A 72,089-nucleotide genomic window follows, 5' to 3' on the forward strand; every position below is an offset into this window, starting at 1 on the left:
TAGTTGCCATTGTGGTACACGTGATCAGTTTTGGCAACAGCCATTTGATGGCTTAACAGAGAAGTGCAGGAATTGAAAATAATAAACATACATACCTAACCTAGTACAAATATAAAAGAGAATAGTACCACGCTAACAAACAAAAATCAAAAAGCTGCTAGCACCACAATAGACAAAAAGTTGTGTACATAGAAACTATATAAAAGTGCAGCGCTAAATAATATATACTGTACATATATACAGATCATATATATGTACACTCGTGAAAAATAATAAAGTTCATAAAAAGCCAACAAAATCACAGTAGGAAAATCCAAGAGAAAATCCACATTCCAACAATTCCAACAGTGCTCAGGTGGAGATACTGGAAAACTGATATAGAAACAAAGATGTCCAGATGCCAGTAGTCACCAATGTGACAAGCCCACCACCATGGATGAAGATATTGCGCATACCAGAGGTTATGGACCCAGGTACCATATATATGATCACTTACCCTTGCAAGAAGAACTATATAGTCTCTGAAGTGAGGGGGGCTTTGTGTGGGGGGGTCTCTGATCTTAGGGGGCTTTGTGAGGGGGTCTCTGATGTGAGGGGGCCTCTGTGTGGGGGGTCTCTGACGTTAGGGGGGCTTTGTGTGGGGGGGTCTCTGATGTAAGGGGGGCTTTGTGTGGGGGGGTCTCTGATGTAAAGGGGGCTCTGTGTGGGGGGTCTCTGATGTAAGGGGGGCTCTGATGTAAGGGGGGCTAAGTTATTAGTGATCATAAAAAAGAAAAGTCAAATAAAGTGCAAAAAAGGTGCAAGAAAATGCGCGTGCGGGGGGGGGGGGGTTCGCCACAGGATTAGCTCGCACAGGGCGCCTGATCACCTAAGGCCGGCCCTGAGCGGTTCTACCAATTACCGGAGGCGGAAGGAAAGCAACATACCCAGCACAGCAGGGAGAAGCCGACAGCATAAGCTATTAAGGTACTATTGTGGGGTGAAGAAACAGCCTAGCCGGCTACCAGGTATACAGGACTGAGATATCCGTAGCTACATTCATAGCTACCCAGGATGCATGAAGCACTATTCACTTCCCATACATAGGGACCCCTAAATGGACTACCGCACTATCCCATATACCTGACATAAGTCCCCCATAGACCGGCAGACACACTGCATCACATCAGTGTACTTAGCTGCCGGACTTCATCGGCGCTCTACAAACATTTCCTCCAGCATTAATCCTCCGTACGCCACGAACATTTACATCAAAGCAATCTGTCACCCGTGTTGATGACACTTTATTTCCACTTCAACTCAATAAATTTGTACAACTTGCATATGGTTCGGATTCAAATTACCAATGTATAGTTACTGAAGTTAATTATATTGAAGACACAGTGTCATGAACACCCTGACTTGCAATTCCCTGATAGCCACCAGGATAAAAAAGCTATCGCAGTGATTTTTTATCACTATCTGCTTATCCATAACTTCATAGGATCTGCAACATTATCCCCACACACTTGGCGATATTGGGACTTCATATCCTCTTTTGTATCCGAGCTTCCGCAGGAAAACACCAGGGACATCTTTGAAGTATTATACTCACAAAAGGAAATTTCCATGTGAACTTTCTTTTAATTTTCCCTGATACAAAGTATCCTCTATTTTTGCACCGGCCGGTTATGTTATTTATGTTTCATGTTTGTTTGTCTTGTTTTCTGTTTAATCGTTGGCATTATTTTACACGTATACTGCACGGTAGTGAAATTTCACTTAACAATACAATAAATGTTTGACCTATGATCACATCATTCAAATTGCGCCCCTGTCTCATATTTACCTACTGATTCACCAACTTTCTCTCTGCGCTCTATGCAGAACACTTTTACAGATAGGCATTATGGTTAAAGCAGGTATAACACCTAACAAAATACTCGGGGGTATATCATAGATCCACTTAATATTTCAGCACCAACCAACAATTTTCGAATTTATCCCTCCATCAGCTGATTCTAGGTCACAGAAGTGCAAAAGTAAGCCCACCCCTGTGACCCACATGAGAAGTTTGACCAAACAAGCCCGGCTTAAAGCAGTATTAAACCCAGAAGCAAAGATTTATTATATCGCACCTTACCAACTCTTAGATGTGATGGTTGCAATAGTTATATTTTTTAGGCTTTCTTACCTTTATTTTCACCTGGTTATTCTGCCAGTGAGTCTGTTGTTTTTTTTTAACAAAACAAGCTCTCTTGCAAATGTCTCGGTTAGAGTGTTGAGACAAACCATTTACCACGGACAGGGTAGCTTACAATGATCAGCTTTTTTTATTCATATAAAACCTTCATCCTAAAAGAAAAAAAACTTGCTGTAACTGCAGTGTGAGCTGGAATTTGACTTCAATTTGGAAGTGTATCTACATCTGCTTATCCATCTAACACTCTGCTACTCTCAGACTGACAATGCTGCTTTCCAAAGGTGCCCATCTTCTGCTTCACCCAGATTGGGGGCACATTAATACAGGAGGTGTGTTACTGGCTAGATCATCAGGTAAAAACAGAAGGAAAAAGACTAAAAAAAAAGTATACAGCCACCACATCTAATGATTGGTAAGCTGCAATGTATTATATTGCTTTAAAGGTTCCCCTTTTCCAGAAAAAAGGCTATGCAGTCAAGGGTCCCAAGTTGATATTCCTATTCAATAATATTCTTTAAACACAATAGGCTAGGTGGGACTTTAAGTGAGACCCCCAGCAGGTAGTGCCCGGCGTCTCCATCCCTGTATCAAGAAAAAAATGAGGTTGAAGGATTATAAGAGGTGCATGGAAGTCAGCCAGAACCCAGTCTGATGTACTCACCCTCCAGTCTGTCACCAACCAAGTAGACCTGTCTCATGATACAAAGAACAGGGGTTTAGTTGACACACATTTGCAAACGCATGTGTAAGCTGCAGAGCCGATACACGGCACCCTGTTTTATCTGCAGTCCTAACACTTTCCAATTTAGTGTCTCCACGCTGGGAGCACATGGTTGCTAATGGATGGATGGGGGAACAGGTGGGAGGGAGACAGCCCAAACCTCCCCCAACCCACCCCCATCCATGACTGGTCTGTTGTCTTAAAACTCAAATAACTAAGTTGTAGCGATGGTACAAACTGGAAAGGACCAGCTGAGAAGCATTACACCTCCATCCCCTTGGTGGATGCAGTATAAAGACAGATTGGGATTTTATATATGGGGCATGGCCTGTAAAGCACAATGCCTTTCAATCCCTAATTTCCTATTTGGGACTTTGTGTGAGACAAGCAGGTCATGCTATTGGTCTCCATCCCTGTATACGGCAAAACTAAGGTCAAATCAGACTGCATCCACAAAAAACGCACGAAAATCGCACGGTGGGACTTTATATGAGGCACCATGCTGTAGGCAAGGCGTCTCCATCACTGGTTGCTTAAACACAATAGGCTAGGTGGGACTTTAAGTGAGACCCCAGCAGGCAGTGCCCGGCGTCTCCATCCCTGTATCAAGAAAAAAATGAGGGTGAAGGATTATAAGAGTTGCATGGAAGTCAGCCAGCCCCCAGTCTGATGTACTCACCCTCCAGTCTGTCACCAACCAAGTAGACCTGTCTCATGATACAAAGAACAGGGGTTTAGTTGACACACATTTGCAAACGCATGTGTAAGCTGCAGAGCCACTACACGGCACCCTGTTTTATCTGCAGTCAGATTCAATAATATTCTTGTCATACCTGTAGGCCATTTGGGTCCCATCAGAAGCCTGTCCTGAAAACTCATAGTTAGCAACCTCCATATCCAGGCTTGTTGTTGTAAAAACTGTTGGATGCTCTCTCTCAACATTGCAGGACTGAAAATCAATGGGACATGGGGTTGCTAACTAGGAGTTTTCAGGGCAGGCTTCTGAGGGGACCCAAATGGCATACAGGTATGACAAGAATATTACTGAACATTTTACAAGCCTCCACAGTTTAAGATTTACCTGGGTCCCTTAACTGCATAGGCTATTTTCTGGAAAAGGTGAACTCAGCCTTTAGGTTTGACAGTGGCCCAGTCTATACCTCCAGTTGTAATGTCCATGGATTTTTAAGGAAGAACAAATTTTATTTTTTACAGTATTTTACCGGATGGTCTTTTGGTTGCTTCTGGCTCAGCACAAAGCTCTGGCTTTACTGATTATACTGTTTCATTGCTTCCATATGCAAAAGCAATGGTGCCCAAATTTTCACTGGCAAGTCAGTATATGCTGTATATCTGTGTCTATGGAGGACTAGATAGCTAATGGGGGATATAAAAAGGATTTGTATGACTTCATCTGCTATCCCTAAATGAGTAAAATAATTGTTTTTGTACTGCCAATCAAAGAGACATTCTAAATATCTTACATTTCAAGTCATGATTACAAGTCATTGCTGTACTTCATCGTACTTCCAAAAAGTGCAGCGCTATAAGTAATTATATAAAATGTTATAAGACTCTGAAAAATTTGTGAAAAAAAACGAATAAATAATCCACAAAGAAATAAAAGGGGTAGTGTCCAAAATAATGGATAAAGTCCCAAAAATGGTGCAAATAGAAATAAATCCAAGCGCAAGATGCTATGAAGAACACTCCTTCCAGTGACACCAGGGGAAAGTGCAAGATGGGGACACCTCCGTGCACAAGTACAGTAAGCAGCTTACCAGAACTCCGTGGCTACTCAATTGAATGAGACAGCCTCTCCCAGCAAGATGTTAAATACCAATATAATCAGTGGATGTCAGACAAAGGCACTTCTTGGTTACTCCGTCATGAGTAAATAAATATATAGGGAAAAAGTAAAAGCCCATAGCGTAATCCCGTAAAACATATATATCATGTTTATTTAAAAAAACTACTCACACTATGAAGACATAGACAGGCATATGTAATAGACCGTTTGTAGATCCGATTGCGGCATCCCGCGGGTATCCAAAGCAGCATGGAACAGTATAAAACAAGCTGGCTCCGTAATGGGGCGTATGGATGTTACGTCTGGAGTCGCCTACTTCATCGTACCTTATGGATGTTTCGTTTTCTTTTGGATGGTTTCACTGTCTCATAGGTGCCTCCTTGAAGTTGCACAGAGCCTTAAGAAGGCAGCTCTTCATGCAGCACAATCTGACACTAACACCACTGGGGGCATTGCCCATTTGACTTCAAGTATGTGGATGGTTTTATCACAAAGACATTTAAAGCGGACGTATCGTTGCTTTTTTACCTTTTACCTACAGGTTAGCCTATAATAAGGCTTACCTGTAGGTAAAATGAATATCACCTAAACCTGCAAGGTTTAGGAGATATTCGCCCTGCATGTAGCCGCTGAAACCAGCGGACCTTCAGAGCTCTTTGCCGACTCTTTACCGGCTCTTTGCCGGAAAGTGAACTCCCGTGCTCATGCGTGGGAGTGACGTCATCGCGGCTCCGGCCACTCATAGCGCCGGAGCTGCCGAACCCAGAAGAGACACCGAGGGAACATGACAGCTCCCTCAGCGGTGTCCGGGCGTCCATGTCGGGGCTTCACTTTAAGGTAGGTATTTCATAATGAGCTAGTATGCGATGCATGCTAGCTCATTATGCCTTTGTCCTGCAGGGTTTTTTTTTTTCGGTGAGGATACAACCACTTTAAACAGGATGGAAATATCTTGTCTCTGGTTCTTTCAAAACTGCAGTAGTCCTACTTAAATACCAACAATTCATGGAATTAAATTCATGGATTGTGGGTCATAGCTAAGACTTCTAGGACCTCCTCATTGTTCCATATGCCCATACTATTCAGAGATAAAGATTATGAGTTATGAGCTCACTACAGAGCTGTACAGTTTTTATTATTATAGTTTCCCTTAAACAAAAGGGGATAATGATTTCATTATCCACCTGCTAATCCCAACATCTCAACAAGCGGGGATCAGTGGTTGGGGCAGGTGCTGGCACATTGCAGCAGCAGCAAAACAAGTGGATCCTATAGCTTCATAGAAAATATGACCGTTTATGAGAGTACAAATACTCATAGTGGTTGGGAGTTTTAATTCTATCATTGTCAGACTAGAAAATTGCACATACTGTTTGTTTCTACAGATTATTTTGGGCCTCAGATATTTTTCATAATAACTGTTGTCATATTACTATATGGAAGCATCCTGTGTGGTGTTTTATTATACAAAGTATTAGACACCCGAAGAAGATTGTAAAATGTTATTTTTTTTTTTACCTTTTTTCATTCTGTGTTGCTGATTTGCTGCATTCTCTTCACAGCCATTTCCTGTCTACAAGCACTTCAACAAGGGCAGCATGGCATTTGCCAGGGTGGGTTTATTGATGGTGTTGTCAGTGAACTACAGTGGATATAATAAGTCTACATACCACTGTAAAAATGCCAGAGATGTAAAAACAATCACAATAAGATAAATTACTTCTGAATTGTTTTTTCCACTTTTAATGTGGCCTATGATATGTGCAATTCAATTAAAAACAAACTGATATCATTAAAGCGGGGACTTACAATAATGTGATTGCACAAATATGCACACCCTTAAACGTCAAAACCTAACTAAGCTTAAATCTACTCCTATCCCCATTCTACGCCTATTCTATCTACCATGTAAAAGGAAGGATGCCAATACTTACCTATTCTGAAGTTGTTCCAGTCTGGTCACATGACCGGCTTCCATCACTGCCTCCATTGTAGAGGATGGACAGCTGACAACAGATGTCCCATAGTAGGCCCATTAATGACATCATCGCCCAGACTCTGCAGTCGTTGTCAGCGATCTCTCCTCTACACTGAAGCTGGGTCTGGAAACCATGTGACAAGACTGGAGTAACTTAAAAAAATGTATAGAGTAAAAATATAGACATCTTTCCTTTCACACACGGTAGTTAGAATAGGCTTAGAATGGGGGTAGTAAATTTAGGTTTAGTTTTGACTTGCCTTTCACTTTAACAACTTCCTGACCGACCGCCCCCTGCAGATTTACTGCGGCAGGCTGGCTCTCCTGCGCGAACCGACGTAGCCCTATGTTGGTCGCGTGTGTTGCACTGGCCCCTAGAGGTCTGCTGAGAATTGCACTTTCTGGATTCCCCTGGGTTACCCTTAGCAACTGATAGCAGACAAATAGCATTTAAAGTCCTTGGCTCAGTCAATAATCAATCCAGGGGATGTTGGTTTTGTTGTATTTTATTTAGAACTAGGGTAGGAGAAGGGATGAGTGGGATACTCCAACTATGAACTATGCACAACTCTAAGGACATTAGCTGCAATGTGTGCGGCAAGGCCGCTTCTTCACCTTGCCACTGAAGTGAAGATAGAAAGTATGATCCTGTTTAAGTTACTCTTAAGGGTCTAACTTGGCGCCCCCTTTCTCACTTGCAGTATGTACTGAATTCCTTTCTATTGACACTCCACTGGAGTGGTCCCCCTTCCTGGGAAGACCCCTGGCAAGCTTCCCGGTAATCACGGACACTGTTTTTCTCAAGGTTGCTTCTGCCTCTAACTCCACTTGTCAGCTTCCTGGACCTCCTGACTCAGCACCACACTCCTGGTCCACTAGAGCGACCACCTGTGACCACCTTCCACATCAGACAGGATGAGAGGCAGCCGTCACCCTCCTCCTAGACCTGGCTTCCCGCATAAAGACACCCTGTCACATGTGCCCTTGGCTTTTATAACCTATTCCAGGATGCACCACTGTTTGTGCCAACCTACTGGGATAGCTATAAAAGCCTGTGTGTCACTGGCTAGGTTTCCTTCACTGTCCAACAGGCTCCCCTATTGGATACAGTGGGGACACTCCCTCAGCCCAGATTAATCACACCCTGGACACATGTAACAGGCCTAACTACTGATCAGGCTCCCCTGATAAGCAGATGGAGCAAACTATGCTTTACCTGCTACTCCCCTGTCTAGCATCCATCTAGGAGGGTGCTACACGTTCGTGGTGCTGGGGGGCCGGCAGCGTGCTCTCGCCACCACTAGGCTCACCTTCCGCTATAGCATTTCCCTGGTGCACACCACGTGTGCTGTCTGCTAGTTGCTCCACTTCAGTCGATGCTCTGCTCACCTTCTGGCAGCTCTACATTGTGTATATATATATATATATATGACGTCTTCGGTTCTGGTTCGCTTGTTGCTTTACCAGTGCATCCCAGGATATCTCATACTTGCAATACCTACAAACCAGAGTGAATAAAGGCCTCTTAAAACTGAAGGTGCTGTAAGTGATCTTTGTTATAGACTTTTTTGGAGGTTTTGAAGACGCTTTAAAGCACCAAGAAAGCGACATGGGGTATAATTTTTGAAGCTAACCAAAGCAAAGCAAACAAAACATGTGAACAGGACTGTAAGCTAACCAATTTATTTAGTGACAGGTGCTTTGACTTGCTTTCAGAGTGCTTTAAAAAAGTGTGTCCAATGCCACGTTTTGAAGCAAGTGTAAACCAGCCCTAAAAATAACAGGGTGTATACACCTATGCAACCATATAATTTTATACTTATTTTTTATTTTTTTTGCCAGTAGACAACTATTTCAGTTTGTTTTTAATTGAAATGTGCAGATTATAGGTCACATTAAAGCTGGATAAAATTTTGAAGTGATTTTTTGTTTTTTGGTTGATTTTTTTTTTTACAGGGGTGTGTGGACTTTTTATATCTACTGTATGTTTGTGTAGCCTCACTGGAAGTCTTGTGACAGAGTAACATCACAGAAAACACATTAGGGAAACAGGGATTAGGAGTTGTCACCTTATTACAGAAAGTTCCTGAAAAAGCATCCTTTATAACAGAATTATCATGTTTTCTTTTAATGAATGCTGCAGATAAGAAAATATTGAAAATAGAAACATGGATGAGCGAGTTTGGGGTGGAGGAACTTGACTGGCCTGCACCTCAACCCGATAGAACACCTGTGGGATGAATTAGAGCGGAGACTGCAAGCCAGGTCTTCTCATCCACATCAGTGCCTGACCTCGCAAATGTGCTTCTGGAAGAATGGTCAAACATTCCCATAGACACACTTCTAAACCTTGTGGACAGCCTTCCCAGAAGAGTTGAAGCTGTTATAGCTACAAAGAACTGAGACTGGGATGTCATTAAAGTTCATGTTCGTGTAAAGGCAGGCATCCCAATACTTTTGGTAATTTAGTGTATATGCAAATTCGATGCATTTTGAACTGCATCCGATTTGCATGACATGTAAACAGGCAGCCTTCTTTATAGAGCCGGTTCACATATATGCTGTGCAGCGACAGTGAGAATTCCCTGCGAATTGAAAAAGAGCCCTGTGTATTTTCTGAGCACTGCAGTGTGGTTCAGATGCAAATTCCCAGCTATTGCCTTCTAAGGGAAACGCATCTAAATTGCACGTCATCAATTTTAAAAAACAAATTCGATCTGAAAAAAAAAAACTTTCCCAATGCTCGGTTTCACAATTTTTATTGCCGGCAATTTTTTTACTTTCAGCTGTCAGTGGGAAACCCCGCTGACAGCTGATGAGTCATCAGGTGATAAGGACGCAGCGACTGGCTTACTGGCCCGCTCCTTAACAACTAGCTAATGTTAAAGATGCTGGTGGCTGCCAGCTCCATAAATTTGCATCTTAACCGCATCTAAATCACAGCTGAACTGCTAAACAGCTGCTTTGGGAATTTGCACTGAAAACTGAAGTGAAGTTCGCTCCAGACATGTGTGAACCTAGCCTAAATCTGGATACACACAATACAATGTTCTTTAGATTTTTTCCTTTAGATTTACCAAAACCATATAATATGAGATCAAACCTAAACACTTTCAATCTGTATGCAGTCAGGCCAGGGCCGATGCTTGACTATTCTGCGCCCTAGGCAAGACAAGCTACTTGCGCCCCCCCCCCCAAAAAAAAACATTTTAAAACATTTTAAAAACAGGGTCACTGCACTATGGGTGAGCAGGGTTTTGGATAAAGATGCATCTGTGGTGTCACTGAAATTAAAAATTCCCTGCATTGGTGGTTTCACTGGAAGAAAAGAATTTCTCTGCGTCCATCATATATGATGTGCACCAGTAAATTTAAGGGGCTTGGGTGGTAGGCAGCTGGTAGTGGGGTACAGGGAGGATGAAGCTGACGGGGGTGGGATGGTAGGAAGATGACAGGGAGGATGAAGCTGACAGGGGGTGGGATGGTAGGAAGATGACAGGGGGATGAAGATGACAGGGGTGGGATAGTAGGAAGCTGACAGTGGGGTACAGGGGGGATGAAGATGACAGGGGGTGGGATGGTAGGAATATAACAGTGGGGATGAAGATGACAAGGGATGGGATGTTAGGAAGATGACAGGGGGAATGAAGATGACAGGGGGGATGAAGATGACAGGGGGTGGGATGGTAGGAAGATGACAGGGGGGATGAAGATGAAAGGGGGTGGGATGGTAGGAAAATGACAGGGGGAATGAAGATGACAGGGGGGATGAAGATGACAGGGGATGGGATGTTAGGAAGATGACAGGGGGGATGAAGATGAAAGGGGGTGGGATGGTAGGAAAATGACAGGGGGAATGAAGATGACAGGGGGGATGAAGATGACAGGGGGTGGGATGGTAGGAAGCTGACAGGGGGTGGGGTGGTAGGAAGATGACAGGGGGTGGGATGGTAGGAAGATGATGGGGGATGCAGATGACAGGGGGTGGGATGGGGGGGAAGCTGATGGGGGATGAAGCTGACAGGGGGTGGAATGGTGGGAAGATGACAGGCGGGATGAAGATGACAGGGGGGATGAAGATGACAGGGGGTGGGATGGTGGGAAGATGACAGGCGGGATGAAGATGACAGGGGGGATGAAGATGACAGGGGGGATGAAGATGACAGGGGGTGGGATGGTGGGAAGATAACAGGCAGGATGAAGATGACAGTGGAGATGAAGATGAAAGGGGGTGGGATGGGGGGAAGCTGATGGGGGATGAAGCTGACAGGGGGTGGGATGGTGGGAAGATGACAGGCGGGATGAAGATGACAGGGGATGGGATAGTAGGAAGCTGACAGTGGGGTAGAGGGGGGATGAAGCTGACAGGGGGTGGGATGGTAGGAAGCTGATGGGGGATGAAGATGATAGGGGGTGGGATGGTAGGAAGATGACAGCGGGGATGAAGATGACAGGGGGAGGGATGGTAGGAAGATGACAGGGGGGATGAAGATGACAGGGCGTGGGATGGTTGGAAGATGACAGGGGGGTGAAGATGACTGGAGGGATGAAGATGACAGGGGGTGGGATGGTAGGAAGATGACAAGGGGGGTGAAGATGACAGGGGGTGGGATGGTAGAAAGCTGATGGGGGATGAAGATGTCAGGGGGTGGGATGGTGGGAAGATGACAGAGGGGATGAAGATGACAGGGGGAGGGATAGTAGGAAGATGACAGGGGGAATGAAGATGACAGGGGGGGTGAAGAATCCAGGGGATGGGATGGGGTGAAGCTGATGGGGGATGAAGATGACAGAGGGTGGGATGGGGTGAAGCTGATGGGGGATGAAGATGACAGGGGTTGGGGTGGTAGGAATTTTACATACACCCCCCCTCCATCTCCATACACCCCCCCAGCTTTACACACCCCTCCCCCAGCTTTACACACCCCTCCATCTCCATACACCCCCCCCAGCTTTACACACCCCTCCATCTACATACACCCCCCAGCTTTACACACCCTTCCATCTCCATACACCCCCCCCCCAGCTTTACACACCCCTCCATCTCCATACCCCCCCAGCTTCACACACCCCTCCATCTCCATACACCCCCCCAGCTTCACACACCCCTCCATCTCCACCCCCCTAGCATCATACACCCCCCCAGCTCCACACACCCCTCCATCTCCATACACCCCCCCCAGCTTCATACACCCCTCCATCTCCATACACTCCCCCTCTCCACCCCCCTAGCACCATGCACTCCCCCCCCAGTTATAAACATCACAGACCTCAGATCAGAGCGGCGCTGTTGCAGAGAGTAGAGAGCTGGTCCCGCCTCCTCTCCTCTGTGTACTGTACAGGAAACACACAGGAAGGGGGGCGGGTTCAGTGCTCGTCTCTGCTCTGCACTGACACAGGCAGCTGGGGAGAGAGACCAGCTGCCGTGTGTGTGTAACTCGCGGGCCACGTGCGGGAACCAAGCCGCCCGCACCGCCGCAAGCATTCTGGGACTCAGCCCTGATTCGCCGGGGACGATCCCGGCGAATCAGGGAAGCTTGGGAGCGGGAGGTATGGCTGCGCCCTAGGCGGCTGCCTTGTTCGCCTGAGTCAGGCAGGCCCTTGCACTAAATAGTTGAAGGTAAATCTAAAAGAAATCTAACAACAAAGTTTGTATAGTGTGTATCCGGCTTTAATGTTGCTAAAGATAACTTTTTCTAAGCGGGATAATCAAATGAATAAAGTAGTGCCTAAATATAAACTAGAGTTTGAAAAATGTACTGCCCAGCTATGTTTTTATTAATGTGGCAAGCAGACTGGTCCTTTCAAACATGGGTAGACATCTGAAAAAAATGACATAGCTGTGTATCCTATTAAGGGCTTGATTTATGATATCCCAGTATAAGGGGAGAGGGAAGCAGACACAGAGGATCTGAATGTCAGTCATGTGTACATTTGTGTTCTATTATATTTGGTTAGCTTTTCGTGCTTTTTCTGTCCTGTGGGAGTTTTGATGCTGTGTCTGCAGCAAGGGATACTGGCTTAGGCTAGTTTCACATATATGCGTGAGTGCGTGTTAAGCACCCGTATTCCCGCACCCGAAGGCGCCTGCCGGAAAACTGCGTTGCTTTTTAGCAGATGCATGAGGTTGCAATTATTTCCTAATGGCAACCCCACACATTGGAAAATGCATTGTGTTTTCAGTGAAATCGTATTGTGAAGAAGCTTCATGCGATTTCCGTGTGGCTGAGACCTCTTGCTACTTTTAACCACTTGCTGCCCAAACCAATTCTGACTCCTCATGCATACATGTAAAGATCAGAATTTTTTTTACTAGATATTTACTTAGAACCCCCAAACATTATACAATTTCTGAAAGCAGGGAACCTGGAAAAAAATGTTCATTGCTGCAATTTTTTATGTCACATGATATTTGCGCAGCAGGTTTTCAAACGCTATTTAAAAAAAATAAATAAACTTTAATGAATTTTAGTGCACACAAACACAATATAACACACACTTGTTTTGTAAAATATAAAAGATGATGTTATGCTGATTAAATAGATATGTAAATGTCATGCTTTAAAAGTGTGCACGCCTGGGAACCGCAACAAATTACAGTACTAAATTCTCTCCATAGGTAGCAAATTAAAAACCTTTAGGGGTTACCAGTTAAGAGTTAAACAGGAGGTCTGGTGCTGGAATTATTGCTCTCACTTTGACGTTTGTGGCAATATCTCACATGTGTAGTGCAATCACTGTTTACATGTGTGTGCAGGACCTACGTGTGCATTTGTATGTGAGCATGGGGGCACATTATATGTTTTTATTTTATTATTTATTTAATTTAAAAAATATATATTTTTTTGCACTGTCTCTTTATTAACTATATTGCTCACACAAGAGATGAACAACATCCCTTGTGATAGCATGGGCCATGACAGGTACTCTCTACTAATAGATCTGGGGTCTATTAGACCCCAGATCTCTCCTCTGCCCTCAAAATCTTCTGACCAAACTGCCAGTTTCAGTCTCAGTTTCCCTGGTGGAACGACAGAGAGCCTAGGAAGGCGGCAGGAGGAAGGGGGAACCGCCTTCTGCTACATATAAAAGTGAACTATAAGCTTTATAGCTGCTTGGATCCATTTTATAATCCATTTTATAATATAGTGCATCAAAGATGCATTCAAAAGAAAAGCAGGAAAAAAGTCCCTGTACCTTTTAAACCACTTACCGCAAATAGACGTACCCATAAGTTATTGGGTTTCAGTGGTTCTACCAGGGTCAGGACTGCAGCTGCAAGAATGACCCTGGTAGAACCAACGTAACCCAAGGACGTATGGTTACATCTATTTGCGGTAAGCCCCCGTTCACATTAGGTTCGCTCCGACTTCGGGGGCGACTTGTGAAGTTGCGTGCACCGCGACTTCGGTGCGACTTGCACGGACTTCATATAATGAATGTCTATGCAAGTCGCCTCCAGGTCGCCCCGAAGTAGTACAGGACCCTTTTTCTAAGTCGGAGCGACTTGTGTCGCTCCTATTAGAACCGGTCCTGTACTACTCAATGGACCCGACGGTGCGCGACTTGCCAGGCTGTCCAAGTCGCCTGGCAAGTCGTAATAGTGTGAACCGGCTCTTAGTGGTTAAAAAGGTGCAGGGATTTTTTTTCCTACGTTTCCCGCTGGTACAGCCTGATTATGTCTTTGCTACATACAGTATTTCAAAACCTAAAACAAAAACAAAAAATCTCTTAAAAAAAAAATCTGTTTTAATGTGCAGCTAGAAACTGTTTTTTAAATAGCTAAAAAAAAAAAAAAAAAAGTGCTTCCTTGTAATATTGCAGACATCTGCAAAGACAATGACAAATATAAAAGATACAAATTATTGCAGCTCAGTAATCAGTTACACACTCACTGGCCACTTTATTAGGTTCACCTCTTCATTCAATTGCTTGGTAGCACAAATTTCTAATCAGCCAATCTCATGGCAGCAACTCAATGCATTTAGACATCCAGACGTGGTGAAGATGACCGAGCATCAGAATAGGGAATAAAGGGGATTTAAGTGACTTTGAACGTAGCATGGTTGGTGCCATACGGGCTGGTCTGAATATTTAAAAAACTGCTGATCTACTGGGATTTTCATGCACAATCATCTTTAGGTTTTACAGAGATTGGTCCGAAAAAGAGAAAATATCCAGTGGGAAGGAGTTGTTTGAACCAAAAATGCCTGGTTGATGCTGGTCAGAAGTCAGAGGAGAATGGGCATATAGAAAGGCTATGGTATATACTGTACATTTCAAAACTGATGTACTGACTGCCTTTCTCATTTTTCAAGGCCTTAAAACAACAGGACAGTAAAAATATCCCCCAATGACCCCTTTTTGGAAAGTAGACAATCCAAGGTATTTAGTAAGAGGCACGGTGAGTTTTTTGAAGTTGTAATTTTTTTTGTCACAATTTTTTGCACAATTTTACACAAAGTTGTCATTATTGGGCCTACTTATAATTACACCCCAAAAAATACTTTTGCCACACAGAGGTTCCCAAAGTCCAAGAGCACTTCAGGCGTTCTAGACGCATAAATTACACATCTAATTTCCAGACTACCTATCATATATTTGGAGGCCCTGGAGCACCAGGACAACCACAAAATTATACAAATTTACAAAAGCAAACACTCCAAGACATTTTCTGAAAGGCATAGTGAGCCTTTTAAAAATATAATTTTTTTACCATATGTTTTTGGAAAATGCAGGAAAGAAAATGAAAATGTATTTTTTTACACAAGGTTGTCAATGAATATGATATATCTAGCAAACAGCATAGGCATACTTAGAATTACACCCCAAAACACATTCTGCTACTCCATCCAAGTATGGTGATACCACATGTATGAGTCATTTTCACTGCATAGCCACATAGAGAGGTCCAAAATCCAAAGAGCACCTTGAGGCTATCTGCGGGCATAAATGATGCATCTAAATGCATACATGCATGTAAAGCAGGGCTGGAGTGGGAGAGGAAGCAGTACAAGGAGACAAAATGTTCATGTGCTGATATGAAGCATTCGGATATCTAGACAGGGCAGAGTGATAGGCTCATTGCTGTATTGCTTTTTTTCCCACTGTAAGAGCCGGTTCACACGTATGCGGTGACAGACGTTGCATGTGATTTGCAGTGCACTGCTCTGCAAATCACATGCGATGTCTGTGCGATGCAAATTCACATTCACATCGCATTCAGACCAAACTCGCACAGGACCCTTTTTTGGGTCCGCACCAGAATCGGATCTCAGGGGTGTTCACACCTATGCAATCTGATTCATGTCCGAACTGACAGTTCGTACTGCGATATGTGAACTGGTCTGGGGGTGTCGTTAACTTTGTATTGACACCACGAGCGAATCGCATATGGCAATGTGAACTGCCTGCAAGTCAAGTGCGATGCGGGAACCCGCAGTGGATTCGCAGGGTTCCCGCATCGCATATGTGTGAACCGGGACTAACAGTCACTACTTAGTTTGAAATAGTACAATGAAACAATTTGTATACTATGTTGTTTTATAGTTCCTCATCAGAGTTTTTTCAATTTCTGTACAGTTTCTGTAAATGTACAGTGCCTTGCGAAAGTATTCGGCCCCCTTGACCTTTGCGACCTTTTGCCACATTTCAGGCTTCAAACATAAAGATATAAAACTGTCATTTTTTGTGAAGAATCCACAACAAGTGGGACACAATCATGAAGTGGAACGAAATTTATTGGATATTTCAAACTTTGTTAACAAATAAAAAACTGAAAAATTGGGCGTGCAAAATTATTCAGCCCCTTTACTTTCAGTGCAGCAAACTCTCTCCAGAAGTTCAGTGAGGATCTCTGAATGATCCAATGTTGACCTAAATGACTAATGATGATAAATAGAATCCACCTGTGTGTAATCAAGTCTCCGTATAAATGCACCTGCACTGTGATAGTCTCAGAGGTCCGTTTAAAGCGCAGAGAGCATCATGAAGAACAAGGAACACATCAGGCAGGTCCGAGATACTGTTGTGGAGAAGTTTAAAGCTGGATTTGGATACAAAAAGATTTCCCAAGCTTTAAACATCCCAAGGAGCACTGTGCAAGCAATAATATTGAAATGGAAGGCGTATCAGACCACTGCAAATCTATGAAGACCTGGCCGTCCCTCTAAACTTCATGATTATGTCCCACTTGTTGATTCTTCACAAAAAAATACAGTTTTATATCTTTATGTTTGTAACCTGAAATGTGGCAAAAAGTTGCAAAGTTCAAGGGGGCCGAATACTTTCGCAAGGCACTGTATGTGTGTGAAAAAAAACGCCATCTTTTAAAACAGTCTTCTAATGGTGAGATTTCCTACGAACTCATCCTAGAGGCTGACTTTCCATCTGTACCCGGAGTGCTGTGATTTTGTGCAGGCCCACTGGAGAATGTTGTCTATTGTGCAAGGCAGGTGGATATATGGAAGAATAAAAGCTGTGTGTGAGAGCTGTGACAGCAGCGTCTTGGCCTAGGATGTTTGTACGTCATGATGTGAGCAAATGTATTGAATATTTTTGTATATGTGCAATTGTACTGAATACTGTACAAAGGCTGGAGAGGAGAGGAGGGGGGGAGTACGCTCATTGTTAAGTCCTAATGTTTCTAATGCGTCAATCAGACAGAAATACCTTGCTCTGTTGTCTGGCGCAAAGGCAGTCTGTCTGGCTTATAAACTGAAAAGCACAAGGCGCCTGTGTGTATACCATTAAATGAGATCGGTGATGCTGCCATGTAAATAGGATAAGCACAATAAATCCCAGTGTGCTTCTACTGCAAGCAAAGTGTTTCCCCAATAGATGACCTTGCTGGAGTGCGGTGAACGGTGAGGGACAGAGACAGCTGAGAGGGCAGAGTAGGGGGGGAATCTCAAATTTAAAGGTCACTACAAAATGATGATCATTCTATCCAACATACACCTACTGCAGAACATTTGTTTGTAGGTCTACATGCATTACACATAATTGCACATCTTGTAAACCAGGGACACAAGCATTTATTTAAAGGGAACATATGGTGTTTAGTATGCATTTTTTAAATATTATATTCCGGACTAAAAAAATATATCATGAAATCATATGAAAAATGAAATGAAATATTGGACATGAGTATTTTTATGCTTAGATTACTGGTTAGCAGGTAAAGTTTCCACAAGTTTCCCAGTCTATTCTTAACCTTCCTAGCGGTATTCCCGAGTGTGACTCGGGGTAAGATTTTAGTGCCAAAAGCGGTAACCCCGAGTCACACTCGGGTAGCGCTAAGAAGATCGCTGGATGCTGGAGGAGGTTTTACTTACCTTTTCTCCGGGATCCAGCGAAGACTGCGAGCGGTGTGCGGCGGCGGAGCTCTCTCCCGATCGTCTGCGAGCCCCGGCTTCCGTCTCCGGCGACGTGACGTCCGCCGGGGGGTGGAACCGGCGGCAAATTCGAATGTAAAATGCACCAAACACACTGATATCGTTCGAAATAAAATAAAATCACATTACATTACCCCCCAGTGCCCTTTCCTGCAGTTTTACTGTACTTTTTATGTAAATATATGTATATATATATATATATATATACATATATATACAGTATATATATATATACGTATATATATATACACATATACATATATATATATATACACACACACACACACATATTATATATATATATATATACATATATATATATATATATATATATATATATATATATATGTATATATATATATATATATATATATATATATATATATATATATATATGTATATATATATATATATATATATATATATATATATATATATATATACATACACGTATATATATATATATACACGTAATTCTTGTGAATGAGCAGCCCAAACCAACTGTATACATTATATATATATATATATATATATATATATACGTATATATATATATATATATATATATATATATATATATATATATATATATAATATATGTATACATAATATATGTATACATACATATATATATATATATATATATATATATATATATATATATAATATGTATAATAAATGTATACAGTTGGTTTGGGCTGCTCATTCACAAGAATTACATGCTTTCAGCACCTAAAATAATGGTACCGCTTTCAGCACCTAAAATCCAAAAGAATCATACCGCCAGGGAGGTTAAATGTTTAGTTAAAAAAAAATAAAAAATAAAAAGCAGAATATAGTAAGATGTAAAGAAAAGTACTGTACCTGGCTTCAGCAAGAAGTTAAAGGGTAACTCCACTTTCATGGGGAATAAAAATAACAAGCAAAGAAAAATCAATATAGCATATACAATTGCGACACAAATCATACTGTAATTGAATGTTATTAACCACTTCAATACAGGGCACTTTCACCCCCTTCCTGCCCAGGCCAATTTTCAGCTTTTAGCGCTGTTGCATTTTGAATGACAATTGCGTGGTCATGCAACACTGTACCTAAACCAAATTTATGTCATCCCCCCCCCACACACAAATAGAGCATTCTTTTGGTGGTATTTGATCACTGCAAGGTTTTTTCTTTTTTGCTAAACAAATAAAAAAAAGACTGAAAAGTTTGAAAAAAAAAAAAAAACGTTTTTTTGTTTATGTTATACAATTTTGTAAATAAATAAGTTTTTTCCTGCACTGATGAGCACTGATGAGACTGCACTGACAGGCACTGATGAGGAGGCACTGATGGGGTGGCACTGATAGGCACTGATAGGTAGCACTGATATGCAGCATTGGTGGGCACTGATAGGTGTCAATGCTGGGCACTGATAGGCATCTTTGATGGTGCACTGATTGGTGGCACTGATGGGCACTGATAGGTGGCACTGGTGGGCATTAATGGGCACTGATAGGCAGCACTAGTGGGCACTGATGGGCACTGATCGGCACTGACGGGTGGGACTGATGGGCACTAATGGGCACTGACAGGCGGCACTGGTGGGCAATAATGGGCACTGGTGGGCGGCACTGATAGATGGCAATGATGGGCACTGGTGGGCAGCACTGATGGGGAGGGCACTGGCGGGCAGCACTGATGGGGAGGGCAATGGGGGGCTCCCTGAGCCCTGATTGCCATCCTTGGTGGCCATAGTGGGCATCCCTGGGGTCATGGGTGGGCATCCCTGGAGTCATGGGTGGGCATCCCTGGTGGTTCTAGTGGCACCCCCGAGGGTCTGCACTGGTAATCAATGATCTGATTACCAGTGCCGACCCCTCCCTGTCAGGGGAGCCGCCGATCGGTGCTCCTTTACTCGTGCCTGTCAGGCACGTACTGAGGAAAGCTGATCAACGGCTCTTCCTGTTTACTATGTGTCCAGCCGCGATTGGACATGGCTGGTCACATGGTAAAGAGCCTACGTCAGTAGGCTCTTTACCGAGATTGGAGATGCAGGGAGTCAGACTGACACCTCGCATCACCGATCACCGCTCTGCGCCCCCCGGGGGGTGCGCAGAGCGCATTATCCTGCCGCCGTCATATGACATCCGGTCAGGATAATGCAACCACATTCCCGCCGTCATTCTGCTATAGGGCAGGCAGGATGTGGTTAAAAATGACTGCAGCTGTTGTAATGTTCTGAAAATGCAATGAAGTATGGCTACCTGGAGGTGTTCTGTATACAGAATGAATACTGACCACACCCCAGGAACATCATTTTCTGCTTGTGCGATTGGCTCACCAATTTTCCCAGAAGTCAGATTTCTGGCATCCCCTGCAACAAAAATGTAATTTTTGGTGAGTTACTCCCAATAGAAACACGTCTAAAGGGATGCAGGCCTAGCAGCTTTCCTCATTAGAGCCCTGCAGCTGCTACAGCTGACAGATATCTATGAAACCACTCCCATTTGACCCACTCAGCACAGAAGCACAGAGGAACACACAGGGATTTTTTCAGAATAACAAAAGGTAGGAATCTGCAACAAAGTTTGTTAAAATCCTTGTACTGTACAGAGATCACCCAGAGAGGAATGTTTTTTTCTCAGCAAAAGTGGAGTTACACTTTAAGTTTTGCATTAAGTTTTCCATGGTTTAAAATGCAAGCAGTATTGGCACCTGAACGTGACATGGTATCAGCAGCTTATAGTCCCTGTACATCAGGACTAATGTGTGAGAAGCAGTACAAGGAACAAATCAGCTGATGTGCTGATAGGAGAAGAGAGCAGAGTGACAGAGAGGTGAGCTAATCGCTGTTCTGCATCTCCTTTCATTGTTTAGTCACAGACAGGGGTGGGTCTATGATGACTTGAATGATGCTAACCATCAGGCTGAAGGCCTGTACACACGATAATAAAGTTGTAGGAAAATGTCAGCACGTCGAACAATCGGCCGACTTTCTGATCGTTAGTATAGTGCATTCGATAGCCGATTCCGACTGTTCAGACAACAAAATCTAAAAGGTGCAGGCAAGAAAAATGTTTATCGTACGTGGACACAATGTCCGATTTTTGTTTAGTTAGTACTGTTTTTGTTCGACAACCAGTTTGAGATAATTTGAGCTTTGTGACATGGTAAAATGAAATCTAAACACTCGCGCCAAACTACGTGATAATAAATATTAGTACTACGTGATAATAAATATTAGTGCTACTTAAATATAAGGGAATTGCAGCTGCTTCACGTCCAAAAGGTAAATGTTTAGCTAAAAATTGCAGATACCAGCAACACAATATTCCTTTCCATGCTCATCAATGAGAAAGTGTGCTGTATGTTCGCATATACTAAATATACTCAATATGAAGTGATCAATCAGCATAAAGTAAAAAAATAATAATTAATTGCTAAGAAATTGCATGCAAATATATAAATGTGTAAACAATTAAAATAATTTAAATTAAGTGCATCAGTGCTCTGTGCAAACAAAGAAACTGTCCATAAACAATAGTCCAATAATCTGTGCTTCAACAATTAACAACATCCATGTATCCAGATCATGCAGGAAATTAGTGATGGTGGGAACCTCCAAACACCTACAGAGTGTGGAAGAAGTAAAGGCTTACCAGAAGTTGTAGATCCCTGTTACCTTATGGCAACAAGGGATCATATAAAATTTAAGGTATATCCAGACTCAGGATCCACTGTGTCAGGTCTCCTTTGCATCAGGGTCTCCTATGAATCGTAATGGTCTCCCGTTCCTGCTCCTGCAGTTCAAACTAGTTCAGGAAGTGGGTGATCCGGTGTATGTTCCACAGCGAGGTACTGAATCGAGGCAGCGTGCGTGTCAGCTTAACATGTTTCGTCACCACGTTGACGTCTTTGGAAGCTCGTCAACGTGGTGACGAAACACGTTAAGATGACATGTCATACAGCGCTGCACTCACCCCTTGTTTTTTTTTTATGTCATGACTTTTCTTTCAGGCTACTACATCTGAGACCCGATCAAGGCTGATTCTGTTTTTTTTCACGTCTTGGGCCAGCCGGTGGACATGCAGGCTGGTTGCTCAGGTCTCCCGATGGGGCGGGAGAGCCCGAGCGAGCGGTGGAAGGGGGGGGCATCCTCTCCTGCTGCTTGTAATACCAGCCGAGCGGCTGCTTTCTTGTTATTAGAAGAAAGCCGACCGTCAGCTCTAAAAACCAGTACCGGGGCATCACCCCGGTACAATCACTTAAAGAAACATGACGTACAGGTACGTGATTTTGTGGCAAGTGGTTAAGGTAGAGGTCCACCCTAACACTAAAATCCCTGCATCTACAGACATCCACAATCTAACACTAACCTATCTAGCCCTGTAAAGAAGAAATTAGTATACATACCTTTTTTGAAGCCGTACCGACCCAATCCCACGCTGAGCTGTCAGCCGCGGCTTCGCTGTGCAGGCGGGTGCAGAGGACACATCCGACAATGGAAGCCCCATAGTAAGTCTATGAGTGACGTCACTCCCCATTCATTTCACACCTGTTGTCGGCCATGTCCTCTGCAAAGCTTCTGCCGCTGGAGACCGGATTGGATCGGCTTCAAAAAAGGTATATATATACTGATTTCTTCTTTACAGGGCTAGATAGGTTAGTGTTAAATCCTGGATGTCTATAGATGCAGGGATTTTAGTTTTAGGGTGGACTTACACTTTAAATGCCCTTTCTTCTCCATTCTGATGCTCGGTTTGAACTTCAGCAAATTGTCTTCATCATGTCTGGATGCCTTAATGCATTGAGTTGCTGCCATGTGATTGGCTTATTAGCAATTACCAATTAGTTGAACAGGAGTACCTAATAAAGTGGCCAGTGAGTGTATTGCAGCAAAGGCTGATTTTATTTCAATTTTTACTGGGCTGTTCATTTTTATCTTTTTTTTTAAATCAAAAGCTGAGTTCTTGTACCTGCTGGAAAACACCAGTATTGCCACAAGAATGCCAAGTATCTGCCCAATATTTGCTGCAGCCAACTTCTCCAATGAAATAAATATGGCTAAAGCACTAGAAAATCTAATGGCAATAGCTAGATTTTCAACAGATATACGAAGTCAGTTTTAACTTGCCATCAACAGTTCAAAACTGAAGTATTAGCTTTTGATAGGGTTGGCCTTTAAGTCGAAATCTTTTTTCGTCCACTGAAATATTATGTCTTGTTTCGGTACATGCAATGGAAGAACACTGACATGCTCCTACAACATGCCCCAATTATCACCTGTCCTCTGATAAGTGGATAATGTTCCACTCTCTGCCTGTCTGCAGTTTAACTTCATTGCTATTAAAGGGTTGCCCAGTGGAATGATGCCATGATCAGATTGGTAGGCACAGAACACAGCTTGCTAAGCAGGTGCAAGGACTGAAGCCCAGTGACCTCATGAACCAGCTTTCTGCTTTAGTAAATAGTGAGAAGCAATATAATCCAATAAATCTAATCTCCTCTACCAATCCACCCCTGTTCCTTGGACCAAAATCCATTAGACTTTTCGTGCCAAGTATTCTTAATAAATGTAAAATACCAGTAAACATAAAAACCGTGTTGTACACCAGTAAATCTCTTTGTAAATATGAATAATACAATGCTCAAAACACATCTGTACTGTCAGAGGGTACAACATTCTGGGAATGAGAAAGCTCCAACATCCAGTACTACAGTTCACTGCCTCGTTTCCACTGAGTGGTACGGTACGGTTCGGTTCAGTACGGTACAGTTCGGTACAGTACACATTGCGTTTCCACTGCCAATAGTACCCTTTCATGATAGGCGTGGTGTAGCAGGAAAGCTGTGATAGACGATTCTCTGTCAACCAATCAAAGTTCTGCAAAGTGTAGCTCCACCCTGTTGGTACGGTTTGGTACGGTACTAATGTGCTTGTTACCCCAACGAAAGGGTACCAAAAAGTGGTACGGTACGGTTCGGAATTAGGGTACCATTCATAATGGAAACGGCATAAATTGCATACCGTACCAAACCGAATCGTACCAGAAAGCTCAGTGGAAACGAGCCAACAGTCTTAGGGCCTGTGATGGAACTTTGTTAACTTCAAATGGGTTGTACATATAAAAGTTTATGGGAATGCAAAAGCTGCTTGAAGCAGGTCAAGTGCAAGTCAGAAGGAGGTCAACCAAACACTGACATATGCAGTGCTGTATTTGGGCTTAGGCCGACAAGGCCCAGGCCTAGGGCAGCACTTTGTAGGGGGGGGCAAAAAAGCCCCCCCGCCTCCACCTGAGACTCCATTGGCCACTGGTTCCTAGAGCCGTCTGGCATCTAGCAACCAGTGACATTATGGCCGTGACTCCCTGGCCCTGCCTATAATTCAAAGTGAAGGAGGATTTAACTTTCTCCCCCCCCTCTCTCTCCTCCCCTCCCCTCTCTCGTTCCTCCCTCCCCTCTCTCGCTCCTCCCCCTCCCCTCTCTCTCTCCCCCCTCTCTCTCCTCCCCCCTTCTCTTTCTCTCTCTCCTCCCCATCTGCCCCCTCTCCCCCTCTCTCTCCCCGTCTCTCTCACCCTCCTCCCCCCCTCTCTTACTCTCCTCCCCCCCTCTCTCACCCCCACCGCCTCTCACCCCCCCTCTCATGAGATCTTAGGTTCATGCTGGGACTTGTAGTCCTTCAATTTTGGAGGGAGTCACAGCCATTAAATAGGAAGGGGTGGGGCAAATTTACATAAAAGGGGGAGGGGGGGAGCCCAATTTTAGCAGCACAAAACCAAAATACACCACTGGATATATGTACAGTGCACAATATTACCCAGCACTCATATTATTTCCTCAGATGCAATGAAACTGATAAAAGAGTCCATAAGGTCCATAGAAAAAGTCTCTGTCTAGGGTACAGGATATGAGAGGTATTCCCGCAGCTCCTTGAAATCTGGGATCGATCCACTCAATGAAAATGGAAAATGGAATGAAAATGGAATAAAAAGCAAAGCAGCGGGGTGCAGGAATTAGTAAAAAGTATATCATACTGCTTTATTGAAATATAGCACACTTACATCTAAAAAAGCCTGTGTCTGGCTCTGAGTGCAGAAGGGAGATGGTATGTGTGACATCAGAAACCAAATGTTGACAACTCCAATCAATGCACCTCTTCAACAAGGCAATGGACAGATTCAAAGGAGTAGGTGGGCAGCGTTTCAGGTGCACTTTCCCCCTTGTCAAGCCTGCCCGAATAGGAAGTATGCCGACTTAAAGCACAGCAGGACTAAAGGAGGTGGAAGTGGACTCCAACAGTCCATTACCTCAAATTCTCCTTTCCTGTCTATGTGGCCTCCTCTACGCTTTGGGAATCTTCCAATAGTATCTCTCTATGGAGAATTATGATCACATGAATGTCAGAAACATTTCGGCAAGCTGAACTAAATTTCACTGCATGTTTTTCTTATCAGCTCCATCTAACGGTTAAAATGTGGTAACGTTTCTAAAATACTGCATTTTAGCCACTAGATGGAGCTGATGATACAGGCGCTAATCTATTAACCACTTCTGGACCGGAAGGATTTGCCCACTTAATGACCAGGCCATTTTTTGCGATTTGGCACTGCGTTACTTTAACTCGTGCGATGCTGTACCCAAATAAAATTGATGTCCTTTTTTCCCACAAATAGAGCTTTCTTATGGTGGTATTTGATCACCTGTGCAATTTTTTTTTTTGCGCTAATAACAAAAAAAGAGCGGAAATTCTGAAAAAAAAAAAAAAAAAAACAATATTTTCCCCTTTCTGCTATATAACATTCCCAAAAAAAAGTAAAAATCTATATTTTTCAACTTGTATTCTGCCACATATTTTTGGTAAAACAAAATCCCAATAAGCGTATTTTGATTGGTTTGCAAAAAAGTTATCTACAAACTAGGGAAAAGATTTATGCCATTTTTATTTATTTATTTTTTGCATTGACAGATCGGAAACCTAAATTACATTTTTGACACTTTTGGGGGTACCAGTGACATTACTACAGTAATCAGTGCTCATTTAGCGAGGGTTTACATCCACCTTAAAGGGTTGATATATAAAACATTTGTTGCATGAATATCAGAAATATTTGTGTAAAGTGAACTAAATTTCACTGTGTTTTTTTAACCACTTGCCGACCGCCTGCCGCAAATATACTGCTGAGAGAGAAGGACGGTCAGCTGTTGTAAACACAGCAGACCATTGTTCTCTCTGGAATGATCACAGAGCGCCTCTTATCCTCCTATTTAGGCTCACAGGTCTCTGTATTCATTTCACAAGTCCCTCCCCCCCACATTTAGAAAACACTCCCCTAGGCTCACACTTAACCTTTTGATCATCCCTGGGTTAACCCCTTCCCTGCCAGTGTCATTATTACAGTAACAGTGCATATTTTTAGCACTGATTACTGTAGTAATGTCACTGGTACCCCCAAAAGTGTCAAAAATTTCATTTAGGGGTTCCGATCTGTCCGCTGCAATGTCGCAGACCCGCTAAAAAACGTTGATCGCCGCCATTACTAATAAAAACAAAAAATAAATAAACATTCCAAAAATCTATCCGTAGTTTGTAAACGCTATAACTTTTGCGCAAAACAATTAAAATACGCTTTTTGGGATTTTTTTTTACCAAAAATTTGTAGCAAAATACAAATTGGCCTAAACTGATAAAAAAAATTAGATTTTTTGATTTATTTTATTGGGAATGTTATATAGCAAAAAGTAAAAAATATGGCGTTTTTTTTTTATAGAGCAAAATCTAAAAACCGCAGAGGTGATCAAATATCAGAAAAAGAAAGCTCTATTTGTGGGAAAATAAAGGACATCAATTGTGTTTGGTTAGAGCGTCGCGCGACCACGCAATTTCTCGTTAAATTTACGCAGTCCTGAATCGCAAAAAATGGCCTGGTCATTAAGGGGGTAAAACCTTCCGGAGCTAAAGTGGTTAGCTAATCTTTGGTCAAGAAAAATAATCCTGGAAGTTGCTTGGTTTCTATGCAGAACTGCACCCAATTTTGCACTCTCCTAGTTTAGTAAGTCAACCACATAGGCTCACTAAACGTAATATAAAAAAAAAAACTTTTAAACTGTTCTAAAATGGGCACCATTTTCTGATTGTTCCACTCATCACTTTTCAAGGCAAATAGTCAATTTCCATCACTTTTATTTGCCATTTAATGCAGATCTATGTACAATGAGCTTTATTACTAACCCCATATTAAATATTTGGGAACAAAAAGATTTAATGTCTCTGTATAAATCCCTGTAGATAAATGTATAGACAGAGATCTTACTAATACCTCTGTGTAATCTCCAACATCCTCTCTAGATGTGTTGCATGAAATGAAAATACCAAGATGTGTTTTTCCTTCCAATGTAAACTAGACTAAATTAGGTTGTGTGAGATCCTAAAGACTGTTCCTAGTTCACACTGGTGCAATGCGGGAAACCCTCTGATTCAGTGCCGATTCTCGCATCGCACACTGGTTCACAATATAAAGGTAATGACACCCCCAGATCGGTTCGCAGATCGCAGTGCGAACTGTCAAATGGTGCAGGAATAGGATCGCATAGCTGTGAATATCCATGCGATCCGATTCCAGTGCAGACCAAAAAAAAGGGTCCTGCACCATTTTGGTGCGAATGAAATGTGATGCGATTTCAGCCATACATGTATGGCTGAAATGGCATCACACAGACATCACACAGGCATCACACAGACATCACACAGACATCACACAGACATCACACAGACATCACATGTGATCATGGGCGGCACAGTGGTGTAGTGGTTAGCTCTTTCACCTAGCAGCAAGAGGGTCGCTGGTTCGAATCCCAACCACGACACTACCTGCCTGGAGTTTGCATGTTCTCCCTGTGCCTGCGTACAAATTGGCCCTACTGTGTATGTATGAATGTGAGTTAGGGACCTTAGATTGTAAGCTCCTTGAGGGTAGGGACAGATGTGAATGTGTAATGTATATGTATAAGCGCTGCGTAAATTGACAGCGCTATACAAGTACCTGAAATAATAATAATAATCTGCACAGCAATGGGCTGCAAATCACATGCAATGACTGTCATCGCACAAGTGTGAACGCAGCCTTAAATTCAGACTAAATGCCCATAAGGGGGCTGTTTTATCTCCATAATTTGCATTTATGTCCATCCAGTGCTGAGATATACCCAGCTATCCCACACAGTATAGCCCTGTTTGGCATGACAGAGGACCTGATTTTTCTTTGCAGTAGTTAGGCAGTACTTTCAGTTCATATCTCTCCCTCACAGGGCCGGGACAAAGGGTGGGCAGGAGGAGAGGTTGCCCTGGGCGCAATGGTTTATTGCAGGGATGGGGGGCGCCTTGACCCTAACCCCAAGGAAAGGGGGCGCAGGTTGGTATCCTTGCCCTGGGCACTGGGTGACCTTATCCCAGCACTGCTCCCTCAGCATGTGAGTGGGCAGCAAAAGAAGAAGCAGCAGCAGACTGTGTTAGTTGCCAAAAATAATAATAAAAGATATGTGAGGGACAAGATGCCATTTTTTATGAGGGTCGAAAATATATTGTCAATGAAAATGTGACATTTCCAGTTCAGAGAGTTGAAGATGATGGTTTCAGGTGAAGACAATGTTGAGTCTGATGTCTCCTCTTTGTTTTTCTTTCCTCACGGTTGACACATAAGCAGCAGGGTAGATCGGATCGGTTGCCTCTATGCACGCTGGAATTACGGAGTAAAAGGTGGTGGGTATGAAGAAAGATTTGATAACATAAGGAGGCAATAGTTCTCCTTCAAACACAATTAGGGTCAGACTCTAAGGAGGCTCAATTTAGCACACAAAAAGGCAAAAAGGTTTACTTAATATATCTAACTCACATTATGGTAGCCACACAGGATAATTCTGACTTGGAGAAGCCTACATTTGGCACATTAAAAGGGATTGTAAAGGAAGTTTTTTTTTTTATCTTATTGCATTCTATGCATAAGGCTGCATTCACATGTCAGCGTTTGGATCGCGGGCAGAACCGCCGCGGTTCCGCCCGCGATCCGGAGATTATAGCAAATCGCGGGACGCCTAGCGTTGCCCGTTGATTTGCAATAGCCCCCCAAACGCCGAGCGATGTTGCCGCGATTTCCGCCTGCCGAATCGCGGCAACATCGAGCAAACAAAATCGCGGGACGCAATACGCTCCAAAGAAGCTCTTGTACTTCTTTGGAGCGTATTGCGTCCCGCGATTTTGTTTGCGCAATGTTGCCGCGATTCGGCAGGCGGAAATCGCGGCAACATCGCTCGGCGTTTGGGGGGCTATTGCAAATCAACAGGCAACGCTAGGCGTCCCGCGATTTGCAATAAATCTCCGGATCGCGGGTGGAACAGCGGCGGTTCTGCCCGCGATCCATACGCTCACATGTGAACGGAGCCTTAAGATCAAAAACCTTCTGTGTGCAGCAGCCCCCCTAATACTTATCTGAGCCCATATTTCTCCAACAATGTTGCAGGAATGTCTGAGCTGCCCAGGATTCCCCTCCCTATTGTCTGAGACAGCAACGCAGTGAGATTGGATCCTGCTGCTGTCAATCAAATCAGTCAGCCGATCAGGAAAGAGAGGGGCCTGGGCCCGGGTTGCGACTCCATGTCTGAATGGACACCGGGAGCTGTGACTCAGCTCGGGTGCCCCTATAGCAAGCTGCTTGCTGGGGGGGTGCTAAATAGGAGGGAGGGGCCAGGAGCTCAGAAGAGGGACCCGAGAAGAGGAGGATCCGGGCCACTCTGTGCAAAACCAACTGCACAGAGGAGGTAAGTATAACATGTTTATTATTTTAAAAGTTCCATACCGGGCCAATTCTGGCGCTCCTACATGTAAAAATCATAATTTTTTTTTCGCTAGAATATTACTCAGAACCCTCTTTATGGAGAGATCTGTGGTCAATAGGACCCCAGATCTCTTCTACAGGCTGAAAAGCCTGAGATAAAAAAAAAAAAATGATCTCATCTTTCCAGCCAAGATCACGGCAGTATTTACAACTGCCGGGCTGGGCATGACGTCATAATGTCACGCAGAAGCATAACTAGAACCTTCAGGGCCCCCGGTGCAAGTCAAACTTTTTTTCGCCTAGTGTCCTACTCCTGTAGGGGACAGCATAAACCCAAGGGTCAAGAAGATCTGGAGCCAGAGGTGTAACTAAAACCTTCAGGGCCCCGGTGCAAGAAACCATGAAGGGCCCCCCCAGGACCCCTGGCCGGGGCCCTTCTCTTCAAGCCTGTGGCACTTCCCACTGATCCTGGGGCACTTTACTCTCGTTGCGGGGCCCTTTATTACAGTCCCGCAGTGGGACTCTTTCACAAGTTCTGCAGTGGGCCCCCTTCCTGCCATCTTGGGGCCTCCCCACGGTGGTGGAATGCCAGGGCCCGGTCGCAGGTGTGACCTTTGCGATCCTGGAAGTTCACCCATTGGTGTCAGTAGTTTTTTATTTTTTGGTATTTAAATTGTATTATTTTTTATCATTTTATTTATTTTTTACAATGTCACTGACTATGACTCTGTCCATTCAGAAAAAGAAGGAGCTGGTAAATTACATATTTATCCACCCCTTCCTGGTTCTCTATTGTGACACATCCCCTGCAGCAGCCGGCAAGAGAGGGGAGGGAGCACAGTGGGGAGGGGGGGGGATCAGGGGAGCACACAGAGGCCCAGAGACAGCAGAACACAAGTGAACTGAATAGGAGGAGTGGCGGGGGCAGCATACAGAGGAACCAATCTCCTCCATTTTCTTCCTGCAGCTACAGGAGGAAAAAGAAGGACAGTGATTTCTCTACATGAGCTGCCGCCGCCTCTCCTATCCAGGTGTACAGGGGAGCCGCACAGGCCCCCTGGAGCAGGGGGCCCAGTTGCAATTGCAACCCCTGCAGTTACGCCCCTGACATCACGTCTGGGCCTCCGAGAGTTACAGAAACTGACGGAACATCTGGTCCTCGGTATTCTCTATGGTTTACTTCCACCACCGGCAGATTCCTTCTCCGACTCGCCGATCGCACGGGCGAGATGGTAGAAGCACTGGAGGGCGGCAGAAGGGGGGGGGGGCGTCCTGTAAGAACAATCAAGCGGCTGATTAGCCGCTATGATTGTTCTTATGGTAAAGGGAGTTGCCGGCTAAAAAAAAATGATATCTGAATGATGCTTGAAGCTGCAGGCATCATTCAGATATCCCCACTCAAAGCCCAGGACGTCATATGACGTACTGCGGGCAGGAAGTGGTTAAAAAAAAATGAAACTTTAAAATCACTTTAATGTCAGATGATATACCAGTAAGAAATATATTGGTTACTTCACAAGTTAGTATTTATAATAATCATATACATATCACAAGTAATAGAAGATTACTCCCAAGGCTTCTTCTGTATCTTTTTTTTTTTTTAGACGATCTACAAATCGTAGAGGGGAGAAAACTAGGAAACACGGGGACAATTTTTTATTAAAGAATCCCAGGAAAAGACCAATTAAAGGTCATTATGTAGCTGCTCATATTTTAACCTTTCAGCTCGGTTCACACTTATGCGATGCGGAAAGGCTGCGAATTCGCAGCCTGTTCCCCCATCGCAAACGCACCCTTGGCAGTTCACACTGCCATATGCGATACCCTGGGGGTGTCAATGTAATGTTAACGACACCCCCAGTTTGATCGCATATAGCAGTGCGATCTTGCACTTCGCACAGGATCGGATCGCACAAGTGTGAACCACTGCGCGATCCGATCCTGATGCGGCTCAAAAAAAGAGTCATGTGCGAGTTTACTGCGGGTGCAGTGCGAATTCAGCCATACAAAGTGTATGGCTGAATTCGCACCGCACACCCGATCGCATGTAATGAAGGAGCAGTGCGCTCCGATATTACATGCGATCGGCGCAGCCGCACAAATGTGAACCGGCACTTAGGCCCCTTTCACAGCAAGTGGACTCATTTCTGATCAGCCCCCTTCAGATCTGTGAGCTAATTCTCACTGTTTGGAGCAGATTGGGGTAGATGACACTTCCTTGTCCGCTCAGTTAATGCAAAGCAGACACCCACTCTGCTCTAAGAATGGGTGGATGTAAACAGACTCCACTGTCCATTTACACCCGGCTACCTCCGATCCAGTCCTTCAAGACGGATGAGAGTGTATTTTATTTATGGGACCCAATCGGACCCGGAGGGTGGGCCGGTGTAAACAGACACAAGTCCGTTTACACCCGCCTGTCCATAGGGATGCATGGACCTTCCCATCAGGTCCCCCTGAAGAACTAACAGGCAGACCTGATTGAAATGGCTGTGTGAAAGGGACTTAAAAGGGTAACTCCACTTTTGTAGGGAAAAAACAATCCACCCCAGGTTATCAATGTACATTGAAAGGATTTGTTGCAGATTTCTACCTGTTTCTGCTATCAAGAAAAAGCTGTTTGTTTGTGCAGAATGAATTTGAATGGGAATGGCATATTGAACAGCTGATGCACTTGCAGTGTTCGAATGAGGGAAGTTGCAGGGTCTGCCTTTGAGAAAATATCACCAAAAATGACATTTTTGTTGCAGAGGAAGTCTAAAATCTGTCTTATATCTTGGTGCAGACTTCTGGGAAAATCAGTAAGCCAATCACACAAACAGGAACTTTGATTTCTGGGGAAGTTCTGTACACCAGTTGTGTACAGAAGGCCTCTGCGTTGCCATATTGCATTGAATTTTACAGAAAATTACAGCACTGCAGATTGAAAAGGAAAGGTAATTTTTAACCGGTTGCCGACTGCGCACAGTATATTTACTGCGGCAGTCGGCCCCGGCCAGGCAGAGTGACGTAGGTCTACGTCGCTCGCCTGTCACTCCTTCTAGAGCCAATTGCGGGCAGGCGCGCGCCCGCTGAGGCGCGCGCCCGCCTCGGCTCGTTCACGGAGGAGTGCAGGAGTGTGACTAGCGGACCCGATGTCCGCCGGTCACACTACGATCGCCGGTACAGCGGGAGAAAGACAGAGCGGCTTATGTAAACAAGCCGCCTGTCAGTTCTCCCTGTGTAAAAGTGAAGATCAGACAGTTCTACTATGTAGAACTGTTGATCTTTGTTTTTACACTAGTAGACCTGTCCCTGCACAGTTAGAATCACGCCCCTAGGACACACTTAACCCCTCCCTGTCCAATACTGTTAACCCCTTCCCTGCCAGTGTCATTTTTGCAGTAACAGTGCATATATATAGCACTGATTACTGCAGTAATGTCACTGGTACCCCCAAAAGTGTCAAAAATGTCAGTCAAGGGTCCGATCTGTCCGCCGCAATGTCGCAGTACCGCAAAAAAAATCGCAGATCGCCGCCATTACTCGTTAAAAAAAAAACACCAAAAATGACAAAAATCTTTCCCTTTGTTAGTAAACGCGATAACTTTTGCGCAAACCAATCAAAATACGCTTTTTGCGATTTTTTTTACCAAACATAGGTAGCGTAAAACAAATTGGCCGAAAATGTTAAAAAATTTTGATTTTTACATTTTTTTTGGGGGGAATTTCATATAAAAAAAAGTGAAAAATATTGTTGTTTTTGCAAAAATTACGCTCTTTATTTGTTTATAGCCCGTGATGAAAAAATCGCACAGGTGATCAAATACCACCAAAAGAAAGCTCTGTTTGTGGGAAAAAAAGGAGGTGAAATTTGTTTAGGTACAGCGTCGCCCGACCGCGCAATTGTCCATTAAAGTCACGCAGTAAAAAATCGCAAAAAACCCCCTGGTCTTTTAGCAGGAAAATCCTCCGGTGGTAAAGTGGTTAATAAATGTCAATTACAATATGAATTGCGTAGAAATTGTATGTACTATATTTATTCTTTTCTATTATTTTCTGTCAAGGGTGGAGTTATCCCTTAAGGTTTTACATGATAAAGATTGTAACTTATAAAGACAATTGTGTAAAAATCAGTGAAAGAATTTCACTATAAATGATTTCAGAGCTTTTAAAATATCTTGTCGAATACCGTTTGACCTTCTTTAACCACTTGCCGTCGCTGCACTGCCTTTTTACGTAGGCAGTGTGGCTCTCCCAGGCAAAATCACATTAATAGGTGTCATCTGCCTGGGAGGCCACTAGGGGGCGAGTGCACGCTGCCGGAGGCGTGCTTCTGCCCCCGATCGTCAGCGGGGAAGCCAGTGCGTGTGACAGGCAGCTCCGATGGCCGCCTGACACCGGCGATCTCCCCTCCCTGACAGAGGAGGACGGACGGCTGATGTAAACACAGCCGTCTGTCATTCTCCCTGACATGATCACAGAGACCATGCGATCCTGCTATATAGGATTGCATGTCTCTATGATCATTTCAAAAGCCCAACCCCCACCCCACAGTTAGAATCACTCCCCTAGGCTTACATTTAACTCCTTGATCACCCACATGGTTAACCCCTCCGCTGCCAATGGCATTATTACAGTAACAGTGCATATTTTTAGCACTGATTACTGTAGTAATGTTACTAGTACCCCCAAAAGTGTCAAAAATGTCAGTTAGGCGTCTGCAATGTCGCAGTCCCGCAAAAAAAATCGCAGATCACCACCATTACTAGTAAAAAAAAATCAATAAAAATTACATAAATCTTTCCCGTAGTCAGTAAACGTAATAACTTTTGCGCAAACCAATCAAAATACGCTTATTGCGATTTTTTTTACCAAAAATATGTAGTAGAAAACAAATTGGCCTAAAATGGTAAAAAATTTTGATTTTTACATTTTTTTTGGGAATGTTGTATAGCAGAATGTGAAAAATATTGTTTTTTTTTTTCAAAATTGTCGCTCTTTTTTTGTTTATAGCGCAAAAAATAAAAATCGCACAGGTGATCAAATACCACCAAAAGAAAGCTGTATTTGTGGGAAAAAAGGAACGTCAATTTCGTTTGGGTACAGGGTCGCACGACCGCGCAATTGTCCATTAAAGTAACGCAGTGCCGAATAGCAAAATAGGGCCTGGTCATTAAGCTGCAAAATCGTCCGGTCTTAAAGTGGTTAAGGCCAAACTATCTTGGATAATGATCAACGAGAAACTCTCGGCCATCCTCAATGATAAAATTCCTCAGTTCAAAAATACATGGGATCCTTGGATTAAACTACTTTTCTTCTCCCTCGACTGCACCCCAAGTCTGGTTATCTGGAGCCTGGGAATTCTTCTTTTTAAGGGAGTGTTGTCTAGGCCTATTCTCTGGTCTCTTCCTGTTTTGAATGTTATCATTGATCTTGATGGATAATCACTCTCTATATTAGACATTTGTACTTTTTCGATATGCACTACCTGGAAATTACCGATAAAAATTATTGGATAAAAAGAAAAATATCTTGTCCAGCTGTTGAAAGAAAATATGGGTGAGTTCTATAGGTAGCATCTTATCCAAGCTCCTGATGAGTGGACAGAGGTCCACGAAACGCGTCGAGCCTACTAGAAATCAAGATGTTTAATATATTGGATTTATTATTGAGAGATTTTAGTTCTTTGCTACTGTATATTATATAAAAATATAAGAACGTATTGTCAAATGTTTTATATATAAAAAAGATTGATCTATAGTTTCTTGATATAACATATAAATGAAGCATTGTGAAGTTTATAAAATATCATGTGTCAGTTTCCGCACATGTATATGTATTACAATTGTTTTTCTTTTACATTTATTTTTGAAAATCAAGAGATAAAAAATAAAAATATCGTTGGATATAAATAAATATATCTTTTTGTGCTAATCTATAACCTCATTTAAAGTCCCAACAACTATTTGCTTTTATATATCTATTTATATAGGGATGGAGGTATTTATAGGAGTTATGTGTCAGTTCATATTTTGCTTGCTTTCTATAGGTAGCAGTTGATGGTCTTGCCCCTGTGAGGCATGATACAGAAGACCAATATATGGATACCTTGTTTAGTACACATGACACAGACAAATGCAGATCAGAGGCATTTCCTGCACTTCAAATGAATTACAATATTTGGACATTTTCTTACAACAAATTATGAAAGAGATAGGACACTTCTTTTAGGTAAAAGAGGGCCTTTTACATTGACACGATCACAATGTCAAGCTCTTCTTAATTTACATAAGAACTAACATACTGTATAGTAATCAAGTCATTTTATAAGGGTGGTAATGTAGTCAGTATGGACAATGTCCAATATGAATATATATGTCAAGGGATATTGAATAACAAAAAATGGTATAAAGGATTCTCTGTGGAAAAGGTAAAAGGGTTAGTTCAACTTTACCTAAAAACTGCCTATGCAGATAAGGGGCATCTGTACATAAAAAACAAACTGTGCAGATTTAACTAAATTTGATTAATGCCCTTGCTAGAGGTGTAGGCCATTTACATTCCTCATAAAGCCTGATTGGAAAACTCTTAGGACATTGCTAGGGCATGTCCACAGTTACTGTTCACTCCATCACCACAGGAGTGCGCTCTTTCTCAAATTCAAACCTCCTGTGTTTTCTCTCCCCTGATGCAGTAGCACTGAGTTCAGAATTTGAGGGCTCGCTCCTGTGATGGTGAAAGTAAACAGTAACAGTAAGTGTGTCTTAGCAACATCCTTAACAGTGTCCTAGGAGCAATGCCTTTAAGGGCTTTCAGAACGGGTTTGTTGAGATTGCTCAGCATATTGTGCTGTTTTTTTGACATAGGCACACAATAAATGTCAGGTACCCTTGCGCACCCACACCCAAGCCATTCCAAGTGTCAGCGGGGTGAATAATCTCAAGGTTTGGCTGTCAAACAGAACATGCTATTTGAATTGTGGATGGTTATTTCAGACCACATGTCATGAGTTTATCGTTCTATGTTTATAGCATTGCTAAACTACTTAAGGCTCTGTTAGTTTCTATTGACATTGAAGTGATATTAAAGCTTTTTTTTTTTAAATTCGAATAACAAACATGTTATACTTACTTGCTCTGTGCAATGGATCCTTCTCTTCTCGAGTCCCCTGCCGGCTCTCCTGAAACCTTCTCTTCAGCAAATGCCTAAAATAGAAAGCCGCTTTCTATGGGGGACTTGTGCAGGCTTGCTCCTGAGCCTCCCTGTATGCGTCTATCACAGACAGGGTGGCTCGGCTCTGCCCCCCCGCTCCCCCATCACAGAATTTGATTGACAACAGCGGAAGCTAATGGCTATCAAACTGCCCAGTAAAAAGGGAAAGAGCAGAGAGAGCTACTGTTCTTATGAACATCGCTGGATAGAGAGTGGACTCAGGTAAGCCTTAAGGCAGGGGTCTTCAAACTATGGCCCTCCAGTTGTTCAGGAACTACAAATCCCATAATGCCTAGTCATGTCTGTGAATGTCAGAATTTTACAATGACTCATGGGATGTGTAGTTCCGCAACAGCTGGAGGGCCATAGTTTGAGGATCCCTGCCTTAAGGGGTGAGCTGGGGGGATTCTGTGACACAGAAGGCTTTTTGACCTGTAAGTGATACTAAACTGTAGTGGAAATTATTGGGGTCTGGCGCATAGAAATTGCTCGGTGCGTGAAGAACTTCACTGTGCTGAAAAGTGCATTTGCGGATATTAATACGCGCCATGCACCATTAATTCCTTGAACTGAAAAGTGCAATGTACAGCTTTTTTGTATAAAGAAATCCTAGCGCGCTCGGCGACAAAGAAAGAAAATAGGCAAAAAGCTGTGTCACGGTCAATGTCAATAGAAGCAGTCCTCCTCCAACACAGGATGCATGTTTATTTATGCTCAGGCAAAAAGGGGTTTACAGTGGGGAGGTGGCATCAACACAACCAATCACAGACATGTATATTTTCAAAAGTAAAATAGAAATGGGAGTGTATGTTAATGAACCAACTGAGCCGTGTGTAAGAGTCTCCAGCCGTTGGGTGCAAGGAGGAACGATGCACTATTGCTAACAATGGGACCCACGTATAAGAAAATGTCTGCCGAACACTAAACAATGGAACTAGTGTGGATTCTCACGAACGTGGTCATCTCAGTACATACGCATGCACTCCCGTCATAACCTGTTAGAGTAAGAGCCGGGTTCACACTACCACGACCAGAAAGTCGCACCATGAAGGAGCAACATTTTAGCGTGACTTTGAAGAGACTTGGAAGAGACTTGGAAGAGACTTGGAAGAGACTTGTGCACTACTTTGAAGAGACTTAAATGATAGACGACTTTGTCTGTGGGGAATGCCTGGCTAATCTTTTTCTTCTTCCTGGAAAGTCTGATAACAAGTAGCTTGAAAATAGATAAGGATCCGACTTAGAGGCGACTCCCATTGAAGTCTATGTGCACAAGTCGGATACAGGTTGCCTTGAAGTAGTACAGGAACCTTTTCTGAAGTCGGAGCGACTTCAGTAGTGCATATTAAGACGGCTCTCATTCATTTACATTGAATTAGTGATGACAAGAGACTTGGGGCAACTTGAGGGCACACAAGTTGTGTCCCAAGTCGGAGTAGTGTGAACTGGCTCTAAATCCTATATAATATAGTTCATAAAAAACATATTTGATAGTGATTATGCTACTGTATCAGTAAATGAGACCATATCTGCAAAAGAAAATAGCAGCAGAATTTCAGTCATACGGATCAAGCATAATATAAAGCTACCAGCCATTATTCCAGCAAAAGGGCAGATATTTATCAAAATGATAATAATTTCACATCACAAATATATCTTCGCCAGTGAATACCTTAACTGGCAATTGTGCGGTCATGCAACACTGTATACAAATTTAATTTATATCATGTTTTCACACACATTGAGTTTTCTTTTGGTGGTATTTTATCCCCAATGGAGTTTTTTTTATTATATATGTAACACTCTCCTAGGCGGGTGCTAGAAGAGAGGAATATCATTTTTGGATCTTTTCTGCCAACCAGAGAGATTGCCAAGTAAGTTTATATTGCTCTCTGCCTACCAGAGAGCAGGATCTGCTAGTAAAGTCTGCTCATGGTGATCAGGTGCAGCTCAGTTTGTCTGAAGTGTTCACTGGTCCAATAGGGAGGCATATTGGACAATGAGAGGAAACCTGACAAATGAGTGCATAGACATTTAGTACAGCCCTGGTGATTGGCAGAGGAAAGTGCCTCAGTGCATGCTGGGATACTGTATAAATGCCAAGGGCACATGTGCTCATGGTCTTTTAGCTGGATAGCAGGGTCCTGGAGGGAGGAGGTGGCTGCCGGGAGTAAGGATGGATGAGTGAACTGTCCCTTATGTGACTGTCTGCAGGTAATCAGAGGAGGCCCAAGAAGTCAACACACAGCAATTCCTATGAGGACAGTGATACATAGAAATGGAAAAAGAATTTTGAAAAAAAAAAAAACAATATTTTCTGTTTTAAAACATTACATTTAAATTTAAATTTATTTTTAAATTTCGGCCAAATTGTATTCTGCTACATATCTTTGGTAAAAAAAATCCCAATAAGTGTATTATTTAGTGTGTAGGAATGTTATAGTGTCTACAAACTATGGTATACATATGTACAATATTTTAAAATTAAACAATACTGATGTACTGACTTAACTTCTTGAGGCCCATAAAATGTCAGCACATTACAAATATTCCCCGAATTAGCCCTTTTTAGAAAGTAGACACTTTCTAAAAAAAGAGTCTAAAAAGACACTTTTTAGACTCTTTGTGGGTTAAATCAATTTCTAAAATATAGCAAACGTGTTGAAGTAAACTTCTTCAAGTTTGCTGTACTTAAGATACATTATGGAATTATAAAAAAAGAGAACCTAATTAGTGCATACATTTTGGAATTGAAGAAACAAAACCTAATGAACACTTTAAAAGATATACAGAATTAATGCCTATAAGAGAGCTGTTTTACCTCCAGAATTTATGTCCATCCAGTTCTGAGATTTACACTCTCTCTACGCTCTTCCACACAGCATAGCCCTGCCTGGCATGACAGAGGACCTGATTTTTCTTTGCAGTAGCTTTGCAGTAGTTAGGTAGCACTTTCAATTCATGTCGTTCCCTCAGCCTGTGAGTGGACAGTGAAAGGAAATGCAGCAGACTGCATTAATTGCAAAAAAAAATAAAAAAATATGTGAGGGACAAGATGGCATTTTTGTGAGGGTCAAGAATATAAATGTCAATGATAGATTGAAATGTACAGTTTAGAGAGTTGAAGATAGACGCATGATGGTTTCAGGTGAAGATAAGGTTGAGTCTGATGCCTCCTCTTTATTTATCTTTCCTCACAGTTGACACATAAGCAGCAGGGTAGATCGGGTAGGTTGCCTCTATGCACTCTATGCTCTCTTTGGATTTATGCAAGTAAAAGGTGGTGGGTACGAAACAAGATTTGATAATATAGAGAAGATAATTCTCCACCAAACACAATAGGGTCAGATGTACACATACTCTAAGGAGGATCAATTTAGCACACGAAATCGCAAAGGTTTACTTAATATTTCTAACTCAAATTATGGTAACCAAACAGGATAGTTCTGATACGAAGGTCCCTAAATTTGGCACATTAATGTCATATGATATGCAAGTGAGAAATATTTTGGTAACTTTACAAGTTAGTATTAAAGTGGAAGTAAACCCTTTTTTTGAACTTGTACCTACAATAATATATTAAGGCTCACCTGAAGTTGCACGGTTTAGGAGATATTCACACTGCATGTAGCTGGTGATGTCAACAGGTGCACATGCTCTGAAGGGACGGCATGGGTATCTCCGTATCTCCGTACCGTGGTTCATGACTCCAGCGCGCATGTGTGGGAGTGATGTCATCATGGCGTGGCCAATCAGACGACTAGAGGACGCGAACCCGGAAGGAAGACCAGGTGAAAATAGAAGCGCTTTCAGCTGTGACAGCGCGCCGCTGGAGGGCTTCGTTCAAAGGTAAGCATTTCATAATGTGCTAGTATGTGATGCATTCTAACACCTTATGCAAATGTCTTACAGGTTAAAAAAAAAGTGGTTTACTACCACTTTTAATAAGAATTGTATACATATCAACGGAGGTTAATTAAGGCTCACTCCAAAGGCTACTTCTGTCTCTTTTTTTAGGAAATGTAAAAGTAGCAGGGGAGAAAAATAGGAAGTATGGGACCATTTTTTAGTAAAACATCTCAGGAAAAGATCAGTTAGAGGTCATTAAATGTAGTTGTTCATAATGTAACCTTTAAAGAGTAACCCCACATTTGTGGAGAAAAAACGATCAACTCTGGATGATCAATGTACATTGCAAGTGTAGTGCTACCACCGTAGGAGGCGCTGGTTTGGATGGGTCCTCTGTTCTCCGCCTCAACCTCCTGAAGAACATCAACACCTCTGACACACTAGGTTAGAATATAAACATGCAATAAATACAGGCAAGAGTACCTAAAAATACACTCTCTGGTAGCGCAATAATAGTATACGGTATAAACAAGCAAAAAATTTGGGGGAGCATACCCATGCTCCCCCAATTTTTTGCTTGTTTATTATGTATTCGGTCTGACCAGACTTCTGAGGTTGAGCATCCCACCCCCCACACACACCTGTACTCTATCAGAGTCCACTATCAAGTAGATATAGGAGGAGTCCTTTGTAGTGCATTATCACATCTATCCCAGCAAGGAGTGTTGTCTCCAAGGGTTAGAGAGGCTGGATTCATCCTTTTTCATGGATAGTGTAGGACCCACTGATAATGGGGTACTTTGACGCAGTGGTGGGCTTGAGCACGATATTGGCATATGGTGGGACTAAATCCCCATTTTTATTTATGGATTGTCTCCATATTTGATAGTCATTTCTTTTGCATGTGTGCGCTATTCTTTTTTAATATACATGTTGCTTGGTCCATAGCTGCACCGGCTTTAGATATACATGTTCAGGGTTTGCTCCCCCAATTTTTTGCTTGTTTAATAGTATACAGTATTTAAATATCATACTAAAAAAAAACAATGTAAACTGCTAATATCAGTGATAATAAACATTCATAAATTATTCCATATATTCATCAGTGATATCTGCATAAACTCATGAATTATTCAGTGTGATGGTCAATAATGGTATTTCAAATACATCACAATGGTTGTGCAAATCTTCCAATTCTCCACCACTGTGTAAAAGGTGCTCACCACTCCCCCTAGGACACCACACTCACCAGAGCTTATTGCCTCTTATTTTACTGATTGGCAAATAAAGAATACAAAGTAATGGCATTCACGGTCACTCTTCCTTTAAGGCAATCCCGTCAGTTTTCCATATTCCTCCATATAATCCTAAAACTCAGAAGAAAGATTGGCCCACATAGCGTAAGTCCATTTAAAATTGTTTTATGAAAATCAAATACTAAATGCACTCACAAAAGCATATTTTTTAAAACCCATTGAAAAATAAAACTGTTAGATGTGCTCAGAATGTGATGAAAGCTGAAGATCGTATTGCCCAACCCAATCGCCATACCGCGTCCTCTGAGTATGACGTCACCTCTGGCCAAACGTCTGATGTCACATCTGGTCTTGTACAGTCCTGCGCTGATGCATTTCGCCACTTATGACTTTGAGGGTCTGGCTGTTCGCCACAGCAACCCAGAATTGATCAGGATGCCCTCCAATTCACTGCCAGCATGAAGCAGTGTGTTCACATGGCGTACTCTAACAGATCTGATGGTAATGAGCAGAATAACTACCCATCAATGTGATTCAACCTAAAGTAACCACACAAATGGGTTTGGTTACTATGTCTGCAAGCATTGCAAACAATGGGCAGTGACCCCTCTCACCAATCCCTGTGGTGCAGCTGCGAACTCTCATTGTAGAAGAGGGCCCCCTCTGTCCCTCCACAGAATGCCTCTGGTAATTAGCGGTGGGAAGAAGAGGGTGAGAGGAAGCTCTGGTCTCTTTATGGCAATGGGGCAGATGTGTTTGCTGCAGTCAGTGCAGCTCTGACCCGGGTGTCTCCCCACCCAGGCCTCAGGCTCAGTCCCACTGTCTGGCCTCTTAGTGGTCTGGTCAGTGTGCAGGCAGATGTGCTCTCTTTTTTTCTCAGTTTTCTGTGTTTTCTGTGTTTTTCTCAGTTTACAGTCTGGGAAAAGCCATCTTACCACTCCCCCTTCTCCTAAGTGTCCTCTGGGAACTGTAATGTAAAGGGTCCATTGGTCCTATTCTATATCTGATGTCTCAGACTACAACTCCCAATGGAATCCTGCATAGGAGTCCACAAATTTCCTGGTTATAGCTCTCCCCCTGCTGGCTGGAGGGGATAGTGCAGCATGACATCCAGCATCCCAGTAGAGAGTGAAATATATCAAATGACCCTGTCTCCTTCTCCATGCTGCTGTAGACCAGCGCCTGGCTACACAAAGATTTTAACAAAACTTTGCTGCAGATTTCTACCTTTTTCTGCTCTGGAGAAAAAGCTATCTCTTTATGCAGAGCGAATCTGAATGGGAGTGAATTTTTGATTATTCATCAGCTGAAGCACTTGCAGTGTTTTAATGAGCAAAGTTGCATGGTCTGCGTCCTTGTAGAATGAATTAACCCTTTGAGAATATCTCACCATAAATTACATTTTTGTTGCAGAGGATTCCCAAAATCTGACTTGTATCTTGGTGCAGACTTCTGGGAAAATCAGTGAGCCAATCACACAAGCCAGAAATTAGATTTCTGACGGAAGTTCCTTACACCTGTTGTATGCAGAAAGCCTCCGAGTTGCCATATTGCATTACATTTGACAGAAAATTACAGTGGTGCAAATCGTAAAATAAAGGTCATTTTTAATAACATTCAATTACAATATGGCTTGTGTAGCAAATGGAGGAGAGGCGAGATACAGGAGACCAATATATGGCTACCTTATTTAGTGCAAATGACACATATAAATGCAGATTAAAGGCATTTCCTGTACTGTGCAGCTTTAACCAAAGTTGAATAATGCCCTTGCCGGAGGTGGAGTACGTTTTTGGCTATTTCAATTAATTTCCAAGGTGCCTTAGGTAATGCACTAGGCCTTTATGCCCTTCTTTTTTCTGCTTTTTGTTACATACCTCATGAAGCCTGACTGGAAAACTCCTAAGATGTTGCTAAGACACGCCCACCTTTACTGTTCACCCTATCATTACAGGAGTGAGCTCTTTCTTTGATTCAAACCCTCTAATGTGTTTTCTCTCCCCTGATGAAGTAGCTTTAAAGCTCAACGTTTAAGAGCTTACTCTCAATAGTAATTGTATCTTAACAACGTCCTTAGCAATATCCTAGGAGCCAGTGCTTTAAGTGGGCCGGTACGCAGCGTTACTCAGTACCGCCACTTCCAAATATGGCTCTTGAGCATACCGCCACCTCTCCGTGCACCTTAGCGTACCGGTACGCTCATTTCCCACTCCAGAGCCAGACCAGTCACTACCAGTGAGTCCCCCTGCTCCAGAGTCCCAGCCCAGGCCAGCAGCAGCGGCAGAGCTGCCACGCTGCTGGCCTGTACTGCAGTGCACTGGTTGCTATCACCGCCCGACGTCTAGCAACCAGTGATGTCATCTGAGGAGGAGGAGAGCGAGGCCCCAGCATACACTGCGGAGCCTCTTTCCCCCTCTGCTGTGTTGGCTCCACCCACCTCCTCCCTCCAGCTACTCCAGGCCAGCACAGCACAGTGAGTCCCATGTGTCAGCCTCAACCTAAAAACGTTCTGCTCTGTGGGGACCCTGATGTGGGATGGGGGGGCTCTGTGGGGACCCTAATGTGAAGAGGGGGGTGCTCTGTGGGGACCCTGATGTGGGATGGGATGGTATGGGGGGGCTCTGTGGGGACCCTAATGTGAGGGGGGGTGCTCTGTGGGGACCCTGATGTGGCATGAGATGGGATGGGGGGGGCTCTGTGGGGACCCTAATGTGAGGAGGGGGGGTGCCCTGTGGGGACTCTGATGTGGGATGGGATGGTATGGGGGGGGCTCTGTGGGGACCCTAATGTGAGAAAGGGGGTGCTCTGTGGGGACCCTGATGTGGGGTGGGGGGGCGCTCTGTGGGGACCCTGATATGGGATGGGATGGGATGGGGGGGCTCTGTGGGGACCCTAATGTGAGGAGGGGGGGTGCTCTGTGGGGACCCTGATTTTGGGTGGGGGGGCGCTCTGTGGGGACCCTGATGTGGGGGGGCACTCTGTGGGGGCCCTGATATAAAAAAAGGTTTATAGAGTATAATAGAGTACCAGCACCTCTTTTGGGCCACTTAAAGCACTGCTAGGAGCAATGCCTTTAAGGGCTTTCAGAATGAGTTTGTTGAGATTGCTCAGCATATTTGGCTGTTTTGTTCAGAAAGGCACACAATAAATGTCAATAACCTTGCACACCCACATTTTATGCATTACCCTAGACTTTCCAAATGTCAGTGGGGTGACAAATCATCTCAGGGTTTGGCTGTCAAACAGAATACAGTAGTTGAATGCTATGTGGAAGACATGACTTTGCTACTTCTGGACCTTAATGACCAGGCCATTTTTTGCAATTCGGCACTACGTCACTTTAATTGACAATTGTGCAGTCGTGCGACTCTTTTTTGCGCTATAAACAAAAAAAAAAAAAAAAAAAAAGGGACAATTGTGAAAAAAAAACAAAAAAACACAAAACAACATTTTTTACTTTCTGGAATAAAACACAGCCATTAAAATGTTTTTTAAAAATTTATTTTTTTCATAATTTTGGGCCAATATGTATTATGCCACATATTTTTGGTAAAAAATCCCAATAAGTGTATATTGATTGGTTTGCACAAAAGGTATTGCATCCACAAACTAGGTGATAGATTTATGACATTTTTATTTATTTATTTTTTTTACTAGTAATGGCATCGATTTTTAGCGGGACTGCGACATTGTGGCGGACAGATCGGACACCTAACTGACACTTTTACACCTTTTAGGGGGACCAATGACATTTTTACAGTAATCAGCGTTAAAAATATTCACTGTTACTGTACTAATGACACTGGCAGGGAAGGGGTTAACACAAGGGACGATCAAAAGGTTAAGTGTGTCCCTAGGGGATGCTTTCTAGCTTTGTGGGGATGGACTCATTAGATGAACATAGAGATCTGTGTTCCTGAATAGCAGGAAGACAGGATCCCTGTGTTCATCTGTGACAGAACGGCGCTCTGCCTTGTTTACATGCAGCAATTGCAGGTGGTCCACCGGACCCACTGATTGGCTCCCCCTCTGGCCATTCGGCGCACGCGCCCCCACTGGCTATTTCACAAATCGACGCATAGGTACTCGTAATAGAGCCGACCTACCGCAGTAAAAGTGCGGCGGCTGGTTGGCAAGTGGTTAAACAGAATTTTTGCTTGTTACCCCCCTCTTTTTTTTCCCCTCCCCGCTTACCGGGTCGTCCGCCATTGTGCACTGGGGGCAAATATCTGAGCTCCTAACACTGTTATCTTTGTGGGGGATTCCTGGAGCTTCCCAGTCTATTGGGTTGAGGTCAGAAATAATTTGATGGAGGAGGGATTATGGTGTTGGGTTGTTTTCTTTTTAAGTGTTGGGCTGGCCCCTTAGTTCCAGTGACGGGAACTATTAAGGTGTCAGCATACCAAGACATTTTGAACAATTTCATGCTCCCAACTTTGTGCGAACAGTTTGGGGATGGCCCCTTCCTGTTCCAACTTGACTGCGCACCAGTGCACAAAGCAAGTTACATAAAGACATGGATGAGCAGGTTTGAGGTGGAGGATCTTGACTGACCTCAACCCAATAAAAAACCTTTGGGATGATTTGGAGTGGAGACTGTGAGCCAGGCCTTCTCGTCCAACATCAGTTACTGACTTCACTTCTGGAAGAATGGTCAAACATTGCCATAGGCACACTCCTAAACCTTGTGGACAGCCTTTCCAGAAGAATTGAAGCTGTTATAGCTGCAAAGGGTGGGCCAACTCAATATTGAACCCTACAGACTAAGACTGGGATTCCATTAAAGCTTATGTGCGTGTAAAGGCAGGCGTACCAATACTTTTGACAATATGGTGTGTGTGTATGTGTATATATATATATATATATATATATATATATAAATACTGTATGTAGTTTTTTACTTGGACATTATTGATATACTCTGGGACTTTACATTTACATATGTGACACTTGGTCATAAGCAGCAATCTGACATTGCTTACAATATGGGTACACAGGTCATTTTCAGTTTTTCTTGGATTCACATGTGTTTTATGGCCCTCTAAATGTGCTATATTCAATGCAGTGCAGCTTTATAAACAGGCATAGATTTACCTTCTAGATACATTAAAGTCTTATGGGAGTTTTTGGTGGTCCAGGAACTACAGGACCCAGTATATGACCCTTGTGGCCTACCTCTGAGACTTTGTTTTTGGTTCATTGTATGACTGATTGCATACCTCCCAACTTTTTGAGATGGGAACGAGGGACACCTATTAGCAAAAGTATGTATGCATAAGCCACACCCCCTGCCACACCCTCTTAAAGAAGAATTATACAAAAAAATGATTAGTTAAACCCCCAAGTGCTTTTATTTTTTAACCACTACTATACCTTTATATTGGGTTTTGAAATTTACAAATGCAGCGATTTAGAAATTGGATGAAAGGTTTAGCACTGGGAAACATGTTTTGAAATATAAAAGGTGCATTTTATATATATAACTATATAGATCTGCCAAAATGAAGCACAAATGAGGAAGAAAGAGGGACAGAGGGACTTGGGACTTTGTTTCAAATCAGGGACAGTTGGGAGCTATACTGATTGGATGGTTTTCTTGACTTATGTATAGCATCCTCTAGCATGGGCTAGGTGTAAGATAGGTTACAGATAGGTAAAATTCAATTTAGCCTAGGGCTAAGCCTGAGCTGTGAATCTGGGTGAGGGTTTAGTGACTCATCTGGGAGCTCTCTCTGGCACTTCCCTCTGGTCCTGAAGTTTGTAGAAACTTCCAGAACTGGAAGGTGGGAGTAAGGAGGGGCTGCCATGCATATTTATGAGGCATCAGCCAATCCCCAGCAATGGCCAGGCAGGGGGCAGGGCTTACCTCATAAATAGACATAAGCCATGCCAGCAGGGGCAATCGGGAGAAAGATGGATATATATTACGGTGGAGACGGTCAGTGACCCTTAGGGGTGCCCCCTAGTCTAGGGGGGTAAGCTTGGGCTGGGGCTCGGGTGCTGGAAGGATCCTGCCATAACATACAGAGGAACCCCTCCCGGAGGCACAGAAGCAAGTGGGAGGACTGTGTGAGTACAGCAGCACTACTGGGGACTGCCACATGCAGCCAATTCTCCCTGAGGACTGCGTTGTGCCAAGTCTTCAATCCCTTCCATGGGAGATCTCCTGAGAGTCAGCTGGGTGGGGGCTGGTGAAGAGTCAGCTGGGTGGGCTGGTGAGAGACAGTCAGGAGGACTGTGGAGGAATGTCAGCCTGGAGGGCTAGTGAAAGTAGCAGCTGCAGCCAGGTGGGTTGGCAGTTTCAGAAGAGGTGGTGCTGGGATCAGTAGCCACAGGGAAAGGAGCACAAGCTGGACACTGTAATCTTTTTGCTACACAACCAAGGGGCCTCGGGTTCCTGCCTGTAATGGGCCATTGCCCCTAATATGTGCGAGTCAGATCGTTACACAGTGATCCAGCTGGGTTATGCAAGCAAGTGAGAGCTGGAGGAAGGAGTGAAACTGTACATAGAAACTGTATATAGAGACTGTATATAGGAAGAGAGTCCCTGAAGTTTGTTGTTGAAGTCAAGTGGGCATCCCATGATCTCCCGTCCCAATCCAAGTTAATATCCCTCAATAAATAACAAAAACAAAGACACTGATCATTCTCTGTCTCTGAAGTGCCTGTGAAAATGTGGTGTGCCTGGCTGTGCAGGGTGGGGGATCCCAGTTCACCTGTGGCCCTTATGGGGGTTTGCTACATATGTGCGCTGTACTATTGTTATGGCTGTGAGTTCATCAAATATCTAACAATTACCATGGGGAAGATTTTCTTATATTGGAGAGTGCAAGATCTGGTGCAGCTTGGCATAGAAACCAATCAGCTTCCAGGGTTTATTGTCAAAGCTCAATTAAGCAAGTGGAAGTTAGAAGCTGATTGGCTACTATGCACAGCTGCACCAGATTCTGAGTGCTCCAGTTTTAGTAAATCCCCTCCATGTGTCATTAAAGCAGTTTTTCAGTCATTGTTGGAAAATGTAAAAGTGAGCAACTACAAAAACTGTATCTGACAACTTTTAATAATAGGACACTCACCTGTCCCAGTATCTAGCGCTGTCCTCACCAGGCTGGTTTCTTCACCGGGCATCGATCATGAGTGCCGGCATCATAACTGTGGGCAGCCGGTTGTGACTGCTTGCTGCTTCTGAATCTGAATGGTCCCGCAGCTTTCTGGGACCTTTGCCATGTCCCAGAAGGCTGCAGGAAAGAGGGAGGCCAAACTTTGGTTCAGATTGCCACGGTGATCTAACTTGAAGTGGGGTACAAAACCAGGTACCCGCCAAAAAAAAAGTACCAAATGTGAAGAAGGAGGAGAAAGAGCGGAACCTCCCCTTTTGGCTGAAGTTCCAATTTAATGTGAAATGTTTCATGCAATACTGTAGATACACCTTCTATACTGCCTGATGAAGCAGATGTGGAATACGTGTTGAGTGATAACCTCATCCCAGTACAGGATTTAGTAATAATGAAAATGGAAATTGCTGTAATGTAGCGTTGCACTTTTTGTAAAACAGCATTTGGTGGATTGTAAATATACTGCATATATATAAACTAAGCAGTGGGTATTTGAGATAATATATGGAGGCATAATTTGTATAAATGTGTAAATGTTCTATACCTGAAAAGTCCGATTACATATAGTACATAAAAGTGAATATTTTGCAGGATGAAGTGCCTGGACAAATCACCACTCCAATATATGATTAATATACTACTAGATGGATAAAAAAACCAACAATGGAGGTTAAATATTTACTGTTCCTGGCGAAATGGCCAGTTGATCCCTGTTGAAGGGGAAGATTAGAGGTGAGAATTAGCATAACCCCTAAACACGGGAAGGCCAAAAACTCTGATTTAGTTTGGGGAAGTTCCTTTCCTCTTTTGTAATTACATGGAAGGGTGTGCTGGACTACAATACCTCTAGAATATACATACAGTATATACAAAATATATATAGCAATTGTATAAAAAAAATATTTTATCCAAAATATACTGATCAATTGCTATCTGCAAAAATCATGTGCTGTCAGTCTCGGCCCCTAATTTCTCTGTGCACCATAGCAGATCCACAGTCTGTTACTACCTTGTTTCGTGTATTGTAGTCTGATTGCCATCATAGACATCATCTTATGCCTTTCCAAAAAACCCAACTGTATTATTTTTTTTTTTTACAAATGAGGAGAAAGCCTCAAAAAAAAAAAAAAAAAAACAGGTCTCCAAACTTTCTCCAGATTGGAAAGTTTCAGGCAATGAGCGTGGAACTAGCGGGAGTCTCAGATGTCAAAATATGGCAACTTTCATTCTAAGAAGCTAACACAGCATTTGCATTTGTGACAAATACCCAATATGACACTCAGATACAAAAATGGCAAGATATATTCTACACTTATGCCTCGTACACACGCAACGATTATCGGCCGACCGATCAGCCGTCTTTTGTCCAGTGTTGTTGTGTTGGTTGGAATGTGCTCTAGACTGCACACAAATTTTCTCGGCCAACAAAAACCAACTTCAGAAGTGATGTCATGTGCTGGCTTACTTTCCGTGTGTTTTTTCTTCTCTGAGCATGCCCAGTCTTGCTCATCAGATTTTTGTCTGCCGAAATCTGTACTGACTGACGGAAAATCGGTCGTTCTGTTGACGGCCAACAAACATTTTATAGCATGCACACCAGATTTTATTCAGCCGAAAAGTCGCAGTCGGTTGTCGAAAGCATCATACTAACAAGCCGAAAATCGGCCGATCGGACGTTGGCTGAAAATTCCCGGCCAATAATCGATGCGCGTGTACGGGGCTTTAGGCCTGCAGTCTGCAGGTTCGTTCCTGGGGTCTGGTGCGTCCCTGTTCACCGGTTCGGGTTCGATTCAGGTCAGAATTTTTGCCTGAATTTGCACCTGAATCAGACCAGAAGACACACAGGACCCTTTTTCAATGCGGACCGCGGCCACCCCAGACCTGTGTGAAGTGGCTCCATTGGGAGGTGGTCATACTCGCCTGACATGCAAAGTGGATTCGGGGAAAGCGGCATCCACAATTGGCATATGTGTGAATCAAGCCTAATTTAGATGTGCTAAAACCTGAAGGCTCTAGTGTGCTAGCTGGGGACATCTACTGGCGACAACTAAGACTTTCTACAAATTATTGAACCATACAGTACAGGGAAAAGAGTATCATATCTGTTCTAATGGCCCGTACACATGATCCGAAAATCGGACGACAGATTGTCCATTTTTCTTTGCATGTTAGTCGCATATCAAAAATAAGGAGTTTAAAAAAAGTTATGATAATTCTCGTACGACAGAATAAAAATGGAAAGTGATGTAATGTGTTGTAGTGTATTTGTATTGTATTTTCAAGTGACAACTTTACTGATTAAACTAAACTGATCTGGTATCATACGAGAAAGATTTTCGTGCTTGTCCCACCAAATAATATCAGATGAACTGTTGTGATCGGCTCACGAAAGCTCTGTACTAAAGATCACATTTTCATACGTTCGCTTCGAAAGCGTTATTTTTTGTCCGATTTTCAGATCGTGTGTACGGGCCATATTAGGCTGGCTATACATTATATTATATATTATATTTTCATGTACACTTTTCTATGACATTTACCAAAACCATATAATATGAGGCAAAAACCTAAACACTTTCAATTTGCATGCAATCAGGCAGGCCCTTGCACTACAGAGTTGAAGGTAAATCTACAAAATTGAATAAGAAAATTGTATCATGTATGGCCAGCCTAGGCAATGATGGAAATTGCTCAGTAGCTCAAAATTGTTGATACCTTTCAGAAAAAAAGTGGAAATTGATTTGGTGACTGATAAGGGGTGGAAGTAGTGCCTCGACTTAACAATATCCAGGCTGTGAAAGAGCAACTGCTTTATTGGTTTTTTAGCAGCTCTGGTCTCAAAACAGTAACTGAATAAAATCTGATGGGATTTTTTTTTTTTTTATAGGGGATCAAATTAGACAACTGTTATTCATTACAGCCTGGTTTGGCAATTTGGCCCGGACTCTTATAGCATGTTTAACTTTTTAGTACAGTTTTTTCAAAGTTTTACATTTCCCCATATTTTTTAAATTATAAATTGCTCTTTCACCCTCAGTTTTGGTTGATCTGTTTTTCAAGGCATGCTCACATTTATTACCATAGAAAATGTGCACCTATACTACAAAGTGTAAAGCTGAACAGTGCTATTTTGAGGGTTTTTTTTTACAATTTAAAGTTTTAAAGTTCACTTGTTATGAAAAAATAGGCAGGCTGCCAATGCTGTACTTCTAAAAATGCTATTTATGTGTTTGTCAGTGGATTCATTATTTGAGAATGGGTTAAAATATGTGCAAAATGGATGCGGGTTTCCCTGCATCCTATTTGCATGGCATGCGAGTGTGACCGGCTCTCAATAGGTTCACTCAGGTCCGGCGGGGGGGCGCTGTCCACATTCCAAAAGGGTCCTCTGCATGTTTGTGTCCGGATCAGGTGCAAATTCAGGCAAAAATTCGTACCTGATTAGCACCTAAACTAGTGAACAGGAACGTACCGGAGCCCATGCTGGGTACCGCGGCCGCACATATGTGAACCCGGCCTGAGTCAGATGTCCAGAACATGTGCGCAGCAAGTGAGTGTCATAGAAAAGACACTAATCCTTATATCTATACTTGTTTCAGGTTCCAGGAAATTCGTTTTTTCACAACGAGTGCAGCAATAGCAACCTACATAATTTTTCTCATGACAGTTATACTCTCAGTCCACCATTAGTAAGTACTGTGTGCAGAACAGTGGTCTCCCCCTTCTTTGGTTCTGGCTTTGACATCATCTGGCCTCTGGACAACAACGCTGGGGGGGCTTTCCAAATCCCATTGATAATGATGAGAAACTATCCCTCCCACTGATGCTAACGATAGGTCACAATTCCTCCCACTTAAACCAACAATGTGGTACTATTCCTCCCACACCGAAAATGGGGCACTCTGAGCCTGAAAAAAAATAAATGCAGCCATCACATCTAAGCTACAATGTACTGTTTTAGATTTGTATTCTTGGGTTTAGATACGCCCTAACGCTAGGGTTAATGGGTATATTTAGCCTAAGACTACACTAAAACAATCTATTTGCTAGTGAAGGATTTAACCGCTGTTGACAATCACTGCATTTACAACACACTAAAACTGATATGCTGTGAAAAAAGTAGTTTAATCGCTCAGTAGCAAAGAGATGTAATCATTTGTGTAGCCCTGGGCTTATATACACTGCTGAAAAAAATTAAAGGAACACTTTGAAAACACTTTATATCTCAATGGGGAAAAATATCATGCTGGATATCTATACTTTTTTTTTTAATTTAAATTTTTATTAAGCTTCAAAAAAGTTGACAAGACAAAAATCACCCTCACAAAAACATGCAATCACGAAAATTCATTTTTCCTTCCCAAAAAAACCCCCTCCCCTCCTTCCTTCCATTACTCTTCCAATCCTCTCGTATACACCCTCCTCTCTTCCTCTGTGCCTACATATATTTGTCCCTCCTACTCCCCTAAACCTTCAGATTTCAGCGTATCTGCTAGTCTTCTTAAATTCCTTCTATTTTCTCCATTTATTTGAGAAACTTACTATCTGCTCCTCCTCCCTACTACCCAGATATTCCATATTATATATATATTCTATTCTTTTAAACCATTGTTTCTCAACTCCGGTCCTCAGGGCACACTAGTAGGCCAGGTTTGCAAGAAAACTGAAATGCATCACAGGTGATATATATTGCTGCTCGGTGATTGCAGTATTCTAGTCTGCATCTTCCCAAGGTAATACTTAAAATCTGGCCTGTTAGTGTACCCTGAGGACCAGAGTTGAGAAACACTGTTTTAAACCAATCTCCAAATGTGGGGCGTTCCGGATCTAACCATTTTTTTGGGATTGCCCCCTTGGCTGTATTTAACAAATTTGGTATGGATGGCTGGATATCTATACTGATATGGACATTGTAATGTGTAAGGAACGAAAGGATGCCACATCTTTTGATGGAAATGAAAATGATCAACCTACAGAGGGCTGATTCCAAAGATGCCCTGAAAATCAAAAAGAAAAAATGATGCAGCAAGCTAATCCGTTTTGCTGAAATTTCATTGCAGCAACTCAAAATGGTACTTAGTAGTTTGTATGGCCCCCACATACTTGTATGCATGCCTGACAACATCGGGACATGCTCTTAATGAGACGACAGATGGTGCCCTGGAGTATTTCCTCCTGGATCTGTACCAGGGCATCACTGAGCTCTTGAACAGACTGAGGGGCAACCTGACAGTGTCGGATGGAATTCAGCACAAAGCCCCAGAGGTGTTCTATTGGATTTAGGTCAGGTGAGTGTGAGAACCATTCAATGGTATCAATTCCTTCATCCTCAAGGAACTGGCTGCATACTCTCACCACATAAGGTCGGGCATGGTTGTGCACAAAGAGGAACCCGGGACCCACTGCACCAACATAGGGTCTGACAATGGGTCAAAGGATTTCATCCCAATACCTAATGGCAGTCAGGGTGACATTGTCTAGCCTGTAGAGTTCTGTGCATCCCTCCATGGATATGCCCTCCAGACCATCACTGACCCACCATTTAACAGATCATGCTGAACAATGTTACAAGCAGCATAACGTTCTCTATGGCTTCTCCAGATCCTTTCACGTCTGGCACACGTGCTCAGGGTAGACCTGCTTTCATCTGTGAAAAGCACAGGGCACCAGTGGTGGACCTGTCAATTCCTGTATCCAATGGCAAATGCCAATCGAGCTCTACGGTGCCAGGCAGTGAGCACAGAGCCCACTAGAGGACATCGGGCCCTCAGACCACCCTCATGAAGTCTGTTTCTAATTGTTTGATTAGAGACATTCTCACCAGTGGCCTGCTGGAGGTCATTTTGTAGGGCTCTATTAGTGCTCATCCTGTTCCTCCTTACACAAAGGAGCAGATACCGGCCCTGTTGATGGGTTAAGGACCTTCTATTGCCCTGTCCAGCTCACCTCGAGTAACTACCAGTCTCCTGGAATCTCCTCCATGCTCTTGAAACTGTGCTGGGGGACACAGCAAACCTTCTGGCAATGGCACGTATTGATGTGCCATCCTGGAGGAGTTGGACTAACTGTGCATCTTCTATAGGGTCCAGATATCACCTCATGCTACCAGTAATGACACCGACCCTAGCCAAATGCAAAGCTAGTGAAAAACTGTCAGAAAGGATGAGTAGGAAAAAAAAGTCAGTTACCTCAACCTTTAAAACCACTCCTGTTTTGGAGGTCGTCTCATTGTTGGCCATTTAGTGCACCTGTTGTTCATTTCATTAACACCAAAGCAGTCGAAACAGATCAACAAACCCTTCTGCTACTTAACTGACCAGATCAATATCCAAGGAGCTTAATTGACTTATACTCTGATTGAAAGGTGATCCTTTACATTTTTGGAGAATTGTATTAGAAAACCCAAGAAAAGAATAAGAAAAAAAAAACCCACTATGTCAGTTCAGAATAGTTTTACCTGTCATTTTGCTTCTGGAAGTATCATTTCATCCTGCATTAAAACCTATATGGGGAGGTTACTGCTATTACCAGCAGTTAGTCAGACAAATCTAATAATCCAAGCTGCAGAATGTAAAAGGTCAATGTTTTCAGTAAGAAATAAAGTGTAGGCGAAGCTGTAACAGAATAGCAGTCAGGAGGGAGGCTGGACCCCGGCGACAGCCCATGCACAGGCAGAAAAATAGTAACCCTTTCCCCCGGGTGATAACTAAATACAAACAGTAGGCAAACTGCCTACATGTATGCACATAGGGGAGAATACTGAAAGACCTACCAGAGACCAATGGTGCACATCTGAACACGTGTGTGATATCCAAAGATGGCTGTGTGGAAGAGGGGCAGGGGGAGCATAATAGGTTCTTCTTAACAGCTTGCCGACTGCCCGGCACAGATATACTGCGGCAGGCTGGCTCGTCTGTGTGAATCGACGTATGGGTACGTCGGTTCGCGGGAGCATTTCACTAGGCAGCCGGGATGCCGGTCCATGGCGGCCACAATTGCCGCCGGGTACCCATGATCCCTCCCCGCTGAGAGAGAACAATGGTCAGCTGTTGTAAACACAGCAGACAGTTGCTCTCTCTGAAATGATCACAGAGCGCCTGTGATCCTTCTATGTAGGATCACAGGTCTCTGTGGTCATTTCACAAATCCCTTCCCCATACAGTTAGAAAACACTCCCCTAGGCTCACACTTAACCCTTTGATCACCACTGTGTTAACCCCTTCCCTGCCATTGTCATTATTACAGTAACAGTGCATATTTTTAGCACTGATTACTGTAGTAATGTCACTGGTTCCCCCAAAAGTGTCAAAAATGTCAGTTAGGGGTCCCATCTGTTCACCGCAATGTTGCAGTCCCTTTTAAAAATCACAGATCGCCACCATTACTAGTAAAAAAAATAAAAATAAATAAAAATGACATAAATCTTTCCCCTAGTTTGTAGACGCGATACATTTTGCGCAAACCAATCAAAATATGCCTATTATTTTTATTTATTTATTTTTTTGGGAATGTTATATAGCAGAATGTGAAAAATATTGTTTTTTTTTCAGAATTGTTGCTTTTTTTCTTTATAGCGCAAAACATAAAAATTGCAGAGGTGATTAAATACCACCAAAAGAAAGCTCTGCTTGTTGGAAAAAAAGGGTGTAAATTTATTTGGGTACAGTGTTGCATGACCGCGCAATTGTCAGTTAAAGTCATGCAGTGCCAAGTTGAAAAAAGTGGCCTGGTCATTAAGCAGGAAAATCCTCCGGTCTTAAAGTGGTTAATCTTTGATCAAAAAAAATCCTGGAATTTGCTTGGTTTCTATGCAGAACTGCACCAGATTTTGCACTCTCCGAGTTTAGCAAGTCAACCACATAGACTCACTAAACATATGTAGCACCCTACAGGTAGGTGCTAGGCAAATGTATAGTGGGCCTTGTCTGCCTAACAGCAGAACCAGTATTTATTTTTGCCAAGGTGCCATGGCTCCTAGGTTTGCCTGCTGAGAGGAGATTCTCCCCACTGGTCCCTGTGAGAGGCTTCTCATAGGGCGGTGGAGGAAACCCAATAAGGGGACACATTCAGGCTTGTAACTACCCCAGAAGGCAGATTATGCCGCAAGGGATTCTGGGAGTGGGTATAAGTTTGTGGGAAGTGCGTGACTGGGCGTCTTTGGTGGGAGTAGAGTCCCAGGAGGGAGAGAACAGCTGTCACTCCTCCTGTTTGAGGAAGAGGATGTCTTGGGTGCTGCCTGAGAGTCCAGAGAGTGCGGAGTTGAGCTGAGGGGGATCCTGTGTGCCGAGAACCAGCAGAGAGCGAGAGGGGTCCAGTTCCAGGAAAGCCTACACAGGTCATGAGTACTGAGGATTGCCCCTGGGGGTCTGCCTGAAGTGTCAGAAAGGACCACTCCGGAGAAGGTTCTAGGATCCAGATATCAGCTAGCTGTAAAGGGGGTACCTAGGTTGAGGACCCTGAACTGACAGAGGGTGTACCTAGTCAGGGGACCCTAAAGAGTTAAAGGGGGCACCTGCAGTTTGGGCCCTGAAGAGACAGTGTGCAGTGTCTTATTTGAGAGTTGCAGCCATACAGGATTTCACAACAGTCTACCTCAAGCCAGTGCAAGGCTGGAGGAAGAAGTTAGTGACTTTGCAGTACAGCAGTGTTCGTAGCTCATTGTTCTACAGTCCTGGATCTTCTGGACTCAAGGTTGAGGATCTAGCACTTCTTTCAAGTTACAGTGTGTTCTGAGCGTCAGTGAGCGTTGGCTGGCGTTGGCTGGCTTCAGCTGGCGTCAAGACAGCGTTAACAGACATTTCTCTGAGAAAGTCCCAAGTTGTACTTAGTTGAGCCGAAAGGTGTATACCGCTCATTCCCTTCTCCCATCCCCTTAATTACAATAAAAACCACAAAACAAAGATGCCGGAGTTGTCCATGTCTCAGTTCTCACACCCAGGGTCGCAGCTCACATGGGCTGGAGAGGTAACCAGTAACAATGGCAGATCCACATCAGGCCCAATGCCTGGAAAACCTGCTACACATAATATAAAAAAACGATTTTAAACTGCTCTAAAATGTGAAAAATATTGTTTTTTTTCCAGTATTGTCGCTCTTTTTCTGTTTATAGCGCAAAAAAAAAAAAAAAAAATTGCAGAGGTGATCAAATACCACCAAAAGAAAGCTCTAATTGTGGGAAAAAAAGGACATCAATTTTATTTGGGTACGGCTTCACATGATCGCACGATTGTCCACGTAAAAGTAACGCAGTGCCGAATCGCAAAAAATGGCCTGGTCATTAAGGGGGCAAATCCTTCCGGTCCAGAGCTGGTTCAGTAAACTTTTTTGCCATTTTGTGTGCTAAATTGAGCTTCCTAAGGCTGGCCATACACTATACAATTTTCTTGCTCAACTTTCCTTTAGATTTACCAAAACCATGTAATATAGAGTCAAACCTAAACACTTTCAATTTGTATGCAGTCAGGCAGGCCCTTGCACTACATAGTTTAAGGTAAATCTAAAGGAAATTGAATAAGAAAATTGTATAGTGTATGGCCAGCCTTAGAGTATGTGTACATCTAACCCTCATTGTTTTTGGAGAACTATTACCTCCTTATGCTATCAAATCTTGCTTCATACCCACCACCTTTTACTCCGTAATTCCAGTGTGCATAGAGGCAACCGATGCGATCTATCCTGCTGCTTATGTGTCAACCTTGAGGAAAGAGAAAAAAAGAGGAGACATCAGACACAACCTTATCTTCACCTGAAACCATCATGTGTCTATCTTCAACTCTCTGAACTGGAAATTTCAAACTTTCATTGACAATATATTCGCGACCCTCACAAAAATGCCATCTTGTCCCTCACATCTTTTATTATTATTTCTTTTGCTATTTATTTACTGAACACTTTCTCATCAACCTTTTCTAGAAAAACCTTGTGCTCCCACAGCCCTGACATTAGTCTCTACTGTAATGCATACCAGTCAGTTTCCTACCAAATGTCCTGGGTGGTTTTCCATCCAATGTTGTGTCCTGTGAATAGCCCAAGGTATGTTGGCCTTGTAAGTCTGGTCTTGGCTGGCCATGACTACTCTGGACACCTCTAAAACACATCTGGCATACGCATCAGGGCACACATCTGGCCTACAGAAGAATAAACAAATAAAACATGAAATGACAATAGTAATTTTTTAAAAATCAGTTTAAAGTGTACGTGTGCCCTGACTATAAACATCAGATTATTGATATGTTCTTAACAAGCAGTAAAATTGGTTTAAACCAAGCCACCAATTTCTTCTCTAGTTGCTTTAGATGGGAAATTATTCATTTTCAAAGATCCTCAAAATTCACAACAAAGACTTAGAACCCCATATTGTGCTTTCTTACACCAGACCATGCTCAACATGCAGAATCCCATTGTTTGTAATTGGGTCCCTTCACATTTTAACACGCCCATGTGCATTTTCATCCAGAGCGGCGGCATTCTAATAGAGGAGGTATCTTTCTGGCTAGATCACCAGGTGAAAACAAAAGGGGAAAAGCCTAAAAAAGAAAACCAATGCAACCATCACATCTAATGATTGGTAAGAAGCAATATATAACATTTTTGGTATTACGTTTAATAATATTTCAATACATGACAGCTGATTTCAATAGTACTGTGGGTTATATCAAGAAATAGCACTGCAGTGGTTGTCTCCTTTCTGGTGCAACGTCTCTTAATAATACTTCAGACCGAACAATGCAGAGGGAGGGTAGGCAGACAGGAATAGGTCACTACTCCCTTGTGTTTGTATAGTTTAGCTGAAGCTATTAAACAGGTTGTACACCTCATTAATAAAATTTGAACTTGGGACATCCTGTGTTATTGTCTATATCCAAAGCAATGAGTGTGATTTCTCTCTGCTGCCTTGTTCATCTGCTACTTGCATGAGCCATTTCTGGTTTTCCTGACTCCAAGAGATAATTGGTAGCTGGGAAGGAGAGCTCCAGCCCACAGCCTGTAATTGACAGTTTCAGTCATAAATGTTCCCTATGTACTGTGTGAAGGGGGTGTGTCTCTTCCCTCCAATCATTTCTCAGTGTTTTCCATACTGAGCTCTGTAGTGTGTGACTTTAGATCCCCACCCCCTGCTTTTCAGAGCTGAGAGATGCTGTGTAAAATCTGTGTTTTAGAAGGCTGAAGAAAAGAAATGGCTTTAGATAAATAGCTACAACTTATATGAGAGGATTTGTTTAATCTCTGTGTATCACATGAGGCTTGCCACTTCACACATATTTCAACCATGTTAAGCTTTATAAACTGGCATTTATTCATCAGGAGGTAAGAAAAACTTTAACACATATGAAAAGGAGCCTACAGCTCCCCCTTATTGTCAGGGTGCCAGGAAACCAGACCACACAGGGATGCAGGTAAAATAAAGCAGTTTATTGGAGCAAACAACAATAAACGCACAGCAAGAGTGAGGTAATGAGAGCAGGAACAAGCTGGGATAAAGTCGAGAAGCGGGTAGTAATCCAAGCTGGGGTCGAGTCTAGAAGCGGGTAGTCTGCCGATGCCAGGTCGTTTATTGTTTATTATGTATTCGGTCTGACCAGACTTCTGAGGTTGAGCACCCCACCCCACCCCCCCACCCCCACACACACCTGTACTCTATCAGAGTCCACTATCAAGTAGATATAGGAGGAGCCCCTTGTACTGCATTAGCACATCTCTCCCAGCAAGGAGTGTTGTCTCCAAGGGTTAGAGAGGATGGATTCATGCTTTTTTATGGATAGTGTAGGACCCACTGATAATGGAGTACTTTGACGTAGTGGTGGGCTTGAGCACGATATGGCCATATGGTGGGACCAAATCCCCAATTGTATTTATGGATTGTCTTCATATTTGATAGTCATTTCTTTTGCATGTGTGCGCTATTCTTTTTTAATATACATGTTGCTTGGTTCATAGCTGCACCAGCTTTAGAAATACATGTTCAGGGTTTGCTCCCCCAACTTTGCTTGTTTATTATGTATTCGGTCTGACCAGACTTCTGAGATTGAGCACCCCCCCCCACACAAACACACACCTGTACTCTATCAGTGTCCACTATCAAGTAGATATAGGAGGAGCCCCTTGTAGTGCATTAGCACATCCCTCCCAGCAAGGAGTGTTGTCTCCAAGGGTTAGAGAGGCTGGATTCATCCTTTTTTTATGGATAGTGTAGGACCCACGGATAATGGGGTACTTTGACGTAGTTGTTGGCTTGAGCACGATATGGCCATATGGTGGGACCGAATCCCCATTTTTATTTATGGATTGTCTTCATATTTGATAGTCATTTCTTTTGCATGTGTGCGCTATTCTTTTTTTAATATCGTTTGCCTATGCAAGGTTGTCTGCCTATACGGGGTCGTCTGTCGATGAGGGGTCGAGAGCCAGGAGAGTCCTCAGCCAAGCCAGGTCATACACGGAGGAACACAGAGAACAGAAGACTGCTAGCAGAGATACACCTTGGAGCACAAACACAAGGGTAAGGACTGCAATCCATCAGGTGATAGATAAAGTCAGGTGTGCAGCATCATCACTGTGCATTGTGCAACACCCAGGCAACAGGCAAGTGATGTTGCAATCATAGTTTATAAGAGGCAGCAGTCTGCACATGTCCAAGATGGCTGCCAACCGGAGAGGGCAAGGTAAGACCTTGACACTTATGGCATAAAATGATAATGCATAATATAAATTTGCAATATTTTATATTTATCTAAGTAAACATACTTTCTAACTAAAATAACATGTTAGAATTTTCGTTTTTACTCCAGACCATAATAAATAAAGGCATAGCATACAAAACCAATATGCAGCCCTTTTAATGTGTATTTTGTTTCCTCTACCCCTTGCTTTTTGTAATAGGGATTGTAAGGCAGATCAGGATGACAGAGTGGTCATCAAGTCCTCCATGTTAGCCTCCTCAATTGGCGCCAAGCAAGGGTCACATGAAAGGCCTACCTGGGCTGGGTTCCTCTGGGCTATGCTAGGCGATTTGTACAAGGTCACTGATGTGCACATGGGGTACATTTACTTGTGCCACGTTTACAATCCAGACAGATGACGAAATATGAACTCTCTCTTGATGTATTAAGGATCACCTTAGTTACTTATGCATTTAGAAAGGACACCCGTCGAGCGTATCTTTGCTACCTCACTCCCATTATGGGGTCCCATTGTACACCTAGCATGGACTCCATGTGTGCACTTCACTTAACTTTTTCTCTTCTGTACCTGTGTACAGAATGAGAGTCCTGGGGGTGCAGACATTCTCCCGTTTCTATGGGAGACAAACCATGGCTGAAGGAATGCTGACAACGCCTCACCTGCCAAATATATACACAAAGGCAAGCTTCTAGAGAAACCATTGTTACCCTTGGTAACAACTGTATCTTCACACTGCAGGAACTCCTTGTACTGTTGTTTCCATACCCCAATGTGTCTTAGTGACCCGAGCTGTAGACTATGTGTGCCAGTTACTTGCATTGCACCCCTTTGGTAATTTCAGAACATGCAAGGGCAAAGTTTCAAAAAGCTTTACTGAAAAATAAACAGACTTGTATAAAGTACTCAAAATTTCTACTTGAGTAAAAGTACAAGTGCTCGATCAAAAAGTGACTTGAGTAGAAGTGGAAGTGCTCGCAGAAAAAGTTACTTAAGTAGAAGTACTAAAGTATTCAACATTTTTTTTACTTAAGTATTGCAAGTAGTTTTTTCCAAAAATGTGCTACTTAAGTACTAAAAGTAAAAAGTACCAGTAGTTTTGAAAAAAAATTTCTACTCAAGTACTGAAAGTAGAAGTACAAGTACTGTGTTATGTAGTTATTAAAGAAAGAAGTCAAAAGTTTGAACATCACATTGGTTTTTATTATTTCAAATGATTTATTCAAATGATTAACCTGTGTTTGTTAGTAGTTTCTTGATGCACTTTAAGCACTGTAGCACCATTTATTTGTTTGTTTCATATTTTCTTTTTATTGGAAAGATTTGGTATAGCAGCTTTTATTATACACAGCCTTTATTTTCGTATGCGCTGATTTACAAATGACATTATACACATTTTTTTGAGCTTTATGCAACCTGCCATCTACTGTTCTGGCAGTGGTAATTTTTTTAAAAGTAACGAGTAACTATGCAGCACAAAAAAAAAATACTTGAGTAGAAGTATCGAAATCATCGAAAAAATGTAGTGAAGTAAAAGTAGAAGTAGGAGAAAAAAATTCTACTCTAGGAAAGTACAGATACCGCATTTCGGTACTTAAGTACAGTACTTAAGTAGTTCTACTTCGTTACTATACATCTCTGAAAATAAATTAACAGTTCGGAATAAGTGCAGACATTCCTCTAACATCCCTAATTCCTAACTACAGGCTTATGGCTGCCCCAGAATACCTGCTTAGGTTAAGTCCATAATTGGATGAGTCCATTGTGGGTTAAACCTCGATTTCAGCAATTCTTCGGTCCTCCAGGCACTGATGTCAGCATGGCAGCATTCCATCCCCCACATTTCTGGGCCCCATCCGGCTCTGACTGTCCCCTTTTTTCTTTCCTTTTTTTTGTGCTCAGGCTTTCTCTCTTTCCTGTGAGTGTGGACCCCCCATTCCTTTTTATATAACACGGAACTAGTGGGGCGGACCCTTCAAAGTTCACCAAACAGAAAACCTGAGAACACACTTAACTCTTAGCTTCCTGACTAGGGCAGTATAAATGGACAGCTAGAACTTCAACCTGCCTATAGGATATTGGATAGAAGGATAGATATCGATTAGAAGCACAACTATTGATTTGGATTAGGTGAGAATGTGTAATGGTGGGGATTATGTACAATAACTTTGACATTATCATTTTAAAGAGAGACCAGTATAAACAAATAGCTATGAGTACCTTAAGTTTGCATTGGATTAGGGAAGTTTGGTTCAGATGAAATTCTCCAAACAAACTTTCAGCAAAAACTGCTGGTTTCTCCAGCAACTGATCCTTGTTGAACCATGGTCAACATGCTGTAAATTCCAGACAGTTTTTTTTTCAATCAAACTTAAAATAACCTATACAGTAAAAAAAAAAATACAATTCCACACATTTTATGTGCTCTATTTTCAGCTGCTTTATCGGCACAGATAAGCTAAAATATGTGCTAAATGAAGGCTTGAATCATTGTGGAGCATACCATTGCTGTATAGGGTCATTGTATGAGACGCATATCATAAAAGATCTAGCAGAAAGAGATGGCATTTTTGTAGATGGCTGTTTTGACTGAAATTTGATTGAAAAACAAGACCACCTAGATCACAAGCTTCCTACATGTAGACTCAACAGTTTATGTAATAAATCTGTTGACTACCCACAGTGATAAAGTTCTTGCTTGACCTACTGTACATAGAGTATTTTGTACATTTATGTGAAAAACCATTGCAGTTACAGTTAAAAACGAATGGCTTTCAGTTTTATTAAATACGGTGCTGTCCTTGCAATATATTTAAATCTTAAAACAAATCAAACAAATATTTTATAAAAATGTAAATAAGCCCAAATAATACACTTTTTTATTTATTCCAGCTTGGGCCTAAACAGAATCATTGCATCCCCAAAAGCAGTTTGAAAATATAAAAGTGGCTCCAACTGAGACAGTGACCATATCTCCGACACTACTCCTTGAAGAGTTTGCTGACTGCCAATTCTTTTGCATATTAAAATACACCCAGCATTTAGCAACCCACTTTCTGAGAGTCAAGGTTCCGTCCCCCTAGATTTAACCCTCCTCTTATGTTAGAATTCCGTTACTATCCATGATGTTTAGGGTTAGTTTTGACCCGTGTTTTAAATCAGCAATAAAATACCCTCTGAATAATTATTTATCATCAAATTTGTTTCTTACCTCTTGGTTACCTTGTTAGGCTTCTTTATCCTTGAAAAGATTGGTTTTAATATTTTTGGTGTGACCCCTAGACCTTTCTTTTGTATAGCATACCTCTCATTTTCAAATTTAAAAAATGGTAAAATAAAGTCAGCAACTCTGAAATGTATTTGTCCTATGTTTCTTCACTTTATTTAGAGAAGCAGACAAGCAGGAAAAGAGATAGGCCCCTCCCTAACTACAGCTCACAGGGTTGAGAGGGGATTGGCTGTCACTGTTACTAAGCAGAGAGAGTGTTTATGATTTCAGTTTTGGCACTTATTAGTGTCCTAAAATCCTATATTATAACTGGGTCAGAATTGACCCTAACACCATGAACGTCTTAATTTTCACCACAGTATTTTATAATTTAGTGAAAAGGATTATTTTTCTATTACATTGTTTAAATAGAGGTTCCTGACAAAGTAAAAAAATCGTGATGCAATAAACAAATTTATGTGATACTTATAGACATTCAAAACCTTAAAACGGGTCAGTTCTGACCCTAACATAAGAGGAGGGTTAAAGGGAAATGCTACAAAGTGTGACACCGTTTCCTGCAGCATTTAGGATGTGTCCACCACAAGGGAAAAAAGAGAGCAAACAGGACCAGTGACATCATTAAACCTGGACCAAGACACTTGGAACAAAGATATAACACTTTCTTTTTCAAGGCTGCATTCTTTTGTAAAGGTGGGAGGAGGAAAATAAAGAATCATAATTCTGAGCACAGGGTTAGGTGCATTTCATAAAATTAGAATATCATCAAAAAGTTAATATTTTTTTTGGTAATTCAAATCAAAAATTGAAACTCATTTATTATATATAGCTGTGTTACACACAGTGATATATTTTGAGGCATTTATTTCTTTTTGATGATTGTTCCTATGTTGATGGGGAAAAGGGCCTCTTCCCGACAACCCTGGGCTGCGGTTGTCGAGGTCTGCAGGTGGGGGGCTTATCAGAATCTGAGAGCCCAAATGGGGGAAGCGCTTTTTATTTTTTCTATTTTCGGGTCCATCAGGCGTCATGATTGATGATGGATTTACATCGAGGGACACTCCTTTTTTATTATTTTAATAAAGGACTTGTCAAAAACTGTTTCCTGTGGTTCTTACTTTTGACACTTTTTTGGTAAATGGGTAGGGGTACTATGTACCCGATACCCATTCACATAGGGGAGGGGGGGGGCTCTTGTTAAAGAAGGCTTACAGATTCCAATAAGCCCCCCCACCCACAGAACCTCACAACCACAGCCCAGGGTTGTCAGGAAGAGGCCCTTGTCCCCATCAACATGGGGACAAGGTGCTTTAGGGGGCACCCCAAAGCACCCTCCCCATGTTGAGGGCAAGCTGCCTGGTATGGTTCTGGGAGGGGCATTCGCTCGTCATCGTCATGCCTGGATAAGGTCTGGTATAGATTTTGGGGGGGGACCCCCATGCCATTTTTTTTAGATTTTGGCATTGAGTTCCCCTTAAAATCTATACCTGACACAAAGGGCCTGATACGGATTTTGGGGGGAACCCACACAGTTTTTGTTTTTTAATTTATTTTTTTATTTTGGCATGGAGTTCCCCTTAAAATCTATACCAGACCCCAAGGGCCTGGTATATATTTTTTTTTGGGGGGGGGGGGCCCACGCTGTTTTTTTAAAAAATTCTGTCATAGGGTTACCTTAAATACAGGGCACTTTCACCCCCTTCCTGCCCAGACCAATTTTCAGTTTTCAGTGCTCTTTGGCGTCTATGGAAAATCTTGGTCAGCTTGACATGGCATTGCTCCCGAACCATAGGTGACAGGGACACCAAACTTAGGGATCAAATACTTATTTTGCTCACTGAATTTATAGCATTTTTTATGTGTTTTTTTCTAAGTTTTTGGTTAATATTCTGTTTCTATCATTTAAAATACACCTATGATAAAAAATTATAGACCCTTAATTTCTTTGTAAGTAGAGAAACTAACAGATTCTGCAGGGGAACAAATAATTACTTTCCCCACTGTACCATTAATCCTGCCAAAAATCTAGGGCTGTATCAGTGTTATCACTTATCAGTCCTGCAATATTCAACTCTGTGGACTACAATACGATTCCAGGACAATATCCCCCTGGACAATATCCCCCCGGACAATATCCCCCGGATATTATCCCCCCGGACAATATCCCCCGGATATTATCCCCCCGGACAATATCCCCCTGGACAACATCCCCCCGGACAATATCCTCCCTGGACAATATCCCCCTGGACAATATCCCCCCTCTAACCCTAACCCTATGTCCAGGGGGATGTTTTCCGGGGGGATATTGTCCCGGGGGGATATTATTCGGGGGGATGTTGTCCAGGGGGATTATGTCCAGGGGGATGTTTTCCGAGGGGGATATTGTCCGGGGGGATATTGTCCTGATACCGTACAATACATGCCCTCTCTGAGTTAAGGAGAGAAGGATAAAAGGGGCGTTCAGTAGTCCTAACACAGTTTCTCATCTAGGATGAAAGCACTACTTCTCTATACATTCAGTACAGTGAATTAGCAATGTCACCCTAGAACAGGAAATGTGTTATTGGCAAGATCACCAGGTGAGCATCAAGGAAAAAAGGAAACTATTGCAGTTTCGACTTCTAAGGACTGGAGTGCTGAAACATGTTACATTTTTTGGGGGTTTGATGAGTGCAATGTTTCCATTTCATCTTCAAGAAATGCTTAAAAAGCATGTCATTATGAGTATATTGCCAAAGAAGTTGCACAGTGCATTTTAGCAGTTCCTGACATTTTCAAGGAAAGGCAAATATTTCCCTATCTATCAGTTTAGGGAGACATCTTCCATCTTTGACCATCCTCCGTAGTTTGCACTTATGCCTCACAATTTTAATGGTTAGTACTCTGGCCTTCGAGCTTAGCACTCTTGCCTCTCTGCCTTAGAGGTTAGCACTCTTGTCTTTCAGCCTTAGAGGTTAGCACTCTTGTCTCTCAGACTTAGTGGTTATCACTCTTGTTTTGTGGTGTGGCCTTAGTGGCTAGTACTCTTGCATTGCAGCCTTAGTGGTTCGCTAAATTAACATTCCATGTGCAAGGTGATAATTCTCTAGTCCTTTAGTAAATCTACTCCTCAGATTTTCATGAGGAGGAGTAAAGCATATCTGATGTGCAGAACAGAAAATAAGGAACAACTGGGCTAGTTTATTAAAATATTCACTCTATGAACTGAGTGAATATTATCTTCAATTATCTAATAGTGTGAAAAACAAATCCTGTTTCCTTATTTCATCTGCAGATGATTGGGTATTCAAAGTAAGCAGGAATTTGTTATTCACGTGATTGGATAACTGAAGTGAATTTTCACACAATTTTGGTGTACGTTTATTAAACTGTGAAGTTATATCTTAGTTCTCGGCAGTTCTCAGAGGAAAATGATCTCTTCTGGCATCCTGTTTATGAAGCCGAGGACTTCAGTTCTCACAGGGTGAACCTGAGGAGAAGTTTTTCCTCTGAAAATGGCCGAGATCCATGTAAAACTGGGTGGACTGCCTGTAATCTCACTAGATATTATGAGATTACAGTTAAAAAAATGTAACCTGTACAGTTTAAAAAGTGAAACCAAAGTTTAAAAGAGCAGGTATTGACATGATTGACGTGATAACTGACTATATCTATCTATCTATCTATCTATCTATCTATCTATCTATCTATCTATCTATCTATCTATCTATCTATCTATCTATCTATCTATCTATCTATCTATCTATCTATCTATCTATCTATCTATCTATCTATCTATCTATCTATCTATCTATCTATCTATCTATCTATCTATCTATCTATCTATCTATCTATCTATCTATCTATCTATCTATCTATCTACCTATCTATCTATCTATCTACCTATCTATCTATCTATCTACCTATCTATCTATCTATATTTTATATATATATATATATATATATATATATATATATATATATATATACAGTGGGTACGGAAAGTATTCAGACCCCCTTAAATTTTTCACTCTTTGTTATATTGCAGCCATTTGCTAAAATCATTTAAGTTCATTCTTCTTCCTCATGAATGTACACATAGCACCCCATACTGACAGAAAAACACAGAATTGTTGACATTGTTGCAGATTTATTAAAAAAGAAAAACTGAAATATCACATGGTCCTAAGTATTCAGACCCTTTGCTCAGTATTTAGTAGAAGCCCCCTTTTGATCTAATACAGCCAGGAGTCTTTTTGGGAAAGATGCAACAAGTCTTTCACACCTGGATTTGGGGATCCTCTGCCATTCCTCCTTGCAGATCCTCTCCAGTTCTGTCAGGTTGGATGGTAAACGTTGGTGGACAGCCATTTTTAGGTCTCTCCAGAGATGCTCAATTGGGTTTAAGTCAGGACTCTGGCTGGGCCATTCAAGAACAGTCACGGAGTTGTTGTGAAGCCACTCCTTCGTTATTTTAGCTGTGTGCTTAGGGTCATTGTCTTGTTGGAAGGTAAACCTTTGGCCCAGTCTGAGGTCCAGAGCACTCTGGAGAAGGTTTTTGTCCAGGATATCCCTGTACTTGGCCGCATTCATCTTTCCCTCGATTGCAACCAGTCGTCCTGTCCCTGCAGCTGAAAAACACCCCACAGCATGATGCTGCCACCACCATGCTTCACTGTTGGGACTGTATTGGACAGGTGATGAGCAGTGCCTTGTTTTCTCCACACATACCGCTTAGAATTAAGGCCAAAAAGTTCTATTTTGGTCTCATCAGACCAGAGAATCTTATTCCTCACCATCTTGGAGTCCTTCAGGTGTTTTTTAGCAAACTCCATGCGGGCTTTCATGTGTCTTACACTGAGGAGAGGCTTCCGTTGGGCCACTCTGCCATAAAGCCCTGACTGGTGGAGGGCTGCAGTGATGGTTGACTTTCTACAACTTTCTCCCATCTCCTGACTGCATCTCTGGAGCTCAGCCACAGTGATCTTTGGGTTCTTCTTTACCTCTCTCACCAAGGCTCTTCTCCCCCGATAGCTCAGTTTGGCCAGACGGCCAGCTCTAGGAAGGGTTCTGGTCTTCCCAAATGTCTTCCATTTGAGGATTATGGAGGCCACTGTGCTCTTAGGAACCTTAAGTGCAGCAGAAATCTTTTTGTAACCTTGGCCAGATCTGTGCCTTGCCACAATTCTGTCTCTGAGCTCTTCAGGCAGTTCCTTTGACCTCATGATTCTCATTTGCTCTGACATGCATTGTGATCTGGAAGGTCTTATATAGACAGGTGTGTGGCTTTCCTAATCAAGTCCAATCAGTATAATCAAACACAGCTGGACTCAAATGAAGGTGTAGAACCATCTCAAGGATGATCAGAAGAAATGGAAAGCACCTGAGTTAAATATATGAGTGTCACAGCAAAGGGTCTGAATACTTAGGACCATGTGTTATTTCAGTTTTTCTTTTTTAATAAATCTGCAACAATGTCAACAATTCTGTGTTTTTCTGTCAGTATGGGGTGCTATGTGTACATTCATGAGGAAGAAGAATGAACTTAAATGATTTTAGCAAATGGCTGCAATATAACAAAGAGTGAAAAATTTAAGGGGGTCTGAATACTTTCCGTACCCACTGTATATATATATATATTAAATGGTACCCCCAAAACGCCAGTCTCAACGTCCACAGTGAAGAGGCTTCTCCGGGATTCTGGCCTTCTAGGCAGAGGGGCAAAGTGAAAGGCATATCTGAGTCTGGCCAATAAAAGGAACAGATTAAGATGAGCAAAAGAACAGACATTGGACAGAGGAAGATTGGAAGAAAGTGTTATGGACAGACAAATCTAAGTTTGAGGTGTTTGGATCACACACAAGAACATTTGTGAGATGCAGAACAAGTGAACAGATGCTGGAGGAGTGCCTGACGCCATCTGTCAAGCATGGTGGAGGTAATGTGATGGTCTGGGGCTTCTTTGGTGCTCATAAAGTGGGAGATTTGTACAAAGTAAAAGGGATTCTGAATAAGGAAGGCTATCACTCCATCATGCCATACCCTGTGGACAGCGCTTGATTAGAGCCAATTTCCTCCTACAACAGGACAATGACCCAAAGCACACCTCCAAACTATGTAAGAACTATTTAGGGAAGAAGCAGTCAGCTGGTATTCTGTCTGTAATGGAGTGGCCAGCTCAGTCACCAAATCTAAACCCTATTGAGCTGTTGTGTGGGAGCAGCTAGACCGTATGGTACGTAAGAAGTGCCCATCAAGCCAATCCTACTTGTGAGAGGTGCTTCAGGAAGCGTGGGGTGAAATTTCTTCAGATTTCCTCAACAAATTGACAGCCAGAATGCCAAAGATCTGCAAGGCTGTAATTGCTGCAAATGGAGAGATCTTTGATGAAAGCAAAGTTTGAAGGACAAAATTATTATTTCAAATAAAAATCATTATTTCTAACCTCGTCAATGTCTTGACTATATTTTCTTATCATTTTGCAACTCATTTGCTGAATAAAATTTTGAGTTTTCATGGAAAACATGAAGTTGTCTGGGTGATCCTAAACTTTTGAACGGTAGTGTGTATATGTATATATATATATATATATATATATATAATGTTATATTATATTCATTTTTAACCCACTGGTGCTGATATATAGGAAGAAAAAAGCCTTCTTCCCCTATTCGCACCAGCTTCTCTCCCTGATTCTCCACCTCTGAGCTGGAGAATCTGGAATGGAGATATTTCAGAGTAACGGCTGTGAAATCTTCAGATCTCACTTTCATAAACTGGCCGTGTGTGACAGAACAGTCATGTACTGTGATAAGAAGCAGAGAACATGTTCTCTGCTCTTCGTCTCAGCTACATAAACTGGTATTTACCAGAGATCATTCCTGATCCT

The sequence above is a fragment of the Pelophylax lessonae genome, assembly GCF_965119305.1.
Source record: "Pelophylax lessonae genome assembly, chromosome: 10".
Lineage (NCBI taxonomy): Eukaryota > Metazoa > Chordata > Amphibia > Anura > Ranidae > Pelophylax > Pelophylax lessonae.